This window comes from Heterodontus francisci, chromosome 6 (assembly GCF_036365525.1).
Source record: "Heterodontus francisci isolate sHetFra1 chromosome 6, sHetFra1.hap1, whole genome shotgun sequence".
Taxonomy (NCBI): Eukaryota; Metazoa; Chordata; class Chondrichthyes; order Heterodontiformes; family Heterodontidae; genus Heterodontus; species Heterodontus francisci.
In genome coordinates this window covers 87,507-158,676 of record NC_090376.1, presented here as the reverse complement: position 1 = coordinate 158,676, position 71,170 = coordinate 87,507, and positions in this window count along the sequence as shown.

Below are 71,170 nucleotides of genomic sequence, written 5' to 3'. Positions count from 1 at the left end.
CTGTACTGAGGGAGTGCTGCACTGTCAGAGGGTCAGTACTGAGGGAACGCCGCACTGTGGAAGGGTCAGTACTGAGCGAGCTCAGCGCTGTGGGAGGGTCAGTACTGAGGGAGTGCAGCACGGTAGGAGGGTCAGTACTGACGGAGTGCAGCATGGTGGGAGGGTCAGTACTGAGGGAGCGCTGCACTATCAGAGGGTCAGTATTGAGGGAGTGCTGCACTGTCGGAGGGTCAGTACTGAGGGAGTGCTGCACAGTCGGAGGGCAGTACTGAGGGAGTGCTGCACTGTCGGAGGGTCAGTATTGAGTGAGTGCTGCATTGTCGGATGGTCAGTACTGAGGGAGTGCTGCACTGTCGGAGGGTCAGTACTTAGGGAGTGCTGCACTGTGGGAGGGTCAGTAATGAGGGAGTGCTGCACTGTCGGAGGGTCAGTGCTGAGGGAGGGTTGCACTGTCGGAGGGTCAATACTGAGGAAGCACTGCACTGTGGGAGGGTCAGTACTGAGGGAGTGCTGCAGTGTCGGAGGGTCAGTACTGAGGGAGTGCTGCACTGTCTGAGAGTCAGTACTGAGCGAGCGCTGCACTGTGGGAGGGTCAGTACTGAGGGTGTGCTGCACTGTCTGAGAGCCAGTACTGAGCGAGCGCTGCACTGTGGGAGGGTCAGTACTGAGGGAGTGCTGCACTGTCTGAGAGCCAGTACTGAGCGAGCGCTGCACTGTGGGAGGGTCAGTACTGAGGGAGCCATGAAATGGGGGAGGGTCAGGACTGAGGCAGTGCTGCACTGTCGCAGGGTCAGTACTGAGGGAGGGCTGCATTGTCTGATGTCCCTGACTCCTTCACGTGCAGGAAGTGTGTCCAGCTGCAGCCCTTGTTAGACCGCATGACGGCTCTGGAGCTGCGGATGGACTCACTTTGGAGCATCCGCGATGCTGAGGAGGTCGTGGATAGCACGTTTAGCAAATTGGTCACACCGCAGATTAGGATTGCTGAGGGTGAAAGGGAATGGGTGACCAAAAGGCAGAGAAAGAGCAGGAAGGCAGCGCAGGTGTCCCCTGCGGTCATCTCCCTCCAAAACAGGTATACCGTTTTGGATACTGTTGAGGGAGATGGCTCACCAGGGGAAGGCAGCAGCGGCCAGGTTCATGGCACCGTGGCTGGCTCTGCTGTTCAGAAGGGCGGGAAAAAGAGTGGAAGGGCTATAGTCATAGGGGATTCGATCGTAAGGGGAGTAGATAGGTGGTTCTGTGGTCGATAACGAGACTCCCGAATGGTATGTTGCCTCCCAGGTGCACGGGTCAGGGATGTCTCAGATCGGCTGCAGAACATTCTGAAGGAGGAGGGTGAACAGCCAGTTGTCGTTGTGCACATAGGCACCAATGATATAGGTAAAAAACGGGATGAGGTCCTACAAGCAGAGTTTAGGGAGTTCGGAGCCAAGTTAAAAAGTAGGACCTCAGAGGTAGTAATCTCAGGAATGCTACCAGTGCCACGTGATAGTCAGAGTAGAAATGAAAGAATAGTCAGGATGAATGCGTGGCTTGAGAGATGGTGCAGGAGGGAGGGGTTCAGATTTTTGGGACATTGGGACCGGTTCTGGGGGAGGTGGGACTATTACAAATTGGACGGTCTACACCTGGGCCGGACTGCAACCAATGTCCTTGGGGGTGCTTTTGCTAACGCTGTTGGGGAGGGTTTAAACTAATGTGGCAGGGGGATGGGAACCAATTGAGGTCAGTTGACAGTAAGGAGGTAGTAACTAAAGCCTGTAAGGAACTAGATAATGAAGTCAGCGTGACTAAGGGGAAGAGTAGGCAGGGAGCAGATGATGAACGCAAAGGGACTGGTGGTCTGAGGTGCATTTGTTTTAATACAAGAAGTGTAGTAGGTAAGGCAGATGAATTTAGGGCCTGGATTAGTACCTGGCAGTATGATGTTATTGCTATTACTGAGACTTGGTTGAGGGAAGGGCACAATTGGCAACTAAATATCCCAGGATATCGATGCTTCAGGCGGGATAGAGAGGGAGGTAAAAGGGGTGAAGGGGTTGCATTACTGGTCAAAGAGGATATCACAGCTGTGCTGAAGGAGGGCACTATGGAGGACTCGAGCAGTGAGGCAATATGGGCAGAACTCAGAAATAGGAAGGGTGCGGTAACAATGTTGGGGCTGTACTACAGGCCTCCCAACAGCAAGCGTGAGATAGAGGTACAAATATGTAAACAGATTATGGAAAGATGTAGGAGCAACAGGGTGGTGGTGATAGGAGATTTTAATTTTCCCAACATTGACTGGGATTCACTTAGTGTTAGAGGTCTAGATGGAGCAGAATTTGTAAGAAGCATCCAGGAGGGTTTTCTAGAGCAGTATGTAAATAGTCCAACTCAGGAAGGGGCCATACTGGACCTGGTGTTGGGGAATGAGCCCGGCCAGGTTGTTGAAGTTTCAGTAGGGGACTACTTTGGGAATAGTGATCACAATTCTGTAAGTTTTAGAATACTCATGGACAAAGACGAGAGTGGTCCTAAAGGAAGAGTGCTAAATTGGGGGAAGGCCAACTATACCAAAATATGGCAGGAGCTGGGGAATGTAGATTGGGAGCAGCTGTTTGAAGGTAAATCCACATTTGATATGTGGGAGGCTTTTAAAGAGAGGTTGATTAGCGTGCAGGAGAGACATGTTCCTGTGAAAATGAGGGATAGAAATGGCAAGATTAGGGAACCATGGATGACAGGTGAAATTGTGAGACTAGCTAAGAGGAAAAAGGAAGCATACATAAGGTCAAGGCGGCTGAAGAAAGACGAAGCTTTGAAAGAATATCGGGATTGTAGGCGCAATCTGAAACGAGGAATTAAGAAGGCTAAAAGGGGTCATGAAATATCTTTAGCAAACAGGGTTAAGGAAAATCCCAAAGCCTTTTATTCATATATAAGGAGCAAGAGGGTAACTCGAGAAAGGATTGGCCCACTCAAGGACAAAGGAGGAAAGTTATGCGTGGAGTCAGAGAAAATGGGTGAGATTCTAAACGAGTACTTTGCATCGGTATTCACCGAGGAGAGGGACATGACGGATGTTGAGGTTAGGGACAGATGTTTGATTACTCTAGGTCAAGTCGGCATAAGGAGGGAGGAAGTGTTGGGTATTCCAAAAGGCATTAAGGTGGACAAGTCCCCAGGTCCGGATGGGATCTATCCCAGGTGACTGAGGGAAGCGAGAGAGGAAATAGTTGGGGCCTTAACAGATATCTTTGCAGCATCCCTAAACACGGGTGAGGTCCCGGAGGACTGGAGAATTGCTAATGTTGTCCCCTTGTTTAAGAAGGGTAGCAGGGAAAATCTAGGTAATTATAGACCGGTGAGCCTGACGTCAGTGGTAGGGAAGCTGCTGGAGAAGATACTGAGGGAAAGGATCTATTCCCATTTGGAAGAAAATGGGCTTATCAGTGATAGGCAACATGGTTTTGTGCAGGGAAGGTCATGTCTTACAAACTTAATAGAATTCTTTGAGGAAGTGACAAAGTTGATTGATGAGGGAAGGGCTGTAGATGTCATATACATGGACTTCGGTAAGGAATTTGATAAGGTTCCCCATGGTAGGCTGATGGAGAAAGTGAAGTCGCATGGGATCCAGGGTGTACTAGCTAGATGGATAAAGAACTGGCTGGGCAACAGGAGACAGAGAGTAGCAGTGGAAGGGAGTTTCTCAAAATGGAGACGTGTGACCAGTGGTGTTCCACAGGGATCCGTGCTGGGACCACTGTTGTTTGTGATATACATAAATGATTTGGAGGAAAGTATAGGTGGACTGATTAGCAAGTTTGCAGATGACACTAAGATTGGTGGAGTAGCAGATAGTGAAGGGGACTGTCAGAGAATACAGCAGAATATAGATAGATTGGAGAGTTGGGCAGAGAAATGGCAGATGGAGTTCAATCAGGGCAAATGCGAGGTGATGCATTGTGGAAGATCCAATTCAAGAGTGAACTATACAGTAAATGGAAAGTCCTGGGGAAAATTGATGTGCAGAGAAATTTGGGTATTCAGGTCCACTGTTCCCTGAAGGTGGCAACGAGGTCAATAGAGTGGTCAAGAAGGCATACGGCATGCTTTCCTTCATCGGACGGGGTAGTGAGTACAAGAGTTGGCAGGTCATGTTACAGTTGTATAGGACTTTGGTTCGGCCACATTTGGAATACTGCGTGCAGTTCTGGTCGCCACATTACCAAAAGGATGTAGATGCTTTGGAGAGGGTGCAGAGGAGGTTCACCAGGATGTTGCCTGGTATGGAGGGCGCTAGCTGTGAAGAGAGGTTGAGCAGATTAGGATTATTTTCCTTAGAAAGACGGAGGTTGAGGGGGGACCTGATTGAGGTGTACAAAATCATGAGAGGTATAGACAGGGTGGATAGCAAGAGGCTTTTTCCCAGAGTGGGGGTTTCAATTACTAGGGGTCACGAGTTCAAAGTGAGAGGGGAAAAGTTTAGGGGGGATATGCGTGGAAAGTTCTTTACGCAGAGGGTGGTGGGTGCCTGGAACGCATTGCCAGCGGAGGTGGTAGACGCGGGCATGATAACATCTTTTAAGATGTATCTAGACAGATACATGAATGGGCAGGAAGCAAAGAGATACAGACCCTTAGAAAATAGGCGACATGTTTAGATAGAGGATCTGGATCGGCGCAGGCTTGGAGGGCCCATGGGCCTGTTCCTGTGCTGTAATTTTCTTTGTTCTTTGTTCTTAGTTCTTTGTCGGAGGGTCAGTACTGAGGGAGAACTGCACTGTCGGAGGGTCGGTACCGAGGGAGCGCTGTACTGTCGGAGTGTCAGTACTGAGAGTGTGCTGCACTGTCGGAGGGTCAGTACTGAGGCAGCGCTGCACTGTGGGAGGGTCAGTACTGAGGGAGTGCTGCAGTGTCGGAGGGTCAGTACTGAGGGAGCGCTGCACTGTGGCAGGGTCAGTACTGAGGGAGTGCTGCACTGTTGGAGGGTCAGTACTGAGGGAGTGCTGCACTGTGGGAGGGTCAGGACTGAGGCAATGCTGCACTGTCGGAGGGTCAGTACTGAGGGAGTACAGCACTGTCGGAGGATCAGTACTGAGGGAGGGTTGCACTTTTGGAGTGTCAGTACTGTGGGAGTGCTGCAGTGTCGGAGGGTCAGTCCGGAGGGAGCGCTGCACTGTCAGAGGGTCAGTACTGAGGGAGTGCAACACTGTCGGAGTGTCAGTACTGAGACACCATTGCACTGTCGGAGGGTCAGTACTGAGGGAGCGTTGCACTTTTGGAGTGTCAGTACTGTGTGAGTGCTGCAGGGTCGGAGGGTCATTCCGGAGGGAGTGCAGCACTGTCGGAGGGTCAGTACTAAGGGAGTGCTGCACAGTCGGAGGGTCAGTACTGAGGGAGCGTTGTACTGTCGGATGGTCAGTACTGAGGAACACTGCACTGTCGGAGGGTCAGTACTGAAGGAGTGAAGCACTGTCGGAGTTTTAGCACTGAGGGAGTGCCGCACTGTCGGAGAGTCAGTACTGAGGGAGTGCTGCACTTTCAGAGGGTCAGTACTGAGGGAGTGCTGCACAGTCGGAGGGCAGTACTGAGGGAGTGCTGCACTGTCGGAGGGTCAGTATTGAGTGAGTGCTGCATTGTCGGATGGTCAGTACTGAGGGAGTGCTGCACTGTCGGAGGGTCAGTACTTAGGGAGTGCTGCACTGTGGGAGGGTCAGTAATGAGGGAGTGCTGCACTGTCGGAGGGTCAGTGCTGAGGGAGGGTTGCACTGTCGGAGGGTCAATACTGAGGAAGCACTGCACTGTGGGAGGGTCAGTACTGAGGGAGTGCTGCAGTGTCGGAGGGTCAGTACTGAGGGAGTGCTGCACTGTCTGAGAGTCAGTACTGAGCGAGCGCTGCACTGTGGGAGGGTCAGTACTGAGGGTGTGCTGCACTGTCTGAGAGCCAGTACTGAGCGAGCGCTGCACTGTGGGAGGGTCAGTACTGAGGGAGTGCTGCACTGTCTGAGAGCCAGTACTGAGCGAGCGCTGCACTGTGGGAGGGTCAGTACTGAGGGAGCCATGAAATGGGGGAGGGTCAGGACTGAGGCAGTGCTGCACTGTCGCAGGGTCAGTACTGAGGGAGGGCTGCATTGTCTGATGTCCCTGACTCCTTCACGTGCAGGAAGTGTGTCCAGCTGCAGCCCTTGTTAGACCGCATGACGGCTCTGGAGCTGCGGATGGACTCACTTTGGAGCATCCGCGATGCTGAGGAGGTCGTGGATAGCACGTTTAGCAAATTGGTCACACCGCAGATTAGGATTGCTGAGGGTGAAAGGGAATGGGTGACCAAAAGGCAGAGAAAGAGCAGGAAGGCAGCGCAGGTGTCCCCTGCGGTCATCTCCCTCCAAAACAGGTATACCGTTTTGGATACTGTTGAGGGAGATGGCTCACCAGGGGAAGGCAGCAGCGGCCAGGTTCATGGCACCGTGGCTGGCTCTGCTGTTCAGAAGGGCGGGAAAAAGAGTGGAAGGGCTATAGTCATAGGGGATTCGATCGTAAGGGGAGTAGATAGGTGGTTCTGTGGTCGATAACGAGACTCCCGAATGGTATGTTGCCTCCCAGGTGCACGGGTCAGGGATGTCTCAGATCGGCTGCAGAACATTCTGAAGGAGGAGGGTGAACAGCCAGTTGTCGTTGTGCACATAGGCACCAATGATATAGGTAAAAAACGGGATGAGGTCCTACAAGCAGAGTTTAGGGAGTTCGGAGCCAAGTTAAAAAGTAGGACCTCAGAGGTAGTAATCTCAGGAATGCTACCAGTGCCACGTGATAGTCAGAGTAGAAATGAAAGAATAGTCAGGATGAATGCGTGGCTTGAGAGATGGTGCAGGAGGGAGGGGTTCAGATTTTTGGGACATTGGGACCGGTTCTGGGGGAGGTGGGACTATTACAAATTGGACGGTCTACACCTGGGCCGGACTGCAACCAATGTCCTTGGGGGTGCTTTTGCTAACGCTGTTGGGGAGGGTTTAAACTAATGTGGCAGGGGGATGGGAACCAATTGAGGTCAGTTGACAGTAAGGAGGTAGTAACTAAAGCCTGTAAGGAACTAGATAATGAAGTCAGCGTGACTAAGGGGAAGAGTAGGCAGGGAGCAGATGATGAACGCAAAGGGACTGGTGGTCTGAGGTGCATTTGTTTTAATACAAGAAGTGTAGTAGGTAAGGCAGATGAATTTAGGGCCTGGATTAGTACCTGGCAGTATGATGTTATTGCTATTACTGAGACTTGGTTGAGGGAAGGGCACAATTGGCAACTAAATATCCCAGGATATCGATGCTTCAGGCGGGATAGAGAGGGAGGTAAAAGGGGTGAAGGGGTTGCATTACTGGTCAAAGAGGATATCACAGCTGTGCTGAAGGAGGGCACTATGGAGGACTCGAGCAGTGAGGCAATATGGGCAGAACTCAGAAATAGGAAGGGTGCGGTAACAATGTTGGGGCTGTACTACAGGCCTCCCAACAGCAAGCGTGAGATAGAGGTACAAATATGTAAACAGATTATGGAAAGATGTAGGAGCAACAGGGTGGTGGTGATAGGAGATTTTAATTTTCCCAACATTGACTGGGATTCACTTAGTGTTAGAGGTCTAGATGGAGCAGAATTTGTAAGAAGCATCCAGGAGGGTTTTCTAGAGCAGTATGTAAATAGTCCAACTCAGGAAGGGGCCATACTGGACCTGGTGTTGGGGAATGAGCCCGGCCAGGTTGTTGAAGTTTCAGTAGGGGACTACTTTGGGAATAGTGATCACAATTCTGTAAGTTTTAGAATACTCATGGACAAAGACGAGAGTGGTCCTAAAGGAAGAGTGCTAAATTGGGGGAAGGCCAACTATACCAAAATATGGCAGGAGCTGGGGAATGTAGATTGGGAGCAGCTGTTTGAAGGTAAATCCACATTTGATATGTGGGAGGCTTTTAAAGAGAGGTTGATTAGCGTGCAGGAGAGACATGTTCCTGTGAAAATGAGGGATAGAAATGGCAAGATTAGGGAACCATGGATGACAGGTGAAATTGTGAGACTAGCTAAGAGGAAAAAGGAAGCATACATAAGGTCAAGGCGGCTGAAGAAAGACGAAGCTTTGAAAGAATATCGGGATTGTAGGCGCAATCTGAAACGAGGAATTAAGAAGGCTAAAAGGGGTCATGAAATATCTTTAGCAAACAGGGTTAAGGAAAATCCCAAAGCCTTTTATTCATATATAAGGAGCAAGAGGGTAACTCGAGAAAGGATTGGCCCACTCAAGGACAAAGGAGGAAAGTTATGCGTGGAGTCAGAGAAAATGGGTGAGATTCTAAACGAGTACTTTGCATCGGTATTCACCGAGGAGAGGGACATGACGGATGTTGAGGTTAGGGACAGATGTTTGATTACTCTAGGTCAAGTCGGCATAAGGAGGGAGGAAGTGTTGGGTATTCCAAAAGGCATTAAGGTGGACAAGTCCCCAGGTCCGGATGGGATCTATCCCAGGTGACTGAGGGAAGCGAGAGAGGAAATAGTTGGGGCCTTAACAGATATCTTTGCAGCATCCCTAAACACGGGTGAGGTCCCGGAGGACTGGAGAATTGCTAATGTTGTCCCCTTGTTTAAGAAGGGTAGCAGGGAAAATCTAGGTAATTATAGACCGGTGAGCCTGACGTCAGTGGTAGGGAAGCTGCTGGAGAAGATACTGAGGGAAAGGATCTATTCCCATTTGGAAGAAAATGGGCTTATCAGTGATAGGCAACATGGTTTTGTGCAGGGAAGGTCATGTCTTACAAACTTAATAGAATTCTTTGAGGAAGTGACAAAGTTGATTGATGAGGGAAGGGCTGTAGATGTCATATACATGGACTTCGGTAAGGAATTTGATAAGGTTCCCCATGGTAGGCTGATGGAGAAAGTGAAGTCGCATGGGATCCAGGGTGTACTAGCTAGATGGATAAAGAACTGGCTGGGCAACAGGAGACAGAGAGTAGCAGTGGAAGGGAGTTTCTCAAAATGGAGACGTGTGACCAGTGGTGTTCCACAGGGATCCGTGCTGGGACCACTGTTGTTTGTGATATACATAAATGATTTGGAGGAAAGTATAGGTGGACTGATTAGCAAGTTTGCAGATGACACTAAGATTGGTGGAGTAGCAGATAGTGAAGGGGACTGTCAGAGAATACAGCAGAATATAGATAGATTGGAGAGTTGGGCAGAGAAATGGCAGATGGAGTTCAATCAGGGCAAATGCGAGGTGATGCATTGTGGAAGATCCAATTCAAGAGTGAACTATACAGTAAATGGAAAGTCCTGGGGAAAATTGATGTGCAGAGAAATTTGGGTATTCAGGTCCACTGTTCCCTGAAGGTGGCAACGAGGTCAATAGAGTGGTCAAGAAGGCATACGGCATGCTTTCCTTCATCGGACGGGGTAGTGAGTACAAGAGTTGGCAGGTCATGTTACAGTTGTATAGGACTTTGGTTCGGCCACATTTGGAATACTGCGTGCAGTTCTGGTCGCCACATTACCAAAAGGATGTAGATGCTTTGGAGAGGGTGCAGAGGAGGTTCACCAGGATGTTGCCTGGTATGGAGGGCGCTAGCTGTGAAGAGAGGTTGAGCAGATTAGGATTATTTTCCTTAGAAAGACGGAGGTTGAGGGGGGACCTGATTGAGGTGTACAAAATCATGAGAGGTATAGACAGGGTGGATAGCAAGAGGCTTTTTCCCAGAGTGGGGGTTTCAATTACTAGGGGTCACGAGTTCAAAGTGAGAGGGGAAAAGTTTAGGGGGGATATGCGTGGAAAGTTCTTTACGCAGAGGGTGGTGGGTGCCTGGAACGCATTGCCAGCGGAGGTGGTAGACGCGGGCATGATAACATCTTTTAAGATGTATCTAGACAGATACATGAATGGGCAGGAAGCAAAGAGATACAGACCCTTAGAAAATAGGCGACATGTTTAGATAGAGGATCTGGATCGGCGCAGGCTTGGAGGGCCCATGGGCCTGTTCCTGTGCTGTAATTTTCTTTGTTCTTTGTTCTTAGTTCTTTGTCGGAGGGTCAGTACTGAGGGAGAACTGCACTGTCGGAGGGTCGGTACCGAGGGAGCGCTGTACTGTCGGAGTGTCAGTACTGAGAGTGTGCTGCACTGTCGGAGGGTCAGTACTGAGGCAGCGCTGCACTGTGGGAGGGTCAGTACTGAGGGAGTGCTGCAGTGTCGGAGGGTCAGTACTGAGGGAGCGCTGCACTGTGGCAGGGTCAGTACTGAGGGAGTGCTGCACTGTTGGAGGGTCAGTACTGAGGGAGTGCTGCACTGTGGGAGGGTCAGGACTGAGGCAATGCTGCACTGTCGGAGGGTCAGTACTGAGGGAGTACAGCACTGTCGGAGGATCAGTACTGAGGGAGGGTTGCACTTTTGGAGTGTCAGTACTGTGGGAGTGCTGCAGTGTCGGAGGGTCAGTCCGGAGGGAGCGCTGCACTGTCAGAGGGTCAGTACTGAGGGAGTGCAACACTGTCGGAGTGTCAGTACTGAGACACCATTGCACTGTCGGAGGGTCAGTACTGAGGGAGCGTTGCACTTTTGGAGTGTCAGTACTGTGTGAGTGCTGCAGGGTCGGAGGGTCATTCCGGAGGGAGTGCAGCACTGTCGGAGGGTCAGTACTAAGGGAGTGCTGCACAGTCGGAGGGTCAGTACTGAGGGAGCGTTGTACTGTCGGATGGTCAGTACTGAGGAACACTGCACTGTCGGAGGGTCAGTACTGAAGGAGTGAAGCACTGTCGGAGTTTTAGCACTGAGGGAGTGCCGCACTGTCGGAGAGTCAGTACTGAGGGAGTGCTGCACTTTCAGAGGGTCAGTACTGAGGGAGAGCTGCTCCGTCAGAGGGTCAGTACTGAGGGAACACTACACTGTCGGATGGTCAGTACTGAGGGAGTGCTGCACTTTCAGAGGGTCAGTACTGAGGGAGAGCTGCACCGTCAGAGGGTCAGTTCTGAGGGAACACTACACTGTCGGATGGTCAGTACTGAGGGAGTGCTGCACTGTCGGAGGGTCAGTTCTGAGGGAGCGTTGCACTTTGGGAGGGTCAGTACTGAGGGAGTGCTGCTCTGTCGGAGGGTCGGTACTGTGGGAGTGCCGCACTGTCGGAGAGTCAGTACTGAGGGAATGCTGCACTTTCAGAGGGTCAGTACTGAGGGAAAGCTGCAGTGTCGGATGGTCAGTACTGAGGGAGCGCTGCACTGGAGGAGTTTCAGTACGGAGGATGTGCTGCACTGTCGGAGGGACATTACTGAGGGAGCGTTGCACTGTGGGAGCGTCAGTACTGAGGGAGTGCTGCTCTGTCGGAGGGACAGTACTGAGGGAGTGCAGCACTGTCGGAGGGTCAGTACTGAGGGAGCGCTGCAGTGTCGGAGGGTCAGTACTGAGGGAGCGCTGCACTGTCGGAGGGTCAGTACTGAGGGAGCGCTGCACTGTCGGAGATTCAGTACTGAGGGAGTGCTGCACTGTCGGAGACTCAGTACTTTGGGAGTGCTGCACTGTCGGAGGGTCAGTACTGAGGGAGTGCTGCACTGTCGGAGGGTCAGTACTGAGGGAGTGCTGCACTTTCGGAGGGTCAGTACTGAGGGAGTGCTGCACTGTTGGAGGGTCAGAACTGAGGGAGTGCTGCACTGTTGGAGGGTCAGTACTGAGGGAGTGCTGCACTGTTGGAGGGTCAGTACTGAGGGAGTGCTGCACTGTCGGAGGGTCAGTACTGAGGGAGTGCTGCACTGTTGGAGGGTCAGAACTGAGGGAGTGCTGCACTGTTGGAGGGTCAGTACTGAGGGAGTGCTGCACTGTCGGAGGGTCAGTACTGAGGGAGTGCTGCACTGTTGGAGGGTCACTACTGAGGGAGTGCTGCACTGTCGGAGGGTCAGTACTGAGCGACTACTGCACTTTCGGAGGGTCAGTACTGAGGGAGTGCAGCACTGTCGGAGGGTCAGTACTGAGCGACTACTGCACTTTCGGAGGGTCAGTACTGAGGGAGTGCTGCACTGTCGGAGGGTTAGTACTGAGGGAGTGCTGCACTGTCGGAGGGTCAGTACTGAGGGATTGCTGCACTGTTGGAGGGTCAGTACTGAGGGAGTGCTGCACTGTTGGAGGGTCAGTACTGAGGGAGTGCTGCACTGTCATAGGGTCAGTACTGAGCGACTGCTGCACTTTCGGAGGGTCAGTACTGAGGGAGTGCTGCACTGTTGGAGGGTCAGTACTGAGGGAGTGCTGCACTGTCGGAGGGTCAGTACTGAGGGAGTGCTGCACTGTTGGAGGGTCAGTACTGAGGGAGTGCTGCACTGTCGGAGGGTCAGTACTGAGGGAGCGCTGCACTGTCGGAGATTCAGTACTGAGGGAGTGCTGCACTGTCGGAGACTCAGTACTTTGGGAGTGCTGCACTGTCGGAGGGTCAGTACTGAGGGAGTGCTGCACTGTCGGAGGGTCAGTACTGAGGGAGTGCTGCACTTTCGGAGGGTCAGTACTGAGGGAGTGCTGCACTGTTGGAGGGTCAGAACTGAGGGAGTGCTGCACTGTTGGAGGGTCAGTACTGAGGGAGTGCTGCACTGTTGGAGGGTCAGTACTGAGGGAGTGCTGCACTGTCGGAGGGTCAGTACTGAGGGAGTGCTGCACTGTTGGAGGGTCAGAACTGAGGGAGTGCTGCACTGTTGGAGGGTCAGTACTGAGGGAGTGCTGCACTGTCGGAGGGTCAGTACTGAGGGAGTGCTGCACTGTTGGAGGGTCACTACTGAGGGAGTGCTGCACTGTCGGAGGGTCAGTACTGAGCGACTACTGCACTTTCGGAGGGTCAGTACTGAGGGAGTGCTGCACTGTCGGAGGGTTAGTACTGAGGGAGTGCTGCACTGTCGGAGGGTCAGTACTGAGGGATTGCTGCACTGTTGGAGGGTCAGTACTGAGGGAGTGCTGCACTGTTGGAGGGTCAGTACTGAGGGAGTGCTGCACTGTCATAGGGTCAGTACTGAGCGACTGCTGCACTTTCGGAGGGTCAGTACTGAGGGAGTGCTGCACTGTTGGAGGGTCAGTACTGAGGGAGTGCTGCACTGTCGGAGGGTCAGTACTGAGGGAGTGCTGCACTGTTGGAGGGTCAGAACTGAGGGAGTGCTGCACTGTCAGATGGTCAGTACTGAGGGAGTGCTGCACTGTTGGAGGGTCAGTACTGAGGGAGTGCTGCACTGTCGGAGGGTCAGTACTGAGCGACTACTGCACTTTCGGAGGGTCAGTACTGAGGGAGTGCTGCACTGTCGGAGGGTTAGTACTGAGGGAGTGCTGCACTGTCGGAGGGTCAGTACTGAGGGATTGCTGCACTGTTGGAGGGTCAGTACTGAGGGAGTGCTGCACTGTTGGAGGGTCAGTACTGAGGGAGTGCTGCACTGTCATAGGGTCAGTACTGAGCGACTGCTGCACTTTCGGAGGGTCAGTACTGAGGGAGTGCTGCACTGTTGGAGGGTCAGTACTGAGGGAGTGCTGCACTGTCGGAGGGTCAGTACTGAGGGAGTGCTGCACTGTTGGAGGGTCAGTACTGAGGGAGTGCTGCACGGTTGGAGGGTCAGTACTGAGGGAGTGCTGCACTGTTGGAGGGTCAGTACTGAGGGAGTGCTGCACTTTCGGAGGGTCAGTACTGAGGGAGTGCTGCACTGTTAAGGGTCAGTACTGAGGGAGTGCTGCACTGTCGGAGGGTCAGTACTGAGGGAGTGCTGCACTGTTGGAGGGTCAGTACTGAGGGAGTGCTGCACTGTTGGAGGGTCAGTACTGAGGGAGTGCTGCACTGTTGGAGGGTCTGTACTGAGGGAGTGCTGCATTGTCGGAGGGTCAGTACTGAGGGAGTGCTGCACTGTCGGAGGGTCAGTACTGAGGGAGTGCTGCACTGTCGGAGGGTCAGTACTGAGGGAGTGCTGCACTGTCGGAGGGTCAGTACTGAGAGAGTGCTGCACTGTCGGAGGGTCAGTACTGAGGGAGTGCTGCACTGTCGGAGGGTCAGTACTGAGGGAGTGCTGCACTGTTGGAGGGTCAGTACTGAGGGAGTCCTGCACTGTTGGAGGGTCAGTACTGAGGGAGTGCTGCACAGTTGGAGGGTCAGTACTGAGGGAGTGCTGCACTGTCGGAGGGTCAGTACTGAGCGACTGCTGCACGTTCGGAGGGTCAGTACTGAAGGAGTGCTGCACTGTTGGAGGGTCAGTACTGAGGGAGTGCTGCACTGTCGGAGGGTCAGTACTGAGGGAGTGCTGCACTGTTGGAGGGTCAGTACTGAGGAAGTGCTGCACTGTTGGTGGGTCAGTATTGAGGGAGTGCTGCACTGTCGGAGGGTCAGTACTGGGGGAGTGCTGCACTGTCGGAGGGTCAGTACTGAGGGAGTGCTGCACTGTCGGAGGGTCAGTACTGAGGGAGTGCTGCACTGTTGGAGGGTCAGTACTGAGGGAGTGCTGCACTGTTGGAGGGTCAGTACTGAGGGAGTGCTGCACTGTTGGAGGGTCTGTACTGAGGGAGTGCTGCATTGTCGGAGGGTCAGTCCTGAGGGAGTGCTGCACTGTCGGAGGGTCAGTACTGAGGGAGTGCTGCACTGTCGGAGGGTCAGTACTGAGGGAGTGCTGCACTGTCGGAGGGTCAGTACTGAGAGAGTGCTGCACTGTCGGAGGGTCAGTACTGAGGGAGTGCTGCACTGTTGGAGGGTCAGTACTGAGGGAGTGCTGCACTGTTGGAGGGTCAGTACTGAGGGAGTCCTGCACTGTTGGAGGGTCAGTACTGAGGGAGTGCTGCACTGTTGGAGGGTCAGTACTGAGGGACTGCTGCACTGTTGGAGGGTCAGTACTGAGGGAGTGCTGCACTGTCGGAGGGTCAGTACTGAGCGACTGCTGCACTTTCAGAGGGTCAGTACTGAGGGAGTGCTGCACTGTTGGAGGGTCAGTACTGAGGGAGTGCTGCACTGTCGGAGGGTCAGTACTGAGGGAGTGCTGCACTGTCGGAGGGTCAGTACTGAGGGAGTGCTGCACTTTCGGAGCGTCAGTACTGAGGGAGTGCTGCACTATGGGAGGGTCAGTACTGAGGGAGCACTGCACTGTCGGAGGGTCAGTACTGAGGGAGTGCTGCACTGTGGGAGGGTCAGTACTGAAGGAGTGCTGCACTGTCGGAGGGTCAGTACTGAGGGAGTGCTGCACTGTGGGAGGGTCAGTACTGAGGGAGTGCTGCACGTTCGGAGGGTCAGTACTGAGGGAGTGCTGCACTGTCGGAGGGTCAGTAATGAGGGAGTGCTGCACTGTCGGAGGGTCAGTACTGAGGGAGTGCTGCACTTTCGGAGGGTCAGTACTGAGGGAGTGCTGCACTGTGAGAGGGTCAGTACTGAGGGAGCACTGCACTGTCGGAGGGTCAGTACTGAGGGAGTGCTGCACTGTGGGAGGGTCAGTACTGAGGGAGTGCTGCACTTTCGGAGGGTCAGTACTGAGGGAGTGCTGCACTGTGGGAGGGTCAGTACTGAGGGAGCACTGCACTGTCGGAGGGTCAGTACTGAGGGAGTGCTGCACTGTTGGAGGGTCAGTACTGAGGGAGTCCTGCACTGTTGGAGGGTCAGTACTGAGGGAGTGCTGCAATGTTGGAGGGTCAGTACTGAGGGAGTGCTGCACTGTTGGAGGGTCAGTACTGAGGGAGTGCTGCACTGTTGGAGGGTCAGTACTGAGCGACTGCTGCACTTTCGGAGGGTCAGTACTGAGGGAGTGCTGCACTGTTGGAGGGTCAGTACTGAGGGAGTGCTGCACTGTCGGAGGGTCAGTACTGAGGGAGTGCTGCACTGTTGGAGGGTCAGTACTGAGGAAGTGCTGCACTGTTAGTGGGTCAGTATTGAGGGAGTGCTGCACTGTCGGAGGGTCAGTACTGAGGGAGTGCTGCACTGTTGGAGGGTCAGTACTGAGGGAGTGCTGCAATTTGGAGGGTCAGTACTGAGGGAGTGCTGCACTGTTGGAGGGTCAGAACTGAGGGAGTGCTGCACTGTTGGAGGGTCAGTACTGAGCGACTGCTGCACCTTCGGAGGGTCAGTACTGAGGGAGTGCTGCACTGTTGGAGGGTCAGTACTGAGGGAGTGCTGCACTGTCGGAGGGTCAGTACTGAGGGAGTGCTGCACTGTTGGAGGGTCAGTACTGAGGAAGTGCTGCACTGTTGGTGGGTCAGTATTGAGGGAGTGCTGCACTGTCGGAGGGTCAGTACTGAGGGAGTGCTGCACTGTCGGAGGGTCAGTACTGAGGGAGTGCTGCACTGTCGGAGGGTCAGTACTGAGGGAGTGCTGCACTGTTGGACGGTCAGTACTGAGGGAGTGCTGCACTGTTGGAGGGTCAGTACTGAGGGAGTGCTGCACTGTTGGAGGGTCTGTACTGAGGGAGTGCTGCATTGTCGGAGGGTCAGTCCTGAGGGAGTGCTGCACTGTCGGAGGGTCAGTACTGAGGGAGTGCTGCACTGTCGGAGGGTCAGTACTGAGGGAGTGCTGCACTGTCGGAGGGTCAGTACTGAGAGAGTGCTGCACTGTCGGAGGGTCAGTACTGAGGGAGTGCTGCACTGTTGGAGGGTCAGTACTGAGGGAGTGCTGCACTGTTGGAGGGTCAGTACTGAGGGAGTCCTGCACTGTTGGAGGGTCAGTACTGAGGGAGTGCTGCACTGTTGGAGGGTCAGTACTGAGGGAGTGCTGCACTGTTGGAGGGTCAGTACTGAGGGAGTGCTGCACTGTCGGAGGGTCAGTACTGAGCGACTGCTGCACTTTCGGAGGGTCAGTACTGAGGGAGTGCTGCACTGTTGGAGGGTCAGTACTGAGGGAGTGCTGCACTGTCGGAGGGTCAGTACTGAGGGAGTGCTGCACTGTCGGAGGGTCAGTACTGAGGGAGTGCTGCACTGTCGGACGGTCAGTACTGAGGGAGTGCTGCACTGTCGGAGGGTCAGTACTGAGGGAGTGCTGCACTGTCGGAGGGTCAGTACTGAGGGAGTGCTGCACTGTCGGAGGGTCAGTACTGAGGGAGTGCTGCACTGTCGGAGGGTCAGTACTGAGGGAGTGCTGCACTGTCGGAGGGTCAGTACTGAGGGAGTGCTGCACTGTCGGAGGGTCAGTACTGAGGGAGTGCTGCACTTTCGGAGGGTCAGTACTGAGGGAGTGCTGCACTGTGGGAGGGTCAGTACTGAGGGAGCACTGCACTGTCGGAGGGTCAGTACTGAGGGAGTGCTGCACTGTGGGAGGGTCAGTACTGAAGGAGTGCTGCACTGTCGGAGGGTCAGTACTGAGGGAGTGCTGCACTGTGGGAGGGTCAGTACTGAGGGAGTGCTGCACGTTCGGAGGGTCAGTACTGAGGGAGTGCTGCACTGTCGGAGGGTCAGTAATGAGGGAGTGCTGCACTGTCGGAGGGTCAGTACTGAGGGAGTGCTGCACTTTCGGAGGGTCAGTACTGAGGGAGTGCTGCACTGTGAGAGGTTCAGTACTGAGGGAGCACTGCACTGTCGGAGGGTCAGTACTGAGGGAGTGCTGCACTGTGGGAGGGTCAGTACTGAGGGAGTGCTGCACTTTCGGAGGGTCAGTACTGAGGGAGTGCTGCACTGTGGGAGGGTCAGTACTGAGGGAGCACTGCACTGTCGGAGGGTCAGTACTGAGGGAGTGCTGCACTGTTGGAGGGTCAGTACTGAGGGAGTCCTGCACTGTTGGAGGGTCAGTACTGAGGGAGTGCTGCAATGTTGGAGGGTCAGTACTGAGGGAGTGCTGCACTGTTGGAGGGTCAGTACTGAGGGAGTGCTGCACTGTTGGAGGGTCAGTACTGAGCGACTGCTGCACTTTCGGAGGGTCAGTACTGAGGGAGTGCTGCACTGTTGGAGGGTCAGTACTGAGGGACTGCAGCACTGTCGGAGGGTCAGTACTGAGGGAGTGCTGCACTGTCGGAGGGTCAGTACTGAGGGAGTGCTGCACTGTCGGAGGGTCAGTACTGAGGGAGTGCTGCACTGTCAGAGGGTCAGTACTGAGGGAGTGCTGCACTGTCGGAGGGTCGGTACTGAGGGAGTGCTGCACTGTCGGAGGGTCAGTACTGAGGGAGTGCTGCACTTTCGGAGGGTCAGCACTGAGGGAGTGCTGCACTGTGGGAGGGTCAGTACTGAGGGAGCACTGCACTGTCGGAGGGTCAGTACTGAGGGAGTGCTGCACTGTGGGAGGGTCAGTACTGAAGGAGTGCTGCACTTTCGGAGGGTCAGTACTGAGGGAGTGCTGCACTGTGGGAGGGTCAGTACTGAGGGAGCACTGCACTGTCGGAGGGTCAGTACTGAGGGAGTGCTGCACTGTGGGAGGGTCAGTACTGAGGGAGCACTGCACTGTCAGAGGCTCAGTACTGAGGGAGTGCTGCACTGTGGCAGGGTCAGTACTGAAGGAGTGCTACACTTTCGGAGGGTCAGTACTGAGGGAGCACTGCACTTTCGGAGGGTCAGTACTGAGTGAGTGCTGCACTGTGGGAGGGTCAGTACTGAGGGAGCACTGCACTGTCGGAGGGTCAGTACTGAGGGAGTGCTGCACTGTGGGAGGGTCAGTACTGAAGGAGTGATGCACTGTCGGAGGGTCAGTACTGAGGGAGTGCTGCACTGCTGGAGGGTCAGTACTGAGGGAGTGCTGCACTGTCGGAGGGTCAGTACTGAGGGAGTGCTGCACTTTCGGAGGGTCAGTACTGAGGGAGTGCTGCACTGTGGGAGGGTCAGTACTGAGGGAGCACTGCACTGTCGGAGGGTCAGTACTGAGGGAGTGCTGCACTGTGGGAGGGTCAGTACTGAAGGAGTGCTGCACTGTCGGAGGGTCAGTACTGAGGGATTGCTGCACTGTGGGAGGGTCAGTACTGAGGGAGTGCTGCACTTTCGGAGGGTCAGTACTGAGGGAGTGCTGCACTGTCGGAGGGTCAGTACTGAGGGAGTGCTGCACTGTCGGACGGTCAGTACTGAGGGAGTGCTGCACTTTTGGAGGGTCAGTACTGAGGAAGTGCTGCACTGTGGGAGGGTCAGTACTGAGGGAGCACTGCACTGTCGGAGGGTCAGTACTGAAGGAGTGCTGCACTGTGGGAGGGTCAGTACTGAGGGAGTGCTGCACTTTCGGAGGGTCAGTACTGAGGGAGTGCTGCCCTGTGGGAGGGTCAGTACTGAGGGAGCGCTGCACTGTCGGAGGGTCAGTACTGAGGGAGTGCTGCACTGTTGGAGGGTCAGTACTGAGGGAGTCCTGCACTGTTGGAGGGTCAGTACTGAGGGAGTGCTGCACTGTTGGAGGGTCAGTACTGAGGGAGTGCTGCACTGTCGGAGGGTCAGTACTGAGCGACTGCTGCACTTTCGGAGGGTCAGTACTGAGGGAGTGCTGCACTGTTGGAGGGTCAGTACTGAGGGAGTGCTGCACTGTGGGAGGGTCAGTACTGAGGGAGTGCTGCACGTTCGGAGGGTCAGTACTGAGGGAGTGCTGCACTGTCGGAGGGTCAGTCATGAGGGAGTGCTGCACTGTCGGAGGGTCAGTACTGAGGGAGTGCTGCACTTTCGGAGGGTCAGTACTGAGGGAGTGCTGCACTGTGAGAGGTTCAGTACTGAGGGAGCACTGCACTGTCGGAGGGTCAGTACTGAGGGAGTGCTGCACTGTGGGAGGGTCAGTACTGAGGGAGTGCTGCACTTTCGGAGGGTCAGTACTGAGGGAGTGCTGCACTGTGGGAGGGTCAGTACTGAGGGAGCACTGCACTGTCGGAGGGTCAGTACTGAGGGAGTGCTGCACTGTTGGAGGGTCAGTACTGAGGGAGTCCTGCACTGTTGGAGGGTCAGTACTGAGGGAGTGCTGCAATGTTGGAGGGTCAGTACTGAGGGAGTGCTGCACTGTTGGAGGGTCAGTACTGAGGGAGTGCTGCACTGTTGGAGGGTCAGTACTGAGCGACTGCTGCACTTTCGGAGGGTCAGTACTGAGGGAGTGCTGCACTGTTGGAGGGTCAGTACTGAGGGACTGCAGCACTGTCGGAGGGTCAGTACTGAGGGAGTGCTGCACTGTCGGAGGGTCAGTACTGAGGGAGTGCTGCACTGTCGGAGGGTCAGTACTGAGGGAGTGCTGCACTGTCAGAGGGTCAGTACTGAGGGAGTGCTGCACTGTCGGAGGGTCGGTACTGAGGGAGTGCTGCACTGTCGGAGGGTCAGTACTGAGGGAGTGCTGCACTTTCGGAGGGTCAGCACTGAGGGAGTGCTGCACTGTGGGAGGGTCAGTACTGAGGGAGCACTGCACTGTCGGAGGGTCAGTACTGAGGGAGTGCTGCACTGTGGGAGGGTCAGTACTGAAGGAGTGCTGCACTTTCGGAGGGTCAGTACTGAGGGAGTGCTGCACTGTGGGAGGGTCAGTACTGAGGGAGCACTGCACTGTCGGAGGGTCAGTACTGAGGGAGTGCTGCACTGTGGGAGGGTCAGTACTGAGGGAGCACTGCACTGTCGGAGGCTCAGTACTGAGGGAGTGCTGCACTGTGGCAGGGTCAGTACTGAAGGAGTGCTACACTTTCGGAGGGTCAGTACTGAGGGAGCACTGCACTTTCGGAGGGTCAGTACTGAGTGAGTGCTGCACTGTGGGAGGGTCAGTACTGAGGGAGCACTGCACTGTCGGAGGGTCAGTACTGAGGGAGTGCTGCACTGTGGGAGGGTCAGTACTGAAGGAGTGATGCACTGTCGGAGGGTCAGTACTGAGGGAGTGCTGCACTGTCGGAGGGTCAGTACTGAGGGAGTGCTGCACTTTCGGAGGGTCAGTACTGAGGGAACACTGCACTGCCGGAGGGTCAGTACTGAGGGAGCACTGCACTGTCGGAGGGTCAGTACTGAGGGAGCACTGCACTGTCGGAGGGTAAGTACTGAGGGAATGCTGCACTGTTGGACGGTCAGTACTGAGGGAGTGCTGCACTTTCGGAGGGTCAGTACTGAGGGAGTGCTGCACTGTCGGAGAGTCAGTACTGAGGGAGCACTGCACTGTCGGAGGGTCAGTACTGAGGGAGCACTGCATTGTCGGAGGGTCAGTACTGAGGGAGTGCCGCACTTTCGGAGGGTCAGTACTGAGGGAGTGCTGCACTGTCGGAGGGTCAGTACTGAGGGAGTGCTGCACTGTCGGAGGGTCAGTACTGAGGGAGTGCTGCACTGTCGGAGCGTCAGTACTGAGGGAGTGCTGCACTGTCGGAGGGTCAGTACTGAGGGAGCGCTGCACTGTCGGAGGGTCAGTACTGAGGGAGTGCTGCACTGTCAGAGGGTCAGTACTGAGGGAGCACTGCACTGTCGGAGGGTCAGTACTGAGGGAGCACTGCACTGTCGGAGGGTCAGTACTGAGGGAGTGCTGCACTTTCGGAGGGTCAGTACTGAGGGAGTGCTGCACTTTCGGAGGGTCAGTACTGAGGGAGTGCTGCACTGTCGGAGGGTCAGTACTGAGGGAGCACTGCACTGTCGGAGGGTCAGTTATGAGGGAGTGCTGCACTTTCGGAGGGTCAGTACTGAGGCAGTGCTGCACTGTCGGAGGGTCAGTACTGAGGGAGTGCTGCACTGTCGGAAGGTCAGTACTGAGGGAGTGCTGCACTGTCGGAGGGTCAGTACTGAGGGAGTGCTGCACTGTCGGAGGGTCAGTACTGAGGGAGTGCTGCACTGTCGGAGGGTCAGTACTGAGGGAGCGCTGCACTGTCGGAGGGTCAGTACTGAGGGAGTGCTGCACTGTCAGAGGGTCAGTACTGAGGGAGCACTGCACTGTCGGAGGGTCAGTACTGAGGGACTGCTGCACTGTCGGAGGGTCAGTACTGAGGGAGTGCTGCACTGTCAGAGGGTCAGTACTGAGGGAGCACTGCACTGTCGGAGGGTCAGTACTGAGGGAGTGCTGCACTTTCGGAGGGTCAGTACTGAGGGAGTGCTGCACTGTCGGAGGGTCAGTACTGAGGGAGTGCTGCACTGTCGGAGGGTCAGTACTGAGGGAGCACTGCACTGTCGGAGGGTCAGTACTGAGGGAGTGCTGCACTGTCGGAGGGTCAGTACTGAGGGAGTGCTGCACTGTCGGAGGCTCAGTACTGAGGGAGTGCTGCACTGTCGGAGGGTCAGTACTGAGGGTGTGCTGCACTGCTGGAGGGTCAGTACTGAGGGAGTGCTGCACTGTCGGAGGGTCAGTACTGAGGGAGTGCTGCACTTTCGGAGGGTCAGTACTGAGGGAGTGCTGCACTGTGGGAGGGTCAGTACTGAGGGAGCACTGCACTGTCGGAGGGTCAGTACTGAGGGAGTGCTGCACTGTGGGAGGGTCAGTACTGAAGGAGTGCTGCACTGTCGGAGGGTCAGTACTGAGGGATTGCTGCACTGTGGGAGGGTCAGTACTGAGGGAGTGCTGCACTTTCGGAGGGTCAGTACTGAGGGAGTGCTGCACTGTCGGAGGGTCAGTACTGAGGGAGTGCTGCACTGTCGGACGGTCAGTACTGAGGGAGTGCTGCACTTTTGGAGGGTCAGTACTGAGGAAGTGCTGCACTGTGGGAGGGTCAGTACTGAGGGAGCACTGCACTGTCGGAGGGTCAGTACTGAAGGAGTGCTGCACTGTGGGAGGGTCAGTACTGAGGGAGTGCTGCACTTTCGGAGGGTCAGTACTGAGGGAGTGCTGCCCTGTGGGAGGGTCAGTACTGAGGGAGCGCTGCACTGTCGGAGGGTCAGTACTGAGGGAGTGCTGCACTGTTGGAGGGTCAGTACTGAGGGAGTCCTGCACTGTTGGAGGGTCAGTACTGAGGGAGTGCTGCACTGTTGGAGGGTCAGTACTGAGGGAGTGCTGCACTGTCGGAGGGTCAGTACTGAGCGACTGCTGCACTTTCGGAGGGTCAGTACTGAGGGAGTGCTGCACTGTTGGAGGGTCAGTACTGAGGGAGTGCTGCACTGTCGGAGGGTCAGTACTGAGGGAGTGCTGCACTGTCGGAGGGTCAGTACTGAGGGAGTGCTGCAATGTGGGAGGGTCAGTACTGAGGGAGCACTGCACTGTCGGAGGGTCAGTACTGAGGGAGTGCTGCACTGTGGGAGGGTCAGTACTGAAGGAGTGCTGCACTTTCGGAGGGTCAGTACTGAGGGAGCACTGCACTGTCGGAGGGTCAGTACTGAGGGAGTGCTGCACTGTGGGAGGGTCAGTACTGAAGGAGTGCTGCACTTTCGGAGGGTCAGTACTGAGTGAGTGCTGCACTGTGGGAGGGTCAGTACTGAGGGAGCACTGCACTGTCGGAGGGTCAGTACTGAGGGAGTGCTGCACTGTGGGAGGGTCAGTACTGAGGGAGTGTTGCACTTTCGGAGGGTCAGTACTGAGGGAGTGCTGCTCTGTCGGAGGGTCATTACTGAGGGAGTGCTGCACTTTCGGAGGGTCAGTACTGAGGGAGCACTGCACTGTCGGAGGGTCAGTACTGAGGGAGCACTGCACGGTCGGAGGGTCAGTACTGAGGGAGCACTGCACTGTCGGAGGGTCAGTACTGAGGGAGTGCTGCACTTTCGGAGGGTCAGTACTGAGGGAGTGCTGCACTGTCGGAGGGTCAGTACTGAGGGAGTGCTGCACTGTGGCAGGGTCAGTACTGAAGGAGTGCTAAACTTTCGGAGGGTCAGTACTGAGGGAGCACTGCACTTTCGGAGGGTCAGTACTGAGTGAGTGCTGCACTGTGGGAGGGTCAGTACTGAGGGAGCACTGCACTGTCGGAGGGTCAGTACTGAGGGAGTGCTGCACTGTGGGAGGGTCAGTACTGAAGGAGTGATGCACTGTCGGAGGGTCAGTACTGAGGGAGTGCTGCACTTTCGGAGGGTCAGTACTGAGGGAACACTGCACTGCCGGAGGGTCAGTACTGAGGGAGCACTGCACTGTCGGAGGGTCAGTACTGAGGGAGCACTGCACTGTCGGAGGGTAAGTACTGAGGGAATGCTGCACTGTTGGACGGTCAGTACTGAGGGAGTGCTGCACTTTCGGAGGGTCAGTACTGAGGGAGTGCTGCTCTGTCGGAGGGTCAGTACTGAGGGAGTGCTGCACTTTCGGAGGGTCAGTACTGAGGGAGTGCTGCACTGTCGGAGGGTCAGTACTGAGGGAGCACTGCACTGTCGGAGGGTCAGTACTGAGGGAGTGCTGCACTTTCGGAGGGTCAGTACTGAGGCAGTGCTGCACTGTCGGAGGGTCAGTACTGAGGGAGTGCTGCACTGTCGGAAGGTCAGTACTGAGGGAGTGCTGCACTGTCGGAGGGTCAGTACTGAGGGAGTGCTGCACTGTCGGAGGGTCAGTACTGAGGGAGTGCTGCACTGTCGGAGGGTCAGTACTGAGGGAGCGCTGCACTGTCGGAGGGTCAGTACTGAGGGAGTGCTGCACTGTCAGAGGGTCAGTACTGAGGGAGCACTGCACTGTCGGAGGGTCAGTACTGAGGGACTGCTGCACTGTCGGAGGGTCAGTACTGAGGGAGTGCTGCACTGTCAGAGGGTCAGTACTGAGGGAGCACTGCACTGTCGGAGGGTCAGTACTGAGGGAGTGCTGCACTTTCGGAGGGTCAGTACTGAGGGAGTGCTGCACTGTCGGAGGGTCAGTACTGAGGGAGTGCTGCACTGTCGGAGGGTCAGTACTGAGGGAGCACTGCACTGTCGGAGGGTCAGTACTGAGGGAGTGCTGCACTGTTGGAGGGTCAGGACTGAGGGAGCACTGCACAGTCGGAGGGTCAGTACTGAGGGAGTGCTGCACTGTCGGAGGGTCAGTACTGAGGGAGTGCTGCACTGTCGGAGGCTCAGTACTGAGGGAGTGCTGCACTGTCGGAGGGTCAGTACTGAGGGTGTGCTGCACTGCTGGAGGGTCAGTACTGAGGGAGTGCTGCACTGTCGGAGGGTCAGTACTGAGGGAGTGCTGCACTTTCGGAGGGTCAGTACTGAGGGAGTGCTGCACTGTGGGAGGGTCAGTACTGAGGGAGCACTGCACTGTCGGAGGGTCAGTACTGAGGGAGTGCTGCACTGTGGGAGGGTCAGTACTGAAGGAGTGCTGCACTGTCGGAGGGTCAGTACTGAGGGATTGCTGCACTGTGGGAGGGTCAGTACTGAGGGAGTGCTGCACTTTCGGAGGGTCAGTACTGAGGGAGTGCTGCACTGTCGGAGGGTCAGTACTGAGGGAGTGCTGCACTGTCGGACGGTCAGTACTGAGGGAGTGCTGCACTTTTGGAGGGTCAGTACTGAGGGAGTGCTGCACTGTGGGAGGGTCAGTACTGAGGGAGCACTGCACTGTCGGAGGTTCAGTACTGAAGGAGTGCTGCACTGTGGGAGGGTCAGTACTGAGGGAGTGCTGCACTTTCGGAGGGTCAGTACTGAGGGAGTGCTGCACTGTGGGAGGGTCAGTACTGAGGGAGCGCTGCACTGTCGGAGGGTCAGTACTGAGGGAGTGCTGCACTGTTGGAGGGTCAGCACTGAGGGAGTCCTGCACTGTTGGAGGGTCAGTACTGAGGGAGTGCTGCACTGTTGGAGGGTCAGTACTGAGGGAGTGCTGCACTGTCGGAGGGTCAGTACTGAGCGACTGCTGCACTTTCGGAGGGTCAGTACTGAGGGAGTGCTGCACTGTTGGAGGGTCAGTACTGAGGGAGTGCTGCACTGTCGGAGGGTCAGTACTGAGGGAGTGCTGCACTGTCGGAGGGTCAGTACTGAGGGAGTGCTGCAATGTGGGAGGGTCAGTACTGAGGGAGCACTGCACTGTCGGAGGGTCAGTACTGAGGGAGTGCTGCACTGTGGGAGGGTCAGTACTGAGGGAGTGCTGCACTTTCGGAGGGTCAGTACTGAGGGAGTGCTGCTCTGTCGGAGGGTCATTACTGAGGGAGTGCTGCACTTTCGGAGGGTCAGTACTGAGGGAACACTGCACTGCCGGAGGGTCAGTACTGAGGGAGCACTGCACTGTCGGAGGGTCAGTACTGAGGGAGCACTGCACTGTCGGAGGGTAAGTACTGAGGGAATGCTGCACTGTTGGACGGTCAGTACTGAGGGAGTGCTGCACTTTCGGAGGGTCAGTACTGAGGGAGTGCTGCACTGTCGGAGAGTCAGTACTGAGGGAGCACTGCACTGTCGGAGGGTCAGTACTGAGGGAGCACTGCATTGTCGGAGGGTCAGTACTGAGGGAGTGCCGCACTTTCGGAGGGTCAGTACTGAGGGAGTGCTGCACTGTCGGAGGGTCAGTACTGAGGGAGTGCTGCACTGTCGGAGGGTCAGTACTGAGGGAGTGCTGCACTGTCGGAGCGTCAGTACTGAGGGAGTGCTGCACTGTCGGAGGGTCAGTACTGAGGGAGCGCTGCACTGTCGGAGGGTCAGTACTGAGGGAGTGCTGCACTGTCAGAGGGTCAGTACTGAGGGAGCACTGCACTGTCGGAGGGTCAGTACTGAGGGAGCACTGCACTGTCGGAGGGTCAGTACTGAGGGAGTGCTGCACTTTCGGAGGGTCAGTACTGAGGGAGTGCTGCTCTGTCGGAGGGTCAGTACTGAGGGAGTGCTGCACTTTCGGAGGGTCAGTACTGAGGGAGTGCTGCACTGTCGGAGGGTCAGTACTGAGGGAGCACTGCACTGTCGGAGGGTCAGTACTGAGGGAGTGCTGCACTTTCGGAGGGTCAGTACTGAGGCAGTGCTGCACTGTCGGAGGGTCAGTACTGAGGGAGTGCTGCACTGTCGGAAGGTCAGTACTGAGGGAGTGCTGCACTGTCGGAGGGTCAGTACTGAGGGAGTGCTGCACTGTCGGAGGGTCAGTACTGAGGGAGTGCTGCACTGTCGGAGGGTCAGTACTGAGGGAGCGCTGCACTGTCGGAGGGTCAGTACTGAGGGAGTGCTGCACTGTCAGAGGGTCAGTACTGAGGGAGCACTGCACTGTCGGAGGGTCAGTACTGAGGGACTGCTGCACTGTCGGAGGGTCAGTACTGAGGGAGTGCTGCACTGTCAGAGGGTCAGTACTGAGGGAGCACTGCACTGTCGGAGGGTCAGTACTGAGGGAGTGCTGCACTTTCGGAGGGTCAGTACTGAGGGAGTGCTGCACTGTCGGAGGGTCAGTACTGAGGGAGTGCTGCACTGTCGGAGGGTCAGTACTGAGGGAGCACTGCACTGTCGGAGGGTCAGTACTGAGGGAGTGCTGCACTGTCGGAGGGTCAGGACTGAGGGAGCACTGCACAGTCGGAGGGTCAGTACTGAGGGAGTGCTGCACTGTCGGAGGGTCAGTACTGAGGGAGTGCTGCACTGTCGGAGGCTCAGTACTGAGGGAGTGCTGCACTGTCGGAGGGTCAGTACTGAGGGTGTGCTGCACTGCTGGAGGGTCAGTACTGAGGGAGTGCTGCACTGTCGGAGGGTCAGTACTGAGGGAGTGCTGCACTTTCGGAGGGTCAGTACTGAGGGAGTGCTGCACTGTGGGAGGGTCAGTACTGAGGGAGCACTGCACTGTCGGAGGGTCAGTACTGAGGGAGTGCTGCACTGTGGGAGGGTCAGTACTGAAGGAGTGCTGCACTGTCGGAGGGTCAGTACTGAGGGATTGCTGCACTGTGGGAGGGTCAGTACTGAGGGAGTGCTGCACTTTCGGAGGGTCAGTACTGAGGGAGTGCTGCACTGTCGGAGGGTCAGTACTGAGGGAGTGCTGCACTGTCGGACGGTCAGTACTGAGGGAGTGCTGCACTTTTGGAGGGTCAGTACTGAGGGAGTGCTGCACTGTGGGAGGGTCAGTACTGAGGGAGCACTGCACTGTCGGAGGTTCAGTACTGAAGGAGTGCTGCACTGTGGGAGGGTCAGTACTGAGGGAGTGCTGCACTTTCGGAGGGTCAGTACTGAGGGAGTGCTGCACTGTGGGAGGGTCAGTACTGAGGGAGCGCTGCACTGTTGGAGGGTCAGTACTGAGGGAGTGCTGCACTGTTGGAGGGTCAGCACTGAGGGAGTCCTGCACTGTTGGAGGGTCAGTACTGAGGGAGTGCTGCACTGTTGGAGGGTCAGTACTGAGGGAGTGCTGCACTGTCGGAGGGTCAGTACTGAGCGACTGCTGCACTTTCGGAGGGTCAGTACTGAGGGAGTGCTGCACTGTTGGAGGGTCAGTACTGAGGGAGTGCTGCACTGTCGGAGGGTCAGTACTGAGGGAGTGCTGCACTGTCGGAGGGTCAGTACTGAGGGAGTGCTGCAATGTGGGAGGGTCAGTACTGAGGGAGCACTGCACTGTCGGAGGGTCAGTACTGAGGGAGTGCTGCACTGTGGGAGGGTCAGTACTGAGGGAGTGCTGCACTTTCGGAGGGTCAGTACTGAGGGAGTGCTGCTCTGTCGGAGGGTCATTACTGAGGGAGTGCTGCACTTTCGGAGGGTCAGTACTGAGGGAGCACTGCACTGTCGGAGGGTCAGTACTGAGGGAGCACTGCACTGTCGGTGGGTCAGTACTGAGGGAGCACTGCACTGTCGGAGGGTCAGTACTGAGGGAGTGCTGCACTTTCGGAGGGTCAGTACTGAGGGAGTGCTGCACTGTCGGAGGTTCAGTACTGAGGGAGCGCTGCACTGTCGGAGGGTCAGTACTGAGGGAGTGCTGCACTGTCGGAGGGTCAGTACTGAGGGTGTGCTGCACTTTCGGAGGGTCAGTACTGAGGGAGCACAGCACTGTCGGAGGGTCAGTACTGAGGGAGTGCTGCACTTTCGGAGGGTCATGTACTGAGGGAGTGCTGCACTGTCGGAGGGTCAGTACTGAGGGAGTGCTGCACTGTCGGAGGTTCAGTACTGAGGGAGTGCTGCACTGTCGGAGGGTCAGTACTGAGGGAGTGCTGCACTGTCGGAGGGTCAGTACTGAGGGAGCGCTGCACTGTCGGAGGGTCAGTACTGAGGGAGCGCTGCACTGTCGGAGGGTCAGTACTGAGGGAGTGCTGCACTGTCAGAGGGTCAGTACTGAGGGAGCACTGCACTGTCGGAGGGTCAGTACTGAGGGAGTGCTGCACTTTCGGAGGGTCAGTACTGAGGGAGTGCTGCACTGTTGGAGGGTCAGTACTGAGGGAGTGCTGCACTGTCGGAGGGTCAGTACTGAGGGAGTGCTGCACTGTCGGAGGGTCAGTACTGAGGGAGTGCTGCTCTGTCGGAGGGTCATTACTGAGGGAGTGCTGCACTGTCGGAGGGTCAGTACTGAGGGAGCACTGCACTGTCGGAGGGTCAGTACTGAGGGAGCACTGCACTGTCGGAGGGTCAGTACTGAGGGAGCACTGCACTGTCGGAGGGTCAGTACTGAGGGAGTGCTGCACTTTCGGAGGGTCAGTACTGAGGGAGTGCTGCACTGTCGGAGGGTCAGTACTGAGGGAGTGCTGCACTGTGGCAGGGTCAGTACTGAAGGAGTGCTACACTTTCGGAGGGTCAGTACTGAGGGAGCACTGCACTTTCGGAGGGTCAGTACTGAGTGAGTGCTGCACTGTGGGAGGGTCAGTACTGAGGGAGCACTGCACTGTCGGAGGGTCAGTACTGAGGGAGTGCTGCACTGTGGGAGGGTCAGTACTGAAGGAGTGATGCACTGTCGGAGGGTCAGTACTGAGGGAGTGCTGCACTGTCGGAGGGTCAGTACTGAGGGAGTGCTGCACTTTCGGAGGGTCAGTACTGAGGGAACACTGCACTGCCGGAGGGTCAGTACTGAGGGAGCACTGCACTGTCGGAGGGTCAGTACTGAGGGAGCACTGCACTGTCGGAGGGTAAGTACTGAGGGAATGCTGCACTGTTGGACGGTCAGTACTGAGGGAGTGCTGCACTTTCGGAGGGTCAGTACTGAGGGAGTGCTGCACTGTCGGAGAGTCAGTACTGAGGGAGCACTGCACTGTCGGAGGGTCAGTACTGAGGGAGCACTGCATTGTCGGAGGGTCAGTACTGAGGGAGTGCCGCACTTTCGGAGGGTCAGTACTGAGGGAGTGCTGCACTGTCGGAGGGTCAGTACTGAGGGAGTGCTGCACTGTCGGAGGGTCAGTACTGAGGGAGTGCTGCACTGTCGGAGCGTCAGTACTGAGGGAGTGCTGCACTGTCGGAGGGTCAGTACTGAGGGAGCGCTGCACTGTCGGAGGGTCAGTACTGAGGGAGTGCTGCACTGTCAGAGGGTCAGTACTGAGGGAGCACTGCACTGTCGGAGGGTCAGTACTGAGGGAGCACTGCACTGTCGGAGGGTCAGTACTGAGGGAGTGCTGCACTTTCGGAGGGTCAGTACTGAGGGAGTGCTGCTCTGTCGGAGGGTCAGTACTGAGGGAGTGCTGCACTTTCGGAGGGTCAGTACTGAGGGAGTGCTGCACTGTCGGAGGGTCAGTACTGAGGGAGCACTGCACTGTCGGAGGGTCAGTACTGAGGGAGTGCTGCACTTTCGGAGGGTCAGTACTGAGGCAGTGCTGCACTGTCGGAGGGTCAGTACTGAGGGAGTGCTGCACTGTCGGAAGGTCAGTACTGAGGGAGTGCTGCACTGTCGGAGGGTCAGTACTGAGGGAGTGCTGCACTGTCGGAGGGTCAGTACTGAGGGAGTGCTGCACTGTCGGAGGGTCAGTACTGAGGGAGCGCTGCACTGTCGGAGGGTCAGTACTGAGGGAGTGCTGCACTGTCAGAGGGTCAGTACTGAGGGAGCACTGCACTGTCGGAGGGTCAGTACTGAGGGACTGCTGCACTGTCGGAGGGTCAGTACTGAGGGAGTGCTGCACTGTCAGAGGGTCAGTACTGAGGGAGCACTGCACTGTCGGAGGGTCAGTACTGAGGGAGTGCTGCACTTTCGGAGGGTCAGTACTGAGGGAGTGCTGCACTGTCGGAGGGTCAGTACTGAGGGAGTGCTGCACTGTCGGAGGGTCAGTACTGAGGGAGCACTGCACTGTCGGAGGGTCAGTACTGAGGGAGTGCTGCACTGTCGGAGGGTCAGGACTGAGGGAGCACTGCACAGTCGGAGGGTCAGTACTGAGGGAGTGCTGCACTGTCGGAGGGTCAGTACTGAGGGAGTGCTGCACTGTCGGAGGCTCAGTACTGAGGGAGTGCTGCACTGTCGGAGGGTCAGTACTGAGGGTGTGCTGCACTGCTGGAGGGTCAGTACTGAGGGAGTGCTGCACTGTGGGAGGGTCAGTACTGAGGGAGCACTGCACTGTCGGAGGGTCAGTACTGAGGGAGTGCTGCACTGTGGGAGGGTCAGTACTGAAGGAGTGCTGCACTGTCGGAGGGTCAGTACTGAGGGAGTGCTGCACTGTCGGAGGGTCAGTACTGAGGGAGTGCTGCACTGTCGGAGGGTCAGTACTGAGGGAGCACTGCACTGTCGGAGGGTCAGTACTGAGGGAGTGCTGCACTGTCGGAGGGTCAGGACTGAGGGAGCACTGCACAGTCGGAGGGTCAGTACTGAGGGAGTGCTGCACTGTCGGAGGGTCAGTACTGAGGGAGTGCTGCACTGTCGGAGGCTCAGTACTGAGGGAGTGCTGCACTGTCGGAGGGTCAGTACTGAGGGAGTGCTGCACTTTCGGAGGGTCAGTACTGAGGGAGTGCTGCACTGTGGGAGGGTCAGTACTGAGGGAGCACTGCACTGTCGGAGGGTCAGTACTGAGGGAGTGCTGCACTGTGGGAGGGTCAGTACTGAAGGAGTGCTGCACTGTCGGAGGGTCAGTACTGAGGGATTGCTGCACTGTGGGAGGGTCAGTACTGAGGGAGTGCTGCACTTTCGGAGGGTCAGTACTGAGGGAGTGCTGCACTGTCGGAGGGTCAGTACTGAGGGAGTGCTGCACTGTCGGACGGTCAGTACTGAGGGAGTGCTGCACTTTTGGAGGGTCAGTACTGAGGGAGTGCTGCACTGTGGGAGGGTCAGTACTGAGGGAGCACTGCACTGTCGGAGGGTCAGTACTGAAGGAGTGCTGCACTGTGGGAGGGTCAGTACTGAGGGAGTGCTGCACTTTCGGAGGGTCAGTACTGAGGGAGTGCTGCACTGTGGGAGGGTCAGTACTGAGGGAGCGCTGCACTGTCGGAGGGTCAGTACTGAGGGAGTGCTGCACTGTTGGAGGGTCAGTACTGAGGGAGTCCTGCACTGTTGGAGGGTCAGTACTGAGGGAGTGCTGCACTGTTGGAGGGTCAGTACTGAGGGAGTGCTGCACTGTCGGAGGGTCAGTACTGAGCGACTGCTGCACTTTCGGAGGGTCAGTACTGAGGGAGTGCTGCAATGTTGGAGGGTCAGTACTGAGGGAGTGCTGCACTGTCGGAGGGTCAGTACTGAGGGAGTGCTGCACTGTCGGAGGGTCAGTACTGAGGGAGTGCTGCAATGTGGGAGGGTCAGTACTGAGGGAGCACTGCACTGTCGGAGGGTCAGTACTGAGGGAGTGCTGCACTGTGGGAGGGTCAGTACTGAGGGAGTGCTGCACTTTCGGAGGGTCAGTACTGAGGGAGTGCTGCTCTGTCGGAGGGTCATTACTGAGGGAGTGCTGCACTTTCGGAGGGTCAGTACTGAGGGAGCACTGCACTGTCGGAGGGTCAGTACTGAGGGAGCACTGCACTGTCGGAGGGTCAGTACTGAGGGAGCACTGCACTGTCGGAGGGTCAGTACTGAGGGAGTGCTGCACTTTCGGAGGGTCAGTACTGAGGGAGTGCTGCACTGTCGGAGGGTCAGTACTGAGGGAGCGCTGCACTGTCGGAGGGTCAGTACTGAGGGAGTGCTGCACTGTCGGAGGGTCAGTACTGAGGGTGTGCTGCACTTTCGGAGGGTCAGTACTCAGGGAGTGCTGCACTGTCGGAGGGTCAGTACTGAGGGAGTGCTGCACTTTCGGAGGGTCAGTACTGAGGGAGTGCTGCACTGTCGGAGGGTCAGTACTGAGGGAGCACTGCACTGTCGGAGGGTCAGTACTGAGGGAGCACTGCACTGTCGGAGGGTCAGTACTGAGGGAGTGCTGCACTTTCGGAGGGTCATGTACTGAGGGAGTGCTGCACTGTCGGAGGGTCAGTACTGAGGGAGTGCTGCACTGTCGGAGGGTCAGTACTGAGGGAGTGCTGCACTGTCGGAGGGTCAGTACTGAGGGAGTGCTGCACTGTCGGAGGGTCAGTACTGAGGGAGCGCTGCACTGTCGGAGGGTCAGTACTGAGGGAGCGCTGCACTGTCGGAGGGTCAGTACTGAGGGAGTGCTGCACTGTCAGAGGGTCAGTACTGAGGGAGCACTGCACTGTCGGAGGGTCAGTACTGAGGGAGTGCTGCACTTTCGGAGGGTCAGTACTGAGGGAGTGCTGCACTGTTGGAGGGTCAGTTCTGAGGGAGTGCTGCACTGTCGGAGGGTCAGTACTGAGGGAGTGCTGCACTGTCGGAGGGTCAGTACTGAGGGAGTGCTGCACTGTCGGAGGGTCAGTACTGAGGGAGTGCTGCACTGTCGGAGGGTCAGTACTGAGGGAGCGCTGCACTGTCGGAGGGTCAGTACTGAGGGAGTGCTGCACTGTCAGAGGGTCAGTACTGAGGGAGCACTGCACTGTCGGAGGGTCAGTACTGAGGGAGTGCTGCACTTTCGGAGGGTCAGTACTGAGGGAGTGCTGCACTGTCGGAGGGTCAGTACTGAGGGAGTGCTGCACTTTCGGAGGGTCAGTACTGAGGGAGTGCTGCACTGTAGGAGGGTCAGTACTGAGGGAGCACTGCACTGTCGGAGGGTCAGTACTGAGGGAGTGCTGCACTTTTGGAGGGTCAGTACTGAGGGAGTGCTGCACTGTCAGAGGGTCAGTACTGAAGGAGTGCTGCACTGTCAGAGTGTCAGTACTGAGGGAGCACTGCACTGTCGGAGGGTCAGTACTGAGGGAGTGCTGCACTGTCGGAGGGTCAGTACTGAGGGAGTGCTGCACTGTTGGAGGGTCAGTACTGGGGGAGTGCTGCACTGTCGGAGGATCAGTACTGAGGGAGTGCTGCACTGTCGGAGGGTCAGTACTGAGGGAGTGCTGCACTGTCGGAGGGTCAGTACTGAGGGAGTGCTGCACTGTCGGTGGGTCAGTACTGAGGGAGTGCCACACTGTCAGAGAGTCAGTACTGAGGGAGCACTGCACTGTCGGAGGGTCAGTACTGAGGGAGCACTGCACTGTCGGATGGTCAGTACTGAGGGAGCGCTGCACTGTCGGAGGGTCAGTACGGAGGGAGTGCTGCACTGTCGGAGGATCAGTACTGAGGGAGTGCTGCACTGTCGGAGGGTCAGTACGGAGGGAGTGCTGCACTGTCGGAGGATCAGTACTGAGGGAGTGCTGCACTGTCGGAGGGTCAGTACTGAGGGAGCGCTGCACTGTCGGAGAGTCAGTACTGAGGGAGCGCTGCACTTTCGGAGGGTCAGTACGGAGGGAGTGCTGCACTGTCGGAGGATCAGTACTGAGGGAGTTCTGCACTGTCGGAGGGTCAGTACTGAGGGAGTGCTGCACTGTCAGAGGGTCAGTACTGAGGGAGTGCTGCACTGTCAGAGGGTCAGTACTGAGGGAGTGCTGCACTGTTGGAGGGTCAGTACTGAGGGAGTGCTGCACTGTCAGAGGGTCAGGACTGAGGGAGTGCTGCACTGTCGGAGGGTCAGTACTGAGGGAGTGCTGCACTGTTGGAGGGTCAGTACTGAGGGAGTGCTGCACTGTCAGAGGGTCAGTACTGAGGGAGTGCTGCACTGTCGGAGGGTCAGTACTGAGGGAGTGCTGCACTGTCGGAGGGTCAGTACTGAGGGAGTGCTGCGCTGTCGGAGGGTCAGTACTGAGGGAGCACTGCACTGTCGGAGGGTCAGTACTGAGGGAGTGCTGCACGGTCGGAGGGTCAGTTCTGAGGGAGTGCTGCACTGTCGGAGGGTCAGTACTGAGGGAGTGCTGCACTGTGGGAGGGTCAGTACTGAGGGAGCGCTGCACTGTCGGAGGGTCAGTACTGAGGGAGTGCTGCACTGTCGGAGGGTCAGTACTGAGGGAGTGCTGCACTGTCGGAGGGTCAGTACTGAGGGAGCGCTGCACTGTCGGAGGGTCAGTACTGAGGGAGTGCTGCACTGTCAGAGGGTCAGTACTGAGGGAGTGCTGCACTGTCGGAGGGTCAGTACTGAGGGAGTGCTGCACTGTCGGAGGGTCAGTACTGAGGGAGCGCTGCACTGTCGGAGGGTCAGTACTGAGGGAGTGCTGCACTGTCAGAGGGTCAGTACTGAGGGAGTGCTGCACTGTCGGAGGGTCAGTACTGAGGGAGTGCTTCACTGTCGGAGGGTCAGTACTGAGGGAGTGCTGCACTGTCGGAGGGTCAGTACTGAGGGAGCGCTGCACTGTCGGAGGGTCAGTACTGAGGGAGTGCTGCACTGTTGGAGGGTCAGTACTGAGGGAGTGCTGCACTGTTGGAGGGTCAGTACTGAGGGAGTGCTGCACTGTTGGAGGGTCAGTACTGAGGGAGTGCTGCACTGTTGGAGGGTCAGTACTGAGGGAGTGCTGCACTGTCGGAGGGTCAGTACTGAGGGAGCGCTGCACTGTTGGAGGGTCAGTACTGAGGGAGTGCTGCACTGTTGGAGGGTCAGTACTGAGGGAGCACTGCACTGTCGGAGGGTCAGTACTGAGGGAGCGCTGCACTGTCGGAGGGTCAGTACGGAGGGAGTGCTGCACTGTCGGAGGATCAGTACTGAGGGAGCACTGCACTGTCGGAGGGTCAGTACTGAGGGAGTGCTGCACTTTCGGAGGGTCAGTACTGAGGGAGTGCTGCACTGTTGGAGGGTCAGTACTGAGGGAGTGCTGCACTGTCGGAGGGTCAGTACTGAGGGAGTGCTGCACTGTCGGAGGGTCAGTACTGAGGGAGTGCTGCACTGTCGGAGGGTCAGTACTGAGGGAGTGCTGCACTGTTGGAGGGTCAGTACTGAGGGAGCACTGCACTGTCGGAGGGTCAGTACTGAGGGAGCGCTGCACTGTCGGAGGGTCAGTACGGAGGGAGTGCTGCACTGTCGGAGGATCAGTACTGAGGGAGTGCTGCACTGTCGGAGGGTCAGTACTGAGGGAGCGCTGCACTGTCGGAGAGTCAGTACTGAGGGAGCGCTGCACTTTCGGAGGGTCAGTACGGAGGGAGTGCTGCACTGTCGGAGGATCAGTACTGAGGGAGTGCTGCACTGTCGGAGCGTCAGTACTGAGGGAGTGCTGCTCTGTCAGAGGGTCAGTACTGAGGGAGTGCTGCACTGTCAGAGGGTCAGTACTGAGGGAGTGCTGCACTGTTGGAGGGTCAGTACTGAGGGAGTGCTGCACTGTCAGAGGGTCAGTACTGAGGGAGTGCTGCACTGTCGGAGGGTCAGTACTGAGGGAGTGCTGCACTGTTGGAGGGTCAGTACTGAGGGAGTGCTGCACTGTCAGAGGGTCAGTACTGATGGAGTGCTGCACTTTCGGAGGGTCAGTACTGAGGGAGTGCTGCACTGTCGGAGGGTCAGTACTGAGGGAGTGCTGCACTGTCGGAGGGTCAGTACTGAGGGAGCACTGCACCGTCGGAGGGTCAGTACTGAGGGAGTGCTGCACGGTCGGAGGGTCAGTTCTGAGGGAGTGCTGCACTGTCGGAGGGTCAGTACTGAGGGAGTGCTGCACTGTGGGAGGGTCAGTACTGAGGGAGCGCTGCACTGTCGGAGGGTCAGTACTGAGGGAGTGCTGCACTTTCGGAGGGTCAGTACTGAGGGAGTGCTGCACTGTCGGAGGGTCAGTACTGAGGGAGCGCTGCACTGTCGGAGGGTCAGTACTGAGGGAGTGCTGCACTATCAGAGGGTCAGTACTGAGGGAGTGCTGCACTGTCGGAGGGTCAGTACTGAGGGAGTGCTGCACTGTCGGAGGGTCAGTACTGAGGGAGTGCTGCACTGTCGGAGGGTCAGTACTGAGGGAGCGCTGCACTGTCGGAGGGTCAGTACTGAGGGAGTGCTGCACTGTCAGAGGGTCAGTCCTGAGGGAGTGCTGCACTTTCGGAGGGTCAGTACTGAGGGAGTGCTGCACTGTCGGAGGGTCAGTACTGAGGGAGTGCTGCACTGTCGGAGGGTCAGTACTGAGGGAGCGCTGCACTGTCGGAGGGTCAGTACTGAGGGAGTGCTGCACTGTTGGAGGGTCAGTACTGAGGGAGTGCTGCACTGTTGGAGGGTCAGTACTGAGGGAGTGCTGCACTGTCGGAGGGTCACTACTGAGGGAGTGCTGCACTGTCGGAGGGTCAGTACTGAGGGAGTGCTGCACTGTCGGAGGGTCAGTACTGAGGGAGTGCTGCACTGTCGGAGGGTCAGTACATAGAACATAGAACATAGAACATACAGCACAGAACAGGCCCTTCGGCCCACAATGTTGTGCCGATCCTTTGTCCTCTGTCAAGGACAATTTAATCTATACCCCATCATTCTCCTTTATCCATATACCTATCCAAAAGCCTTTTGAAAGTCCCTAAAGTTTCTGACTCAACAACTTCCCCGGGCAAGGCATTCCATGCCTCGACCACTCTCTGGGTAAAGAACCTTCCCCTGACATCCCCCTTATATCTCCCACCCTTCACCTTAAATTTATGACCCCTTGTAACGCTTTGCTCCACCCGGGGAAAAAGTTTCTGACTGTCTACCCTATCTATTCCCCTGATCATCTTATAAACCTCTATCATGTCACCCCTCATCCTTCTCCTTTCTAATGAGAAGAGGCCTAGAATGTTCAGCCTTTCCTCGTAAGACTTATTCTCCATTCCAGGCAACATCCTGGTAAATCTCCTCTGCACCCTCTCCAAGGCTTCCACATCCTTCCTAAAATGAGGCGACCAGAACTGCACACAGTACTCCAAATGAGGCCTTACCAAGGTCCTGTACAGCTGCATCATCACCTCACGGCTCTTAAATTCAATCCCTCTGCTAATGAACGCTAACACCCCATATGCCTTCTTCACAGCCCTATCCACTTGAGTTGCAACTTTCAAAGTACTGAGGGAGTGCTGCACTGTTGGAGGGTCAGTACTGAGGGAGTGCTGCACTGTTGGAGGGTCAGTACTGGGGGAGTGCTGCACTGTCGGAGGATCAGTACTGAGGGAGTGCTGCACTGTCGGAGGGTCAGTACTGAGGGAGCACTGCACTGTCGGAGGGTCAGTACTGAGGGAGTGCTGCACTGTCGGAGGATCAGTACTGAGGGAGTGCTGCACTGTCGGAGGGTCAGTACTGAGGGAGTGCTGCACTGTCGGAGGGTCAGTACTGAGGGAGTGCTGCACTGTTGGAGGGTCAGTACTGGGGGAGTGCTGCACTGTCGGAGGATCAGTACTGAGGGAGTGCTGCACTGTCGGAGGGTCAGTACTGCGGGAGCACTGCACTGTCGGAGGGTCAGTACTGAGGGAGTGCTGCACTGTTGGAGGGTCAGTACTGGGGGAGTGCTGCACTGTCGGAGGATCAGTACTGAGGGAGTGCTGCACTGTTGGAGGGTCAGTACTGAGGGAGTGCTGCACTGTCGGAGGGTCAGTACTGAGGGAGTGCTGCACTGTCGGTGGGTCAGTACTGAGGGAGTGCCACACTGTCAGAGAGTCAGTACTGAGGGAGCACTGCACTGTCGGAGGGTCAGTACTGAGGGAGCACTGCACTGTCGGATGGTCAGTACTGAGGGAGCGCTGCACTGTCGGAGGGTCAGTACGGAGGGAGTGCTGCACTGTCGGAGGATCAGTACTGAGGGAGTGCTGCACTGTCGGAGGGTCAGTACGGAGGGAGTGCTGCACTGTCGGAGGATCAGTACTGAGGGAGTGCTGCACTGTCGGAGGGTCAGTACTGAGGGAGCGCTGCACTGTCGGAGAGTCAGTACTGAGGGAGCGCTGCACTTTCGAAGGGTCAGTACGGAGGGAGTGCTGCACTGTCGGAGGATCAGTACTGAGGGAGTTCTGCACTGTCGGAGGGTCAGTACTGAGGGAGTGCTGCACTGTCAGAGGGTCAGTACTGAGGGAGTGCTGCACTGTCAGAGGGTCAGTACTGAGGGAGTGCTGCACTGTTGGAGGGTCAGTACTGAGGGAGTGCTGCACTGTCAGAGGGTCAGGACTGAGGGAGTGCTGCACTGTCGGAGGGTCAGTACTGAGGGAGTGCTGCACTGTTGGAGGGTCAGTACTGAGGGAGTGCTGCACTGTCAGAGGGTCAGTACTGAGGGAGTGCTGCACTGTCGGAGGGTCAGTACTGAGGGAGTGCTGCACTGTCGGAGGGTCAGTACTGAGGGAGTGCTGCACTGTCGGAGGGTCAGTACTGAGGGAGCACTGCACTGTCGGAGGGTCAGTACTGAGGGAGTGCTGCACGGTCGGAGGGTCAGTTCTGAGGGAGTGCTGCACTGTCGGAGGGTCAGTACTGAGGGAGTGCTGCACTGTGGGAGGGTCAGTACTGAGGGAGCGCTGCACTGTCGGAGGGTCAGTACTGAGGGAGTGCTGCACTGTCGGAGGGTCAGTACTGAGGGAGTGCTGCACTGTCGGAGGGTCAGTACTGAGGGAGCGCTGCACTGTCGGAGGGTCAGTACTGAGGGAGTGCTGCACTGTCAGAGGGTCAGTACTGAGGGAGTGCTGCACTGTCGGAGGGTCAGTACTGAGGGAGTGCTGCACTGTCGGAGGGTCAGTACTGAGGGAGTGCTGCACTGTCGGAGGGTCAGTACTGAGGGAGCGCTGCACTGTCGGAGGGTCAGTACTGAGGGAGTGCTGCACTGTCAGAGGGTCAGTACTGAGGGAGTGCTGCACTGTCGGAGGGTCAGTACTGAGGGAGTGCTTCACTGTCGGAGGGTCAGTACTGAGGGAGTGCTGCACTGTCGGAGGGTCAGTACTGAGGGAGCGCTGCACTGTCGGAGGGTCAGTACTGAGGGAGCGCTGCACTGTTGGAGGGTCAGTACTGAGGGAGTGCTGCACTGTTGGAGGGTCAGTACTGAGGGAGTGCTGCACTGTTGGAGGGTCAGTACTGAGGGAGTGCTGCACTGTTGGAGGGTCAGTACTGAGGGAGTGCTGCACTGTCGGAGGGTCAGTACTGAGGGAGCGCTGCACTGTTGGAGGGTCAGTACTGAGGGAGTGCTGCACTGTTGGAGGGTCAGTACTGAGGGAGCACTGCACTGTCGGAGGGTCAGTACTGAGGGAGCGCTGCACTGTCGGAGGGTCAGTACGGAGGGAGTGCTGCACTGTCGGAGGGTCAGTACTGAGGGAGTGCTGCACTGTTGGAGGGTCAGTACTGAGGGAGTGCTGCACTGTCGGAGGGTCAGTACTGAGGGAGCGCTGCACTGTTGGAGGGTCAGTACTGAGGGAGTGCTGCACTGTCAGAGGGTCAGTACTGAGGGAGTGCTGCACTGTCGGAGGGTCAGTACTGAGGGAGTGCTGCACTGTCGGAGGGTCAGTACTGAGGGAGTGCTGCACTGTCGGAGGGTCAGTACTGAGGGAGTGCTGCACTGTCGGAGGGTCAGTACTGAGGGAGCGCTGCACTGTCGGAGGGTCAGTACTGAGGGAGTGCTGCACTGTCAGAGGGTCAGTACTGAGGGAGTGCTGCACTGTCGGAGGGTCAGTACTGAGGGAGTGCTTCACTGTCGGAGGGTCAGTACTGAGGGAGTGCTGCACTGTCGGAGGGTCAGTACTGAGGGAGCGCTGCACTGTCGGAGGGTCAGTACTGAGGGAGTGCTGCACTGTTGGAGGGTCAGTACTGAGGGAGTGCTGCACTGTTGGAGGGTCAGTACTGAGGGAGTGCTGCACTGTTGGAGGGTCAGTACTGAGGGAGTGCTGCACTGTTGGAGGGTCAGTACTGAGGGAGTGCTGCACTGTCGGAGGGTCAGTACTGAGGGAGCGCTGCACTGTTGGAGGGTCAGTACTGAGGGAGTGCTGCACTGTTGGAGGGTCAGTACTGAGGGAGCACTGCACTGTCGGAGGGTCAGTACTGAGGGAGCGCTGCACTGTCGGAGGGTCAGTACGGAGGGAGTGCTGCACTGTCGGAGGATCAGTACTGAGGGAGTGCTGCACTGTCGGAGGGTCAGTACTGAGGGAGCGCTGCACTGTCGGAGAGTCAGTACTGAGGGAGCGCTGCACTTTCGGAGGGTCAGTACGGAGGGAGTGCTGCACTGTCGGAGGATCAGTACTGAGGGAGTGCTGCACTGTCGGAGCGTCAGTACTGAGTGAGTGCTGCACTGTCAGAGGGTCAGTACTGAGGGAGTGCTGCACTGTCAGAGGGTCAGTACTGAGGGAGTGCTGCACTGTTGGAGGGTCAGTACTGAGGGAGTGCTGCACTGTCAGAGGGTCAGTACTGAGGGAGTGCTGCACTGTCGGAGGGTCAGTACTGAGGGAGTGCTGCACTGTTGGAGGGTCAGTACTGAGGGAGTGCTGCACTGTCAGAGGGTCAGTACTGATGGAGTGCTGCACTGTCGGAGGGTCAGTACTGAGGGAGTGCTGCACTGTCGGAGGGTCAGTACTGAGGGAGTGCTGCACTGTCGGAGGGTCAGTACTGAGGGAGCACTGCACTGTCGGAGGGTCAGTACTGAGGGAGTGCTGCACGGTCGGAGGGTCAGTTCTGAGGGAGTGCTGCACTGTCGGAGGGTCAGTACTGAGGGAGTGCTGCACTGTGGGAGGGTCAGTACTGAGGGAGCGCTGCACTGTCGGAGGGTCAGTACTGAGGGAGTGCTGCACTTTCGGAGGGTCAGTACTGAGGGAGTGCTGCACTGTCGGAGGGTCAGTACTGAGGGAGCGCTGCACTGTCGGAGGGTCAGTACTGAGGGAGTGCTGCACTGTCAGAGGGTCAGTACTGAGGGAGTGCTGCACTGTCGGAGGGTCAGTACTGAGGGAGTGCTGCACTGTCGGAGGGTCAGTACTGAGGGAGTGCTGCACTGTCGGAGGGTCAGTACTGAGGGAGCGCTGCACTGTCGGAGGGTCAGTACTGAGGGAGTGCTGCACTGTCAGAGGGTCAGTCCTGAGGGAGTGCTGCACTTTCGGAGGGTCAGTACTGAGGGAGTGCTGCACTGTCGGAGGGTCAGTACTGAGGGAGTGCTGCACTGTCGGAGGGTCAGTACTGAGGGAGCGCTGCACTGTCGGAGGGTCAGTACTGAGGGAGTGCTGCACTGTCAGAGGGTCAGTACTGAGGGAGTGCTGCACTGTTGGAGGGTCAGTACTGAGGGAGTGCTGCACTGTAGGAGGGTCAGTACTGAGGGAGTGCTGCACTGTCGGAGGGTCAGTACTGAGGGAGTGCTGCACTGTCGGAGGGTCAGTACTGAGGGAGTGCTGCACTGTCGGAGGGTCAGTACTGAGGGAGTGCTGCACTGTCGGAGGGTCAGTACTGAGGGAGTGCTGCACTGTCAGAGGGTCAGTACTGAGGGAGTGCTGCACTGTTGGAGGGTCAGTACTGAGGGAGTGCTGCACTGTCGGAGGGTCAGTACTGAGGGAGTGCTGCACTGTCAGAGGGTCAGTACTGAGGGAGTGCTGCACTGTCGGAGGGTCAGTACTGAGGGAGTGCTGCACTGTCGGAGGGTCAGTACTGAGGGAGCGCTGCACTGTCGGAGGGTCAGTACTGAGGGAGTGCTGCACTGTCGGTGGGTCAGTACTGAGGGAGTGCTGCACTGTTGGAGTGTCAGTCCTGAGGGAGTGCTGCACTGTTGGAGGGTCAGTACTGAGGGAGTGCTCCACTGTCGGAGGGTCAGTACTGAGGGAGTGCTCCACTGTCGGAGGGTCAGTACTGAGGGAGTGCTGCACTGTCGGAGGGTCAATACTGAGGGAGTGCTGCACTGTCGGAGGGTCAGTACTGAGGGAGTGCTGCACTGTTGGAGGGTCAGTACTGAGGGAGTGCTCCACTGTCGGAGGGTCAGTACTGAGGGAGTGCTGCACTGTCGGATGTTTAGTAATGCGTCCGATCATACATTTTGGGAGCAGATGTAGGCCATTAGGCCCTTCAAGCTCTGCCGTCTTGCAACATCCAGTCATGAATGTGGCGCAGTGGTTAGCACCGCAGCCTCACAGCTCCAGTGACCCGGGTTCGATTCCGGGTACTGCCTGTGTGGAGTTTGCAAGTTCTCCCTGTGTCTGCGTGGGTTTTCTCCGGGTGCTCCGGTTTCCTCCCACAAGCCAAAAGACTTGCAGGTTGATAGGTAAATTGGCCATTATAAATTGTCACTAGTATAGGTAGGTGGTAGAGAAATATAGGGACAGGTGGGGATGTGGTAGGAATATGGGATTAGTGTAGGATTAGTATAAATGGGTGGTTGATGTTCGGCAAAGACTCGGTGGGCCGAAGGGCCTGTTTCAGTGCTGTATCTCTAATCTAATCTAATGGTGGTGGACAATTTAACAGCTGACAGAAGGAGGAGATTCCAGTAATATCCCCATCCTCAATGATTGGGGAGCCCATCACATCAGTTCAAAAGATAAGACTGAAGCATTTGCAACCATCTTCAGCCAAATGTGCCAGGTGGATGATCCAACTCGGCTTCCTCCTGTGATCCCCAGCATCACAGATGCCAGTCTTCAGCCAATTCCACTCACTGCGGGTGGGCCCTGACAATATTCTGGCAATAGTTAAAAGACCTGTGCTCCAGAACTTGCTGCACCCCTAGCCAAGCTTTTCCAGTACAGCGACAACACTGGCATCTTACACGGCAAGGTGGAACATTGCCCAGGTATGTCCTGTACTCAAAAAGCAGGATAAATCCAACCCAGCCAATTACTGCCTCATCAGTCTACTCTCGATCATCAGTAAAGTGATGGACGGTGCTGTCAAGCAGCACTTGCTTAGCAATAACCTGCTCAGTGACACTCAGTTTGGGTTCCGCCAGGACCACTCAGCTCCTGACCTCATTACAGCCTTGGTTCAAACATGGACAAAAGAGCTGAACTCAAGAGGTGAGTGAGAGTGACTGCCCTTGACATCAAGGCAGCATTCGACCGAGTGTGGCATCAAGGAGCCCGCGCAAAACCGGAGTCAATGGGAATCGGGGAAAACTCTCCACTGTTTGGTGTCGTACCTAGTGCAAAGGAAGATGGTTAGGGTTGTTGGAGGTCAATCATCTCAGCTCCAGGACATCACTGTAGGAGTTCCTCAGGGTAGTGTCCGAGGCCCAAGCATCTTCAGCTGCTTCATCAATGACCTTCCTTCAATCATAAGGTCATAAGTGGGGATGTTCGCTGATGATTGCACAGTGTTCAGTACTATTTGCACTCCCTCAGATACTGAAGCAGTCCGTGTCCACGTGCAGCAAGACCTGGACAACATTCAGGATTGGGCTGATAAGTGGCAAATAATATTCACGCCACACAAGTGCCAGGCAATGACCATCTCCAACAAACGAGAATCTAACCATCTCCCCTTGACATTCAACGGCATTACCATCACTGAATTCCCCCACTATCAACATCCTGGGGGTTACCATTGACCAGAAACTGAACTGGAACAGCCACATAAATGGTGTGGCTACAAGAGCAGGTCAGAGGCTGGGAATTCTGTGGAGAATAACTCACCTCCTGACTCCCCAAAGCCTGTCCACCATCTACAAGTCAGGAGTGTGATGGAATATTCTCCACTTCCCTCAACAAGCTCAACACCATCCAGAACAAAGCAGCCCGCTTGATTGGGACACCAACCACCACCTTCAACATTCACTCCCTCCACCACCAACGCACAGTGGCAGCAGTGTGTACCATCTACAAGATCCACTGCAGCAACTCACCAAGACTCCTTCGATAGCACCTTCCAAACCCGCGACCTCTACCAACTAGAAGGACAAGGGCATCAAATGCATGGGAACACCACCACCTGCAAGTTCCCCTTCAAGCCACACACCATCATGACTTGGAACTATATCACCGTTCCTTCACTGTCGCTGGGTCAAAATCCTGGAACTCCCTTTCTAACAGCACTGTGGGTATACCTACCCCACATGGACTGCAGCTGTTCAAGAAGGCAGCTCACCACCACCTTCTCAAGGGCAATTAGGGCAATAAATGCTGGCCTGGCCAGTGATGCCCACATCCCATGAATTAATTTTAAAAAGCTGGAGTCTTAGAATCGGACACTGCAGTGTGTCAGGGAGGGAGAAATTTAACTGGATATTTTTTCCAGGAGGCAGTCACACCCCTTAGGATAGGGTCTTCTGATTTGGTCAGTGCTCAGGGACAGTGGGGTTGTAACTGTGTGTGAGGCAGGTAAAGGGATCGAGAAGATAGAAGTGGAGGACCCTCAACCCTTGCACGTGTCCAACAGGTTCAAGATTCTTGCAGCTTGTGCGGACAAGAGTTGGAACTGCAGGGAGGCTGAGCAAACTGACCACAGCACCATGGTATAGGGGGCAATTAAATTGGGGGTGTAAAAAAGAACGTAACAGTAATAGGGGACAGTATATTTGGGGTATAGACACAGTTCTCTGCAGCTGACAGTGTGAGTCCTGAAGGCTGTGTTGACTGCCCAGTGCCAGGGTTAAGGACATCTCCTCGGGGCTGGAGAGGAACTTTGTGTGGGAGGGGAAGGATCCAGTTGTCGTGCTACATGTGGGTACTAACAACATAGATAGGATGAGGAAAGAGGTTCTGCTGAGGGATTATGAGCAGCTCGAGGCTAAAATAAAAAGGAGAACCACAAAGGTAATAATTTGTGTATTACTACCTGAGCCATGAACAAATTGACATAGGATAAATAAGATTAGAGAGTTAAATGCGTGGTTCAATGAGTGGTGTGGGCAGAATGGGTTTCGATTCATGGGGCACTGGCACCAGTACTGGGGAAAGTGGGAGCTGTACCATTAGGATGGTCGTCACCTGAACCGCACTGGGACCAGTGTCTTGGTGAATCATATAACTAGGACTGTAGAGAGAGCTTTTAACTAAATAGTCTGGGCAGGTGGGGGGGGGTGGGGAGAGGAGGGTTCAGTTGAGAGAAGGGCCTGTTTCGGTGCTGTAGCTCTCTATGACAAGGCAATAGTGCAGGGTAACGATACAGGGAATGGTAACCAGAGTGCGACAGGAAAAGACAGAACATACAAACAGAAGAATGCACCAGCAAGTAAGGTCAGAGTAGGAGAAAATGGTAAAAAGAGAGAATTAAAGGCTCGCTATCTGAATGCACACAGCATTTGCATATGAACATACGAATTAGGAGCAGGAGTAGGCCACTCGGCCCTTTGAGCCTGCTCCGCCATTCAGTAAGTTCATATCTGAACTGATTTGGAACAAGATGAATGAATTGATAGCACAAATAGAAATAAATGGGTATGATATTATAGTCATTCCAGAGACGTGGTTGCAAGGTGACCAAGGCTGGGAACTGCATATCCAAGAAATAAAAACAAGAAATGTTGGAAATACTAAGCAAACCTGGCAGAATCTGTGGAGAGACAAGCAGAGTTAATGTTTCAGGTCAGTGACCTTTCATCAGAAATCACTGACCTGAAACGTTAACTCTGCTTCTCTCTCCACAGATGCTGCCAGACCTGTTGAGTATTTCTAGCATTTCATGTTTTTATTTCAGATTTCCAGCATCTGCAGTATTTTGCTTTTATTTTCTTGAATATTCAAGGATATTTGACATTTCAGAAGGATAGGAAGAAAGGAAAAGGAGGTGGGGTAGCTCCGTTAATAAAGGATGAATCAGTACAGTAGCGAGAAATAACCCTGGCTCGGAAGATCAAGATGTGGAATCAGTTTGGGTGGAGGAAAGGAAAGAAGTCACTGGTAGGAGTAGTTTATAGACCCCCTAACAGTAGCTACACTGTAGGACAAAATATAAATCAAGAAATAATGGGGCTTGTAGGAAAGGTACTGCAATAATTGTGGGTGATTTTAATCTTCATATGGATTGCACAAATCAAATAGGCAAAGGTAGCCTGGGGGATGAGTTCACAGAGTGTATTAGGGACAGTTTCTTGGAACATTATGTTCTGGAACCAACCCAGGAGCAGGCTATTTTAGACCTGATAATGTGCAATGAGACAGGATTAATAAATGACCTCATAGTAAAGGATTCTCCAGACAAGAGTGATCATAACATGATAGAATTTCACATTCAGTTTGAGGGTGAGAAGTTGTGTCTAAAACTAGTGTCTTAAACTTAAATAAAGGCAATTACAAGGGCATGAAGACAGAGTTGGCTAAAGTGGACTGGAAAAATAAGTTAGAAGGTAGGACAGTAGAGAAGCAGTGGCAGACATTTAAGAAGATATTTCATAACTCTCAACAAAGATATATTCCATTGAGAAAGAAAGTCTCTGTGAGAGAGATGCACCATCTGTGGCTAACTAAGGAAGTTAAGAATGGCATCAAATCGAATGTAAAGCACACAATGCTGCAAAGATTAGTGGGAGGCCAGAAGATTGGGAGAATTTTAATAACCAACAGAGGATGACTAAAAAAAAGGGAGAAATTGAAGTATATTGAACTGGCAAGAAATATATAAAAACAGACAATAAGATCTTGTACAAATATATAAAAGGAAGAAAGCAAGTGTTGATCCCTTAGAGGATGAGACTGGGGAATTAATAATGGTAAACAAGTAAATGGCAGAGACTTTGAATAAGTATTTTGTATCTGTTCTAACAGTAGAAGACAAAAAAAGCATCCTAAGAATAACAAAAAAGCAGGAGGTAAAAGGGAGGGAGGAACTTAAAACAATCACTATCACTAGAGTAAAATTACCAGGAAAACTAATGGGACTAAAGGCTGACAAGTCCCCTGGACCAGATGGCCTGCATCTTAGGGATTTAAAAGAAGTGGCTGCAGAGATAGCGGAGGCATTGGTTGTAATCTTCCAAAATTCCCTCCATTCCAGAAAGGGCACAGCAGATTAGAAAACTGCAAATGTAATACTTCTATTCAAGAAAGGGAAGAGACAGAAAGCAAGAAAATATAGGCCAATTAGCCTAACTTCTGTCATTGGGAAAATTCTGTAATCCATTATTAAGGAAGTAGTAGAAAATTATTTAGAAAATCATAATATAATCAAGTAGAGTCGACATGATTTTATGAAAGGGAAATCGTGTTTGACAAATTTATTAGAGATATGGAGGGCTGCACAGCAGGAAAGTAGAGTTAAGGCCACAATCAGTTCAGCCATGATCTTATTGAATGGTGGAGCAGGCTCGAGGGGCTGAATGGCCTACTGCTGCTCCTATTTCTTATGAACTATCAGGCAGTGAATTCCAGATCCTAACTACTTGCTGCATAATTAATGGAAAGAATTTGCATGACTATGGGGAAAGAGAAAGGGAGCAGTGCCCTCCGGTCACCATGGTTCCATATCCCTTTGTACTCTTGTCTCGAAAAATCTATTGATCTCAGATTTAAAATGATTAACTGAGAATCTGCTGCTTTTTCTGGGAGAGAGTTCCACATTTCCAACACCCTGTGTGAAGTCTTTCCTAACTTCATTCCTGATTAGCCTGGTTCTGATTTTAAGGTTATGTCTCCTTGTCCTAGACTTCCCCCCACCCCTGCCCCGCCCCCAACAGTGGGAAAAGTTTCTCTCTATCTATCCTATCAATGCAGTTCAAAACCCTAAAAACCTCAATCAAATCATCCATAACCTTCTAAATTCCAGGGAACACATGTCTAGTTTATGTCATATCTTCTCATAATTTAATCAAATAGTCTTTTGGCAATACAGAACTTAAATAATGCTGAAAATAGAGACATGTTGTCAAAGCTTTTCATTTTGCACTCATCAGGACAATCCGCAAGAATAACCAATGTAAGGGAAAACAACAACTTATACAATGGCTGTCACTGAAACAGGCACAATGTTTGTACATGTTCTTTCTGTCTGCAAAGAACAGGGCCCTGTGTATTAATATATGTAGCTTCCAGTATGCATCTGTTTCAGCTGAACAAAATAAGTGACAACCATTCACTGGTTCATTCCTCAGGGCAATGTGTTGAGCAATCAGAGTCAAGCTGCCTGGTTTAAATTTCAAACAAAGCTGAGCAGTTAACTGTCGGTCACTGTAAACATGCGCATTCTCCATGGCAATGCCTCTACCAATCAGAGTTCACTTGCCAACCAATCAGCACTCTCTTCTCATGCAGTAGAAGTTGTTGTTTTCCCTTACATTGGTTATTCTTGCAGATTGTCCTGATGAGTGCAAGACGAATAGCTTCGACAACATGTCTCTATTTTCAGCAATACATATAATTTAACCCTTGGAGTCCTGGTAACATCCTGGTCAATCTGTGCTCCTTCCAAGGCCAATATATCTTTTTGTGGGATATGTCGAACATTCCTTGTTCCAGTCCTACTCAGGCCCCTCCCCCAACTCTTTTTCCAGTACATTGATGACTGTATCGGTGCTGTTTCCTGCTCCCGCACAGAACTAGAAAACTTTATCAATTTTTCCGCCCTTCTCTCACCTTTACACAGTCCCTCTCCAACACTTCCCTTCCCATCCTCGATTTCTCTGTCTCCATCTCTGGGGATAGGCTGTCTTCTAATATCCATTATAAGCCCACCGACTCCCACAGCTACCTCGACTAGCGAATTGGTCACACCGCAGATTAGGATTGCTGAGGGAGAAAGGGAATGGGTGACCAAAAGGCAGAGAAAGAGCAGGAAGGCAGTGCAGGTGTCCCCTGCGGTCATCTCCCTCCAAAACAGGTATACCGTTTTGGATACTGTTGAGGGAGATGGTTCACCAGGGGAAGGCAGCAGTAGCCAGGTTCATGGCACAGTGGCTGGCTCTGCTGTTCTGAAGGGCGGGAAAAAGAGTGGAAGGGCTATAGTCATAGGGGATTCGATTGTAAGGGGAGTAGATAGGCGGTTCTGTGGTCGAAAACGAGACTCCCGAATGGTATGTTGCCTCCCAGGTGCACAGGTCAGGGATGTCTCAGATCGGCTGCAGAACATTCTGAAGGAGGAGGGTGAACAGCCAGTTGTCGTTGTGCACATAGGCACCAATGATATAGGTAAAAAACGGGATGAGGTCCTACAAGCAGAATTTAGGGAGTTAGGAGCCAAGTTAAAAAGTAGGACCTCAGAGGTAGTAATCTCAGGATTGCGACCAGTGCCACGTGATAGTCAGAGTAGAAATGAAAGAATAGTCAGGATGAATGCGTGGCTTGAGAGATGGTGCAGGAGGGAGGGGTTCAGATTTTTGGGACATTGGGACCGGTTCTGGGGGAGGTGGGACTGTCACAAATTGGACGGTCTACACCTGGGCCGGACTGGAACCAATGTCCGAGGGGGTGCTTTTGCTAACGCTGTTGGGGAGGGTTTAAACTAATGTGGCAGGGGGATGGGAACCAAATGAGGAGGTCAGTGGACAGTAAGGAGGTAGTAACTAAAGCCTGTAAGGAACTAGATAATGAAGTCAGCGTGACTAAGGGGAAGAGCAGGCAGGGAGCAGATGATGAACGCAAAGGGACTGGTGGTCTGAGGTGTATTTGTTTTAATGCAAGAGGTGTAGTAGGTAAGGCAGATGAACTTAGGGCTTGGATTAGTACCGGGGCGTATGATGTTATTGCCATTACTGAGACTTGGTTAAGGGAAGGGCACAATTGGCAACTAAATATCCCAGGATATCGATGCTTCAGGCGGGATAGAGAGGGAGGTAAAAGGGGTGGAGGAGTTGCATTACTGGTCAAAGAGGATATCACAGCTGTGCTGAAGGAGGGCACGATGGAGGACTCGAGCAGTGAGGCAATATGGGCAGAACTCAGAAATAGGAAGGGTGCGGTAATAATGTTGGGGCTGTACTACAGGCCTCCCAACAGCGAGCGTGAGATAGAGGTACAAATATGTAAACAGATTATGGAAAGATGTAGGAGCGACAGGGTGGTGGTAATAGGAGATTTTAATTTTCCCAACATTGACTGGGATTCACTTAGTGTTAGAGGTCCAGATGGAGCAGAATTTGTAAGAAGCATCCAGGAGGGTTTTCTAGAGCAGTATGTAAATAGTCCAACTCGGGAAGGGGCCATACTGGACCTGGTGTTGGGGAATGAGCCCGGCCAGGTGTTTGAAGTTTCAGTAGGGGACTACTTTGGGAATAGTGATCACAATTCTGTAAGTTTTAGAATACTCATGGACAAAGACGAGAGTGGTCCTAAAGGAAGAGTGCTAAATTGGGGGAAGGCCAACTATACCAAAATTTGGCAGGAGCTGGGGAATGTAGATTGGGAGCAGCTGTTTGAAGATAAATCCATATTTGATATGTGGGAGGCTTTTAAAGAGAGGTTGATTAGCGTGCAGGAGAGACATGTTCCTGTGAAAATGAGGGATAGAAATGGCAAGATTAGGGAACCATGGATGACAGGTGAAATTGTGAAACTAGCTAAGAGGAAAAAGGAAGCATACATAAGGTCTAGGTGGCTGAAGAAAGACGAAGCTTTGAAAGAATATTGGGAATGTAGGACCAATCTGAAACGAGGAATTAAGAGGGCTAAAAGGGGTCATGAAATATCTTTAGCAAACAGGGTTAAAGAAAATCCCAAAGCCTTTTATTCATATATAAGGAGAAAGTGGGTAACCAGAGAAAGGATTGGCCCACTAAAGGACAAAGGAGGAAAGTTATGCTTGGACTCAGAGAAAATGGGTGAGATTCTAAACGAGTACTTTGCATCGGTATTCACCGAGGAGAGGGACATGACGGATGTTGAGGTTAGGGACAGATGTTTGATTACTCTAGGTCAAGTCGGCATAAGGAGGGAGGAAATGTTGGGTATTCTAAAAGGCATTAAGGTGGACAAGTCCCCAGGTCCGGATGGGATCTATCCCAGGTTACTGAGGGAAGCGAGAGAGGAAATAGCTGGGGCCTTAACAGATATCTTTGCAGCATCCTTAAACACGGGTGAGGTCCCGGAGGACTGGAGAATTGCTAATGTTGTCCCCTTGTTCAAGAAGGGTAGCAGGGAAAATCTAGGTAATTATAGACCGGTGAGTCTGACATCAGTGGTAGGGAAGCTGCTGGAGAAGATACTGAGGGATAGGATCTATTCCCATTTGGAAGAAAATGGGCTTATCAGTGATAGGCAACATGGTTTTGTGCAGGGAAGGTCATGTCTTACCAACTTAATAGAATTCTTTGAGGAAGTGACAAAGTTGATTGATGAGGGAAGGGCTGTAGATGTCATATACATGGACTTCAGTAAGGCGTTTGATAAGGTTCCCCATGGTAGGCTGATGGAGAAAGTGAAGTCGCATGGGATCCAGGGTGTACTAGCTAGATGGATAAAGAACTGGCTGGGCAACAGGAGACAGAGAGTAGCAGTGGAAGGGAGTTTCTCAAAATGGAGACGTGTGACCAGTGGTGTTCCACAGGGATCCGTGCTGGGACCACTGTTGTTTGTGATATACATAAATGATTTGGAGGAAAGTATAGGTGGTCTGATTAGCAAATTTGCAGACGACACTAAGATTGGTGGAGTGGCAGATAGTGAAGGGGACTGTCAGAGAATACAGCAGAATATAGATAGATTGGAGAGTTGGGCAGAGAAATGGCAGATGGAGTTCAATCAGTGCAAATGCGAGGTGATGCATTTTGGAAGATCCAATTCAAGAGTGAACTATTCAGTAAATGGAAAAGTCCTGGAGAAAATTGATGTACAGAGAGATTTGGGTGTTCAGGTCCATTGTTCCCTGAAGGTGGCAACGCAGGTCAATAGAGTGGTCAAGAAGGCATACGGCATGCTTTCCTTCATCGGACGGGGCATTGAGTACAAGGGTTGGCAGGTCATGTTTCAGTTGTATAAGACTTTGGTTCGGCCACATTTGGAATACTGCGTGCAGTTCTGGTCGCCACATTACCAAAAGGATGTAGATGCTTTGGAGAGGGTGCAGAGGAGGTTCACCAGGATGTTGCCTGGTATGGAGGGCGCTAGCTATGAAGAGAGGTTGAGTAGATTAGGATTATTTTCATTAGAAAGACGGAGGTTGAGGGGGGACCTGATTGAGGTGTACAAAATCATGAGAGGTATAGACAGGGTGGATAGCAAGAAGCTTTTTCCCATAGTGTGGGGATTCAATGACTAGGTGTCACGAGTTCAAAATGAGAGGGGTAAAGTTTAGGGGGGATATGCGTGGAAAGTTCTTTACGCAGAGGGTGGTGGGTGTCTGGAACGCGTTGCCAGCGGAGGTGGTAGACGCGGGCACGATAGCGTCTTTTAAGATGTATCTAGACAGATGCATGAATGGGCAGGAAGCAAAGAGATACAGACCCTTAGAAAATAGGCGACATGTTTAGATAGAGGATCTGGATCGACGCAGGCTTGGAGGGCCGAAGGGCCTCTTCCTGTGCTGTAATTTTCTTTGTTCTTTGTTCTTTGTTTGACTACACTTCTTCACACCCTGCCTCCTGTAAGGACTCCATTCCATTCTCCCAGTTTCTTCGTCTCCGACACATCTGCTCTGATGATTCAACCTTCCATGACAGCGCTTCTGATATGTCTTCCTTTTTCCTCAACCGAGGATTCCCCCCACTGTTGTTGACAGGGCCCTCGACCATGTGTGGCTCATTTCCTGCACCTCTACCCTCACCCCTTCCCCTCCCTCCCAGAACCATGACAGGGTTCCCCTTGTCCTCACTTTCCACCCCATCAGCCTACACATCCAAAGGATCATCCTCCGCCATTTCCGCCACCTCCAGCGTGATGCCACTACCAAACGCATCTTTCCCTCCCTTCCCCTGTCAGCATTCCGAAGGGATCGTTCCCTCCGCTACATCCTCATCCACTCCTCCATTACCTCCACCACCTCGTCCCCTTCCCATGGCACCTTCCCCTGTAAGCGCAGGAGGTGTAATACCTGCCCATTTACCTCCTCTCCTATCCCAGGCCCCAAACAATCCTTTCAGGTGAAGCAGTGATTTACTTGTACTTCTTTCAATGTAGTATACTGTATTCACTGCTCACAGTGTGGTCTCCGATACATTGGGGAGACCAGACGCAGACTGGGTGACCGCTTTGCGGAACATCTCCGCTCAGTCCGCAAGCAGGACCCTGAGCTTCCGGTTGCTGGCTATTTCAACACTCCCCCCTGCTCTCATGCTCACATCTCTGTCCTGGGATTGCTGCAGTGTTCCAGTGAACATCAACGCAAGCTCGAGGAACAGCATCTCATTTACCGATTAGGCACACTACAGCCTGTCGGACTGAACATTGAGTTCAATAATTTCAGAGCATGACGGGCCCCCCTTTTTATTTTTATTTTTAGTTATTTTTTTTTTTATGTGTTTATTTTAGTTTAGTTTGTTTCTACTGTGCCTACCCACTGTTTTTTACATGTTTGTGCTTGGGGCCAGGGCTGCTCAGTTTTCTGTCCATTAACACCCTCTCTGTACTAACACTTTGTCTTTCAGCACACCATTAACATACCGTTTACCTTTGCTCCATGATCTTCTGGTCAGTTATTCTCTGTGACCTTGTCCTATCAACACCTCTTTTGTTATCTCTTGCCCCACCCCCGCTTTACTTGCTTAAAATCTTTTACATTTCTAATATTTGTCAGTTCTGATGAAAGGTCACTGACCTGAAATGTTAACTCTGCTTCTCTCTCCACAGATGCTGCCAGACCTGCTGAGTATTTCCACCCACTCATCCTCCGACTGCGCACCGCCACCCCCCCCCGCTCATCCCCCCACTTCCCATCCCGCTCATCCCCCCACTTCCCGTCCCGCTCATCCCCCCACTTCCCGTCCCGCTCATCCCCCGACTGAGCCCCCCTCCACTCAATCCACCACCCATCCCCCCCGCTCATCCCCCCACTCCCTGCCCCGCTCATCACCCCTCTGTCCCCCCCGCTCATCCACACCGCTCATCCGCAAACTCCCCGCCCCGCTCATTCCCCGACTGCCCCCTCGCTTATCCCCCCATTCATCCCCCCACTCATCCTCACTGCTCATCCACTGACTGCCCCCCCGACTGCCCACCCTCCCCCGCACATCCCCCCACTGGCCACCCCACTCATCCCCTCGCTCATCCCCCCCCCCCGCTCATCTCCCCCATTCATCCCCCCTGCTCATCCCCCCACTGGCCCCCCCACTCATCCCCCCCACTCATCCTCCCTGCTGATCTCCCCCCCCCATCCCCCCATCCTCCCTGCTGATCTCCCCCGCTCATCCCCCTCATCTCCCCCCTCATCTCCCCCCCTCATCTCCCCCCCCTTCCCCCTTCATCTTCCCCCTCGTCCCCCCGCCCCTCATCTCCCCCCTCATCCCCCCTCATTCCCTCCCCTCATTCCCCCCCTCATTCCCACCCCCCTCATTCCTCCCCCATCCCCCCCACTCATCCCCCCCACTCATCCTCCCCACTAATCCCCCCCACTAATCCCCCCCACTCATCCCCCCCGCTCTTACCCCCCGCTCTTCCCCCCACTCAACCCCCGCTCATCCCCCAGCTCATCCCCCAGCTCATCCCCCCCGACTCATCACCCCGCACATCCCCCCGCTCCCTCCCAGCTCATCACCCCCACTCCCCACCCACTCACCCCCCCCATTCCCCTCCTACTCATCCCCCCCACTCATGCCTGCACTCCCCCCTACCACTCATCCCCCCCGCTCATCCCCCCCGCACATCCCCCCTGCTCATCCCTCCACTGCTCCCCCCACTCATCCCCCACTCATCCCCCCACTCATCCCCCCACTCATCTACCCCTCTCATCCCCCCAACTGCCCCACCTGCTCACCCCCCCCGCTCATCCCACCACTCCCCCACCCCCCTGCTCATCCCCCCTACTCATCCCCCCCCCCCCACTCCCCCACCCCCCCACTCATCCCCCCACTCCCCTGCCCCCCACTCATCCCCCCACTCCCCTGCCCCCCACTCATCCCCCCACTCCCCCACCCCCCCCACTTATCCCCCACTCCTCTGCCCCCCCCCGCTCATCCCCCCACTCCCCTGCCCCCCACTCATCCCCCCACTCCCCTCCCCCCCTGCTCATCCATCCCCACATAGCCCTGCATATTTCTCCTCCTCTAGTATTTATCCAATTCCCATTTGAAAGTTACTATTGAATCTGCTTCCACCGCCCTTTCAGACAGCGTGTTCCAAATCACAACAACTCACTGCATGAAATAATGTTCTCTCAAGTCTCCTGTGAATTTTTTGCTAATTATCTTAAATCTGTATCCTTTGGGTTCCAACCCTCCTGCCACTGGAAACAGTTTCTCCTCATTTACTCCATCAAAACCCTACATGATTTTGAACGCCTCAATTAAATCACCCTTTTCTCTGCTCTGAAGAGAACAATCCCAGCTTCTCCAGTCAGTCCGAATACCCCCTGTAACCTGTCCCTTAACAGACGTTTCCACACAATTTCCCAACAGGTGTAATATGGGCGAGAATCGGTCTGGAATCCCTGCCTGCAAACTGCCATAAACCATCATCAACAAACAAGTTAGGCTCAAAAACTCAGAGCTGCGCCAGGGGAAGTCGGAGAGATGAAGCAGTGCCAGTGAACAATGCCTGTGCCAAACCACATCCACCTCAGCAATGTAGACTCCGAGTCAAATTCAAACCACAGGCGCAGAGATACACACGCACCAACACGTACACTCACCAACAAGCACATGCCCCAACACACACACACGTCCCAATACGCACACACCAACATGCACGCTCCATCACGCACACACCAACAAGCACACGCCCCAACATGCACACACCCCAACATGTACATACCCCATACATGCACATTCCAACATGTACACGTGCCAACATTCACACACGTTAAGATGCACACGCACCAACAGACACAGAAAACAGCAAGTCATGGTAAACGGTTGTTTTTCAGACTGGAGGATGGTAGACAGTGGTGTTCCCCAAGGGTCAGTGCTGGGACCACTGACATTTTGCTATATATAAATGACTTGGATCTTGGAATAGAGTAAAATTTCAAAATCTGCTGATGACACCAAACTTGGAGACGAGGCAAACAGTGAGGATGATATGAACCACAGGACATAGATAGGCTGGCAGAATGGGCAGAGAGGTGGCAGATAGAATTTCATACAGAGAAGTGTGAGGTGATGCATTTTGGCAGAAGGAATAGGGAGAGGCAATATATACTGGGTACTGCCTGTGCAGAGTTTGCAAGTTCTCCCTTTGACTGCGTGGGTTTTCTCCGGGTGCTCCGGTTTCCTCCCACAGCCAAAGGCTTGCAGGTTGATAGGTAAATTGGCCATTATAAATTGCCCCTAGTGTAGATAGATGGTAGGGAAATATAGGGACAGGTGGGGATGTGGTAGGAATATAGGATTAGTATAGGTATATAGGTGGTTGATGGTCGGCACAGACTTGGTGGGCCGAAGGGCCTGTTTCAGTGCTGTATCTCTAAATATAAAATATAAAAATATAAAATTAATGACACAGTTCTAAAGAGTGTGTAGGAACAGACGGACCTGGGCGTGCATGTGCATCGATCTTAGAAGGTGACAGGACATATTGAGAGAGTGGTTAGTAAAGTATATGGGATCTTGGGCTTCATAAATAGAGGTATTGAGTACAAAAGCAGGGAAGTTATGGTGAACCTTTATAAAGCTCTGGTTAGGCCCCAACTGGAGTATTGAGTCCAGTTCTGGTCACCACACTTCAGGAAGGATGTGAGGGTCCTTGAGAGGGTGCAGAGGAGATTTACCAGAATGGTTCCAGGGATGGAGGATTTTAGTTACAAGGTTAGGTTGGAAAAGCTGAGATTGTTCTCCTTAGAACAAAGGAGATTGAGGGGAGATTTAATAGAAGTGTAGAAGATTATAACAGGCTTAGATAAGTTAGACAAGGAAAAACTGTTCCCATTAATTAATTAATGATACAAGGACTCGGGAAACAGATTGAAGGTTTTGGGCAAAAGATGCAGCAGGAATATGAGGAAGAGCTTTTTTACACAGTGGGTGGTAATGACCTGGAATTCGCTGCCCATGAGGGGGGTGGAAGCGGAGACGATCAGTCACTTCAACAGGAAGTCGGATTGTCACCTGAGAAAAATAGACTTGCAGAGTTACCGGGATCGAGCTGGGTAGGGGGACTGACTGGATTGCTCCGTGGAGAGCCAGGATGGTCTCGTTGGGCCAAATGGCCTCCTTCTGTGCCGTAAATGACTCGATGGGGGGAATTTTATGCTCTCCCCTACGGCGGGGTTGGAGGCCGGGAAAGCATAAAAATGGGTGGGATGGTAGCAGGGAGGATTCCTGCCACCTTCCCGCCTCTGCCAAAATTAAGTCCAGGGCGGGAAGGACTGTGAACGGCCCTCCCACCCCGTCGCTAATCGAGGCCTTTAACTGGAGAATTAATGCCCGACTAAGGGTGTCTTCTTGCCTTTGCCACAAAATGCCATGCAGTGGGTGACCCAGTCACTGCACAGGAAGTACGGTAAGAGAAACCATGTGGAAAATTTCCGGCTCCAGGGTTAGTTGGTTGTGGGGGTGGTGGTGTGGTGGGTCCCTTGTTAAAAGGCACTTAGTGCCTGAATGAGGGACCCAGCATCAGGAAGTGGGGGGGGGGGGGGGCGCTGACAGCCACCTGCTTGCCTTTGCTGCTGACACCCTACACCTCCTCATCTGCGGCCCCCACCCCGCGAGACCCCTCCCTGGCCTATCTGTGGCCTGGGTCCAGCATCACTCCTGGGCCTTGGGTTGTTGCTCCTCCAACAGCAGCAAATGCCTCCACTGTGACGCTGCGCGGGACATCTGGCGATGGGGTGTTTGATGCTGTGGAAGGTCCTTTGCTGTCCGGTTAATTGCCGAATCGGCACTCGATTCAGTGGATGTCCCACAGAAGAGGCAACATGCGGATCTCAGGCATCACATCTTCCGGATGTCAAGACCCCCTTCGCCCGGATTCCTGCCACATCCAGCTGTGAATGGTGGTGGACAATTAAACAACTAACTGGAGGAGGTGGCTCCACAAATACCCCCATCCTCAATGATGGGGGAGCCCAGCACATCAGTGCAAAAGAAAAGGCTGAAGCATTTGCAAAAATCTTCAGCCAGAAATGCCGAGTTGATGATCCATCTCAGCCTCCTCCTGAAGTCCCCAGCATCACAGATGCCAGACTTCAGCCAATTCGATTCACTCCACGTGATATCATGTGACTGAAGGCACTGGATACTGCAAAAGCTATGGGCCCTGACAATATTCCGGCAATAGTACTGAAGACCTGTGCTCCAGAACTTGCCACACCCCTAGCCAAGCTGTTCCAGCACAGCTACAACACTGGCATCTACCCTGCAATGTGGAAAATTGCCCAGGTATGTCCTATACACAAAAAGCAGGACAAATCCAACCCGGCCAATTACCACCCCATCAGTCTACTATCAATCATCAGTAAAGTGATGGAAGGTGTCATCAACAGTGCCATCAAGCCGAACTTGCTCAGCAAAAACCTGCTCAGTGACACTCAGTTTGGGTTCTGCCAGGGCCACTCAGTTCCTGACCTCATTACAGCCTTGGTTCAAACATGGACAAAAGAGTTGAACTCAAGAGGTGAGGTGAGAGTGACTGCCCTTGACATCAAGGCAGCATTTGACCGAATATGGCATCGAGGAGCCCTAACAAAACTGAGGTCAATGGGAATCAGGTGGAAAAACCTCTGCTGGCTGGAGTCATACCTAGCGCAAAGGAAGAAGGTTGTGGCTGTTGGAGGTCAATCATCTCAGCTCCAGGACATCACTGCAGGAGCTCCTCAGGGTAGTGTCCTAGGCTCAACCATCTTCAGCTGCTTCATCAATGACCTTCCTTCAATCATATGGTCAGAAGTGGGGATGTTCACTGATGATTGCACAACGTTCAGCACCATTCGTGACTCCTTAGATACTGAAGCAGTCCGTGTAGAAATTCAGCAAGACCTGGACAATATCCAGGCTTGGGCTGATAAGTGGCAAGTAACATTCGTGCCACACAAGTGCCAGGCAATGACCATCTGCCACAAGAGAAAATCTACCCATCTCCCCTTGACATTCAATGGCATTACCATCACTGAATCCCCCACTATCAACATCCTAGGGGCTACCATTGACCAGAAACTGAACTGGAGTAGCCATATAAATACCGTGGCTACAAGAGCAGGTCAGAGGCTAGGAATCCTGCAGCAAGTAACTCACCTCCTGACTCCCCAAAGCCTGTCCACCATCTACAAGGCACAAGTCAGGAGTGTGATGGAATACTGATGTGGGAGACTTTTAAAGAGAGGTTGATTAGCGTGCAGGAGAGACATGTTCCTGTGAAAATGAGGGGTAGAAATGGCAAGATTAGGGAACCATGGATGACAAGTGAAATTGTGGGACTAGCTAAGAGGAAAAAGGAAGCATACATAAGGTCTAGGCGGCTGAAGAAAGACGAAGCTTTGAAAGAATATCGGGATTGTAGGCGCAATCTGAAACGAGGAATTAAGAGGGCTAAAAGGGGTCATGAAATATCTTTAGCAAACAGGGTTAAGGAAAATCCCAAAGCCTTTTATTCATATATAAGGAGCAAGAGGGTAACTAGAGAAAGGATTGGCCCACTCAAGGACAAAGGAGGAAAGTTATGCGTGGAGTCAGAGAAAATGGGTGAGATTCTAAACGAGTACTTTGCATCGGTATTCACCGAGGAGAGGGACATGACGGATGTTGAGGTTAGGGACAGATGTTTGATTACTCTAGGTCAAGTCGGCATAAGGAGGGAGGAAGTGTTTGGTATTCTAAAAGGCATTAAGGTGGACAAGTCCCCAGGTCCGGATGGGATCTATCCCAGGTTCTGAGGGAAGCGAGAGAGGAAATAGTTGGGGCCTTAACAGATATCTTTGCAGCATCCTTAAACACGGGTGAGGTCCCGGAGGACTGGAGAATTGCTAATGTTGTCCCCTTGTTTAAGAAGGGTAGTAGGGAAAATCCAGGTAATTATAGACCGGTGAGCCTGACGTTAGTGGGAGGGAAGCTGCTGGAGAAGATACTGAGGGATAGGATCTATTCCCATTTGGAAGAAAATGGGCTTATCAGTGATAGGCAACATGGTTTTGTGCAGGGAAGGTCATGTCTTACCAACTTAATAGAATTCTTTGAGGAAGTGACAAAGTTGATTGATGAGGGAAGGGCTGTAGATGTCATATACATGGACTTCAGTAAGGCGTTTGATAAGGTTCCCCATGGTAGGCTGATGGAGAAAGTGAAGTCGCATGGGGTCCAAGGTGTACTAGCTAGATGGATAAAGAACTGGCTGGGCAACAGGAGACAGAGAGTAGCAGTGGAAGGGAGTTTCTCAAAATGGAGACGTGTGACCAGTGGTGTTCCACAGGGATCCGTGCTGGGACCACTGTTGTTTGTGATATACATAAATGATTTGGAGGAAAGTATAGGAGGTCTGATTAGCAAGTTTGCAGATGACACTAAGATTGGTGGAGTGGCAGATAGTGAAGGGGACTGTCAGAGAATACAGCAGAATATAGATAGACTGGAGAGTTGGGCAGAGAAATGGCAGATGGAGTTCAATCAGGGCAAATGCGAGGTGATGCATTTTGGAAGATCCAATTCAAGAATGAAGTATACAGTAAATGGAAAAGTCCTGGGGAAAATTGATGTACAGAGAGATTTGGGTGTTCAGGTCCATTGTTCCCTGAAGGTGGCAACGCAGGTCAATAGAGTGGTCAAGAAGGCATACGGCATGCTTTCCTTCATCGGACAGGGTATTGAGTACAAGAGTTGGCAGATCATGTTACAGTTGTACAGGACTTTGGTTCGGCCACATTTGGAAGACTGCGTGCAGTTCTGGTCGCCACATTACCAAAAGGATGTGGATGCTTTGGAGAGGGTGCAGAGGAGGTTCACCAGGATGTTGCCTGGTATGGAGGGCGCTAGCTATGAAGAGAGGTTGAGTAGATTAGGATTATTTTCATTAGAAAGACGGAGGTTGAGGGGGGACCTGATTGAGGTGTACAAAATCATGAGAGGTATAGACAGGGTGGATAGCAAGAAGCTGTTTCCTAGAGTGGGGGATTCAATTACAAGGGGACATGAGTTCAAAGTGAAAGGGGAAAAGTTTAGGGGGGATATGCGTGGAAAGTTCTTTACGCAGAGGGTGGTGGGTGTCTGGAACGCATTGCCAGCGGAGGTGGTAGACGCGGGCACGATAGCGTCTTTTAAGATGTATCTAGACAGATACATGAATGGGCAGGAAGTAAAGAGATACAGACCCTTAGAAAATAGGCGACAGGTTTAGACAGAGGATCTGGATCGGCGTAGGCTTGGAGGGCCGAAGGGCCTGTTCCTGTGCTGTAATTTTCTTTGTTCTTTGTACTCTCCACTTGCCTGGATGGGTGCAGCTCCAACAATACTCAGGAAGCTCGACACCATCCAGGACAAAGCAGCCCGCTTGATTGGCACCCCATCACAAACATTCACTCCCTCCACCACCGACGCACAGTGGCAGCAGTGTGTACCATCTGCAAGATGCACTGCAGCAACGCACCAAGGCACCTTAGACAGCACCCTCCAAACCCGCGACCTCTACCAACTAGAAGGACAAGGGCAGTAAGTGCATTAGAACACCACCACCTGCAAGTTCCCCTCCAAGTCGCACAGCAATCTGACTTGGAACTATATCACTGTTCCTTCACTGTCACTGGGTGAATATCCTGGAACTCCCTTCCCAACAGCACTGTGGGTGTACCTACCCCACATGGACTGCAGTGGTTCAAGAAGGCAGCTCACCACCACCTTCTCAAGGGCAATTAGGGATGGGCAATAAATGCCGGCCTGGCCAGTGACGCCTACATCCCATGAATGAATGAATAAAAAAAACACTAATCTTCTTCTTCTTTGGCCTCCTTGTCTCGAGAGACAATGGGTAAGTGCCTAGACATAGTCAGTGGTTTGTGAAGCAGCGCCTGGAGTGGCTATAAAGGCCAATTCTCAAGTGACAGACTCTTCCACAGGTGCTGCAGATAAAATTGGTTTTCGGGGCTGTTACACAGTTGGCTCTCTCCTTGCAATTCTGTCTTTTTTCCTGCCAACTGCTAAGTCTCTTCGACTCGCCACACTTTAGCCCCGCCTTTAGTATTGACAGGCAGAGAGATCTGGGCATGCAGGTCCACAGGTCACTGAAAGTGGCAAGGCAGGTGGATAAGGTAGTCAAGAAGGCATACGGCATGCTTGCCTTCATCGGTCGGGACATAGAGTATAAAAATTGGAAAGTCATGTTGCAGCTGTACAGAAACTTAGTTAGGCCACACTTAGAATATTGCGTGCAATTCTGGTCGCCACACTACCAGAAGGACGTGGAGGCTTTGGAGAGGGTACAGAGGAGGTTTACCAGGATGTTGCCTGGTCTGGAGGGCATTAGCTATGAGGAGAGGTTGGAAAAACTCGGATTGTTTTCACTGGAACGACGGAGGTGGAGGGGCGACATCATAGAGGTTTACAAAGTTATGAGCGGCATGGACAGAGTGGATAGTCAGAAGCTTTTTCCCAGGGTGGAAGAGTTAGTTACTCGGGGACATAGGTTTAAGGTGCGAGGGGCAAAGTTTAGAGGGGATGTGCGAGGCAAGTTCTTTACACAGAGGGTGGTGAGTGCCTGGAACTTGCTGCCAGGATCGGTGGTGGAGGCAGAAACCCTCAATTCTTTTAAAAGCGACCTGGACATGCACCTGAAATGCTCTAACCGGCAAGGCTACAGACCAGGTGCTGGAAAGTGGGATTAGATTGGGCGACTAGTTTTCGGCCGGCGCAGACACGATGGGCTGAATGGCCTCCTTCTGTGCCATAGATTTTCTATGGTTCTATGGTTCACCATCCAGGACAAAGCAGCCCGCTTGATTGTTACCCCATCCACAAAGATTCAGTCCCTCCACCACCGACGCACCGTGGCAGCAGTGTGTACCATGTACAAGGTGCACTAGAACAATGCACCAAGGGGGGTCGCAGCAGAGGGGCATGTAGGGGGGCCAGCATCAACAGCAGGGGGGTGTCTCTCAGCGGGCTACTCACTTCCTGATGCTGGGTCTCTTGTTCAGGCACTAAGTGCCTTTTAACAAGGGACTGTCCCTCACCCTGAAGCTGGAAAGAAGCCCACATGGTTTTCCCTGCTGTGCTTCCCGTTTGGTGGCAGGGCTGCCCATCGCTGAGCTAATTATAGTGACGGTGGGATGAGGCCCTTAACTGGGCATTAATTCACCACTTAAGGGCCTCAATAGGTGACAGGACAGGAAGGCCCTTCTGGGGGAGATGGCGTTGTGGTAATGCCAATGAACAAGTAAACTCGAGGCCCAGGCTAATTCCCTGAGGACAAAGGTTCAAATCCCACCATGGCATTGGTGGGATTGAATCTGAGATTGAAAGCTAGTCTCAGTGATGGTGCCATGAAATGATCATCGATTGTTGTAAAAACCCACGTGTTTCATGAATGTCCTTTTGGGAAGGAAATCTGCCGTCCTTACCTGGTCTGGCCTACATGTGACTCCAGACTCACAGCAATGTGGTTAACTCTTAACTGCCCTCTGAAATGGCCAAGCAAGACACTGCATTGTCAGGGGCAATTAGGGATATGCAACAAATGCTGGCCTTGCCAGCCACACCCACAACCCTAAAAATGTATTTTAAAAATCTTACACACGCCTAACAACAACAAGTTATATTTACATAACACCTTTAACATAATAAAACATCCCAATGTGCTTTACAGGTGCATTATTAAACAAACACACACACACACACACACACACGATTATACGGTTCTGTTAGAATTTGAGGTGAAATCCCAGCTTGAAAAATTGAATTCAGTCTGGGGCCTGATGCCAGTGAGCAGGGAGTGTTGGGAATAGGAGAGTGAGTGAGGTTCTCAGAACAACTGGCTCCGATTAGCGTTTCTTGTTTAGTGTTTTTTATTTTTCCACTCATAAAAGGAACCCATCATTTGAATGTTCCAGAATCTCCTGAAAATGATGGAAAACATTCGTGCCAAGAGATCAGAGCTGTCACCAAAATAGACTTGACGCCAGTTAATGGGGATGTGGTTGATTGGGGAGGGGTGAGGGATGGAATGCAGAGAGGGGACGGGACCACTTATTCACTTCACATCAGTTCTTCCAACAATGCTTATATTTAGAAACAAGAATTGAAGAGGTAGATGGTGCAGGTTAATGATGGGCAGCAAGAAATCTCAAGCAACCGGCTGGAAAGGGCAGGAATGCTGCGTTCACAGGGAGACCTGACTCATTGTTTAACTGAATCTGTTCCACAGAGCTCAGGAAAACCACATTGCATAGTTCCCTTCAAATGATTCCAACAAAGAGGAACATTTATTTACAACTGACAAACCTCACTTTAATCAGCATTTTCAGGGAGTGAGCTAATCTCCACACTGGTAAAGCAACAATATCAGAAATGCATATTCTCCTTACACATTAATTCTCAAAGGCTGGAAGTGTAGGGAGAGATCGATGGGAATTTATTCAAAAATGTACAATGCTTTGTAGCAAAGGTTGCAAACGTTCCATACAAAATGACTCTGACTGGGGTATGGGATCCAAACACTGACTTTCACTGGGGTATGGGTTCCACACACACTGAGACTCTCACTGGGGTACAGGTTCCACACATACTGACTCTGACTGGGGAACGGGTTCCACACACACTGACTCTCACTGGGGTATGGGTTTCACACATACTGACTCTGACTGGGGAACGGGTTCCACACACACTGGCTCTCACTGGGGTACGGGTTCCACACACACTGACTCTCACTGGGGTACGGGTTCCACACACACTGACTCTCACTGGGGTACGGGTTCCACACACACTGACTCTGACTGGGGAACGGGTTCCACACACACTGACTATCACTGGGGTACGGGTTCCACACACACTGACTCTCACTGGGGTACGAGTTCCACACAGCCTGTCTCTCAACGGGGTACGGGTTCCACACACACCGAGTCTCACTGGGGAACGGGTTCCACACACACTGACTCTCACTGGGGTATGGGTTCCACACACACTGACTCTCACTGGGGGACGAGTTCCACACAGACTGACTCTCAATGGGGTACGAGTTCCACACAGACTGACTCTCAATGGGGTACGGGTTCCACACACACTGACTCTCACTGGGGTATGGGTTCCACACACACTGACTCTCACTGGGGTACGAGTACCACACAGACTGACTCTCACTGGGGAACGGGTTCCTCACTCACTGTCTCTCACTGGGGTACGGGTTCCTCACACACTGACTCTCACTGGGGTTTGGGTTCCACAAACACTGACTCTGACTGGGGTACAGGTTCCACACACAATGACTCTGACTGGGGTACGGCTTCCTCACACACTGACTTTCACTGGGGTACGGGTTCCACAAACAGTGACTCTCACTGGGGTAAGGGTTCCACACACACTGACTCTCACTGGGGTACGGGTTGCACAAACAGTGACTCTCACTGGGGTAAGGGTTCCACACACAACTGCTACTCACTGGGGTACTGGTTCCACACACACTGACTGTCATTGGGGTATGGGTTCCACACACACTGACTCTCACTGGGGTACGGGTTCAACACACACTGACTGTCATTGGGGTATTGGTTCCGTACACACTTACTCTCACTTGGGTATGGGTTCCAAACACTGATTCTCACAGGGGGACGGGCTCCACACACATTGACTCTCATTGGGTTACAGGTTCAACACACCCTGACTCTCACTGGGGTACGGGTTCCACAAACGGTGATTCTCACTGGGATAAGGGTTCCACACAAACTGACTCTCACTGGGGTACGGGTTCCACAAACGGTGATTCTCACTGGGATAAGGGTTCCACACAAACTGACTCTCACTGGGCTACGGGTTCCACACACACTGACTCTCACTGGGGTACGGGTTCCACACACACTGACTCTCACTGGGGTACGGGTTCCACACACACTGACTCTCACTGGGCTACGGGTTGCACACACACTGCCTCTCACTGGGGTACGGGTTCCACACACACTGACTCTCACTGGGGTACGGGTTCCACACACACTGACTCTCACTAGGGTACGGGTTCCACACACACTGACTCTCACTGGGGTACGGGTTCCACACACACTGACTTTCACTGGGGTATGGGTTCCACAAACACTGACTCTCACTGGGGTATGGGTTCCACAAACACTGACTCTCACTGGGGTACGGGTTGCACACACACTGACTCTCACTGGGGTACTGGTTTTACACACAGTGACTCTCACCGGGGGACGGTTTCCATGCACACTGACTCTCACTGGGCTACGGGTTGCACACACACTGACTCTCACTGGGGTACGGGTTCCACACACACTGACTCTCACTGGGGTACGGGTTCCACACACACTGACTCTCACTGGGGTACGGGTTCCACACACACTGACTCTCACTGGGCTACGGGTTGCACACACACTGACTCTCACTGGGGTACGGGTTCCACACACACTGACTCTCACTGGGGTACGGGTTCCACACACACTGACTCTCACTGGGCTACGGGTTCCACACACACTGACTCTCACTGGGGTACGGGTTCCACACACACTGACTCTCACTAGGGTACGGGTTCCACACACACTGACTCTCACTGGGGTAAGGGTTCCACAAACAACTGAGGTTGTGTGAGGACTCTGGTGTGTTGATAAGGTAAGCTTTTTATTTAAAAAGTTCATTCCGTCGGATTGCTAAGCGAACAAGTTTTGACTTTTTTATTTCGTTTGGTTTTTCAGTAGATTTGTTGGGAATTTAGAACAGTGGGAATGGAGGTTAAGGCAGTTGTATGTTCCTCCTGCAGAATGTGGGAGGTAGGGGTCGCCAAGAGTGTCCCTGCTGACTGTATCTGCGGGAAGTGCACCCAACTCCAGCTCCTCGCAGATCGCGTTAGGGAACTGGAGCTGGAGCTGGATGAACTTCGGATCATTCGGGAGGCGGAGGGATTATTGACAGGAGTTATAGGGAGGCAGTCACACCTCAGGTAAAAGAAGTAGGTAGATGGGTTACCGTCAGGGGAAGGAAAGGGAACCAGCAGGCAGTGCAGGGATCCCCTGTGACCGTTTCCCTCAACAACAGGTATACCGTTTTGGATACTGTTGAGGGGGACGACTTACCAGGGGTAAGCAATGGGGTACAGGTCTCTGGCACAGAGTCTGTCCCTGTTGCTCAGAAGGGAAAGGGGAAGAGGAGCAGAGCATTAGTCATTGGGGACTCCATAGTTAGGGGAACAGATAGGAGGTTCTGTGGGAACGAGAGAGACTCGCGGTTGGTGTGTTGCCTCCCAGGTGCCAGGGTACATGATGTCTCTGATCGTGTTTTTGGGATCCTTAAGGGGGAGGGGGAGCACCCCCAAGTCGTGGTCCACATAGGCACCAACGACATAGGTAGGAAGAGAGATGGGGATTTAAGGCAGAAATTCAGGGAGCTAGGGTGGAAGCTTAGAGCGAGAACAACCAGAGTTGTTATCTCTGGGTTGTTGCCCATGCCATGTGCTAGCGAAGAGAGGAATAGGGAGAGAGAGGAGTTGAACACGTGGCTGCAGGGATGGTGCAGGAGGGAGGGTTTTGGTTTCCTGGATAATTGGGGCTCTTTCTGGGGTAGGTGGGACCTCTACAAACAGAATGGTCTTCACCTGAACCAGAGGGGTACCAATAACCTGGGGGGGGGGGAGATTTGCTAGTGCTCTTCGGGGGGGTTTAAACTAATTCAGCAGGGGGATGGGAACCTAAATTGTAGTTCCAGTGTACAGGATGTTGAGAGTAGTGAGGTCAGGGATAAGGTTACAAGGACACAAGAGGGCACTGGCAAGCAAGAGCTTGGTTTAAAATGTGTCCACTTCAACGCCAGGAGCATCCGGAATAAGGTGGGTGAGCTTGCAGCATGGGTTGGTACCTGGGATCTCGATGTTGTGGCCATTTCAGAGACATGGGTAGAGCAGGGACAGGAATGGATGTTGCGGGTTCCGGGATTTAGATGTTTCACTAAGAACAGAGAAGATGGTAAAAGAGGGGGGAGTGTGGTATTGTTAATCAAGGAAAGTATTACAGCGGCAGAAAGGACGTTTGAGGACTCGTCTACTGAGGTAGTCTGGGCCAAGGTTAGAAACAGGAGAGGTGAGGTCACCCTGTTGGGAGTTTTCTATAGACGGCCAAATAGTTGCAGAGATGTAGAGGAAAGGATAGCGAAGATGATTCTCGACAGGAGCGAGAGTAACAGGGTAGTGGTTATGGGGGACTTTAACTTTCCAAATATTGACTGGAAATACTATAGTTCGAGTACTTTAGATGGGTCTGTTTTTGTCCAGTGTGTGCAGGAGGGTTTTCTGACACAGTATGTGGACAGGCCAACCAGGGGCGATGCCACATTGGATTTGGTACTGGGTAATGAACCCGGCCAGGTGTTCGATTTAGATGTAGGTGAGCACTTTGGCGATAGTGATCACAATTCGGTTAGGTTTACCTTAGCGATGGGCAGGGACAGGTATATACCGCAGGGCAAGAATTATAGCTGGGGGAAAGGAAATTATGACGCGATTAGGCAAGATTTAGGATGTGTAGGATGGGGAAGGAAACTGCAGGGGATGGGCACAAACGAAATGTGGAGCTTATTCAAGGAGCAGCTAATGCGTGTCCTTGATAAGTATGTACCTGTCAGGCAGGGAGGAAGTTGTCGAGCGAGGGAGCCGTGGTTTACTCAAGAAGTTGAAGCGCTTGTCAAGAGGAAGAGGGCGGCTTATGTTAGGATGAGACGTGAAGGCTCAGTTAGGGCGCTTGAGAGTTACAAGCTAGCCAGGAAGGATCTAAAGGGAGAGCTAAGAAGAGCAAGGAGAGGACACGAGAAGTCATTGGCGGATAGGATCAAAGAAAACCCTAAGGCTTTCTATAGGTATATCAGGAATAAAAGAATGATAAGAGTTAGAACAGGGCCAATCAAGGATAGTAGTGGGAAGTTGTGTGTGGAATCAGAGGAGATAGAGGAAGCGTTAAATGAATATTTTTTGTCAGTATTTACAGTAGAGAAAGAAAATGTTGCCGAGGAGATTACTGAGATACAGCCTACTAGGCTAGATGGGATTGAGATTCACAAGGAGGAGGTGTTAGCAATTTTGGAAAGAGTGAAAATAGATAAGTCCCCTGGGCCAGATGGGATTTATCCTCGGATTCTCTGGGAAGCCAGGGAGGAGATTGCAGAGCCGTTGTTGTTGATCTTTATGTCGTCATTGTCGACAGGAGTAGTGCCGGAGGACTGGAGGATAGCAAATGTTGTCCCCTTGTTCAAGAAGGGGAGTAGAGACAGCCCTGGTAATTATAGACCTGTGAGCCTTACTTCGGTTGTGGGTAAAATGTTGGAAAAGGTTATAAGAGATAGGATTTATAATCATCTTGAAAAGAATAAGTTCATTTGCGATAGTCAGCACGGTTTTGTGAAAGGTAGGTCGTGCCTCACAAACCTTATTGAGTTTTTCGAGAAGATGACCAAACAGGTGGATGAGGGTAAAGCCGTGGATGTGGTGCATATGGATTTCAGTAAGGCGTTTGATAAGGTTCCCCACGGTAGGCTATTGCAGATAATACGGAAGTATGGGGTTGAAGGTGATTTAGAGCTTTGGATCAGAAATTGGCTAGCTGAAAGAAGACAGAGGGTGGTGGTTGATGGCAAATGTTCATCCTGGAGTTTAGTTACTAGTGGTGTACCGCAAGGTTCTGTTTTGGGGCCACTGCTGTTTGTCATTTTTATAAATGACCTGGATGAGGGTGTAGAAGGGTGGGTTAGTAAATTTGCGGATGACACGAAGGTCGGTGGAGTTGTGGATAGTGTCGAAGGGTGTTGTAGGGTACAGAGGGACATAGATAGGCTGCAGAGCTGGGCTGAGAGATGGCAAATGGAGTTTAATGCGGAGAAGTGTGAGGTGATTCACTTTGGAAGGAGTAACAGGAATGCAGAGTACTGGGCTAATGGGAAGATTCTTGGTAGTGTAGATGAGCAGAGAGATCTTGGTGTCCAGGTACATAAATCCCTGAAAGTTGCTACCCAGGTTAATAGAGCTGTTAAGAAGGCATATGGTGTGTTAGCTTTTATTAGTAGGAGGATCGAGTTTCGGAGCCACGAGGTCATGATGCAGCTGTACAAAACTCTGGTGAGGCCGCACCTTGAGTATTGCGTGCAGTTCTGGTCACCGCATTATAGGAAGGATGTGGAAGCTTTGGAAAGGGTGCAGAGGAGATTTACTAGGATGTTGCCTGGTATGGAAGGAAGGTCTTACGAGGAAAGGCTGAGGGACTTGGGGTTGTTTTCGTTAGAGAGAAGGAGGAGGAGAGGTGACTTAATAGAGACATACAAGATAATCAGAGGGTTAGATAGGGTGGATAGTGAGAGTCTATTTCCTCGGATGATGATGGC